The sequence below is a fragment of the Schistocerca gregaria genome, chromosome 1 (genome assembly GCF_023897955.1).
Source record: "Schistocerca gregaria isolate iqSchGreg1 chromosome 1, iqSchGreg1.2, whole genome shotgun sequence".
Lineage (NCBI taxonomy): Eukaryota > Metazoa > Arthropoda > Insecta > Orthoptera > Acrididae > Schistocerca > Schistocerca gregaria.
Window position 1 is genome coordinate 444492215 of NC_064920.1, and position 72089 is coordinate 444564303.

Consider the following 72089-nt stretch of genomic DNA (forward strand, 5'->3'; position numbering starts at 1 on the left):
CGCACACCGTTAGGCCGTCTTCCGCTCACGCCCCAACATCGTGCAACCCGCCTCCAGTGGTGTCGCGACAGGCGTGAATGGAGGGACGAATGGAGACGTGTCGTCTTCAGCGATGAGAGTCGCTTCTGCATTGGTGCCAATGATGGTCGTATGCGTGTTTGGCGCCGTGCAGGTGAGCGCCACAATCAGGACTGCATACGAACGAGGCACACAGGGCCAACACCCGGCATCATGGTGTGGGGAGCGATCTCCTACACTGGCCGTACACCTCTGGTGATCGTCGAGGGGACACTGAATAGTGCACGGTACATCCAAACCGTCATCGAACCCATCGTTCTACCATTCCTAGACCGGCAAGGGAACTTGCTGTTCCAACAGGACAATGCACGTCCGCATGTATCCCGTGCCACCCAACGTGCTCTAGAAGGTGTAAGTCAACTACCCTGGCCAGCAAGATCTCCGGATCTGTCCCCCATTGAACATGTTTGGGACTGGATGAAGCGTCGTCTCACGCGGTCTGCACGTCCAGCACGAACGCTGGTCCAACTGAGGCGCCAGGTGGAAATGGCATGGCAAGCCGTTCCACAGGACTACATCCAGCATCTCTACGTTCGTCTCCATGGGAGAATAGCAGCCTGCATTGCTGCGAAAGGTGGATATACACTGTACTAGTGCCGACATTGTTCATGCTCTGTTGCCTGTGTCTATGTGCCTGTGGTTCTGTCAGTGTGATCATGTGATGTATCTGACCCCAGGAATGTGTCAATAAAGTTTCCCCTTCCTGGGACAATGAATTCACGGTGTTCTTATTTTAATTTCCAGGAGTGTATAATGGTAAGTCAGAGATTTAGGAACCAGGTCTTAAATTGTAAGACATTTCCAGGGGCAGATGTGGACTCTGACCACAATCTATTGGTTATGAACTGTAGATTAAAACTGAAGAAACTACAGAAAGGTGCTAATTTAAGGAGATGAGACCTGGATAAACTGACTAAACCAGAGGTTGTAGAGAGTTTCAGGGAGAGCATAAGGGAACAATTGACAGGAATGGGGGAAAGAAATACAGTAGAAGAAGAATGGGTAGCTCTGAGGGATGAAGTAGTGAAGGTAGCAGACGATCAAGTAGGTAAAAAGACGATGGCTAATAGAAATCCTTGGGTAACAGAAGAAATATTGAATTTAGTTGATGAAAGGAGAAAATATAAAAATTCAGTAAATGAGGTAGGCAAAAAGGAACACAAACGTCTCAAAAATGAGATCGACAGGAAGTGCAAAAGGCTAAGCAGGGATGGCTAGAAGACAAATATAAGGATGTAGAGGCTTATCTCACAAGGGGTAAGATAGATACTGCCTACAGGAAAATTAAAGAGACCTTTGGAGAGAAGAGAACCACTTGTACGAATATCAAGAGCTCTGATGGAAACCCAGTTCTAAGCAAAGAAGGGAAGGCAGAAAGGTGGAAGGAGTATATATAGGGTTTATACAAGGGCGATGTACTTGAGGACGACATTGTGGATATGGAATAGGATGTAGATGAAGACGAAATGGGAGATAAGATGCTGCGTGAAGAGTTTGACAGAGCACTGAAAGACCTGAGTCGAAACAAGGCCCTGGGAGTAGACAACATTGCTTTAGAACTATTGAAAGCCTTGGGAGAGCCAGTCATGACAAAACGCTACCATCTGATGAGCAAGATGTATGAGAGAGGCGAAATTCCCTCAGTCTTCAAAACGAATATAATAATTCCAATCTCAAAGAAAGCAGGTGTTGACAGAAGTGAAAATTAACGAACAGTCAGTTTAATAAGTCACAGCTGCAAAATACTAAAACGAATTCCTTACAGACGAATGGAAAAACTGGTAGAAGCTGACCTCGGGGAAGATCAGTTTGGATTCCGTAGAAACATTGGAATACGTGAGGCAATACTAACCTTACGACTTATCTTAGAAGCTAGATGAAGGAAAGGCAAACCTACGTTTCTAGCATTTGTAGACTTAGAGAAAGCTTTTGACAATGTTGACTGGAATACTCTCTTTCAAATTCTGAAGGTGGCAGGGGTAAAATACAGGGAGCGAAAGGCTATTTACAATTTCTACAGAAACCAAATGGCAGTTATAAGAGTCGAGGGCCATGAAAGGGAAGCAGTGGTTGGGAAGGGAGTGAGACAGGGTTGTAACCTCTCCCCGATGTTATTCAATCTGTATATTGAGCAAGCAGTAAAGGAAACAAAAGAAAAATTCGGAGTAGGTATTAAAATTCATGGATAAGAAATAAAAACTTTGAGTTTCGCCGATGACATTGTAATTCTGTCAGAGACAGCAAAGGACTTGGAAGAGCAGTTGAACGGAATGGACAGTGTCTTGAAGGGAGGATGTAAGATGAACATCAACAAAAGCAAAACGAGGATAATGGACTGTAGTCGAATTAAGTCCGGTGATGCTGAGGGAATTAGATTAGGAAATGAGACACTTAAAGTAGTGAAGGAGTTTTGCTATTTAGGAAGTAAAATAACTGATGATGGTCGAAGTAGAGAGGATATAAAATGTAGACTGGCAATGGCAAGGAAAGCGTTTCTGAAGAAGAGAAATTTGTTAACATCGAATATAGATTTATGTATCAGGAAGTCGTTTCTGAAAGTATTTGTTTGGAGTGTAGCCATGTATGGAAGTGAAACATGGACGATAACTAGTTTGGACAAGAAGAGGATAGAAGCTTTCGAAATGTGGTGCTACAGAAGAAGAAGAGAGAAGAGAAGTTTGTGGCACAACTTGACTAGAAGAAGGGATCGGTTGGTAGGACATGTTTTGAGGCATCAAGGGATCACAAATTTGGCATTGGAGGGCAGCGTGGAGGGTAAATATCGTAGAGGGAGACCGAGAGATGAGTACACTAAGCAGATTCAGAAGGATGTAGGTTGCAGTAGGTACTGGGAGATGAAGAAGCTTGCACAGGATAGAGTAGCATGGAGAGCTTCATCAAACCAGTCTCAGGACTGAAGACAACAACAACAACAAGAAATTTTTCTGGCAGAGCTCAGTGCAACGTTGGCCTATAGATTTGTCATGTATAAAAAGTAACAACAGATTTTTCTTTGCAACAGCGCCAGACATACGCACCACAATATAGCATATGCCGTAGTCCCACATACAGAAATCACAGATGGTCCTGTAAGTATGTTGTATAGGAAGCTATGTTTAATGTTAATAGCGTAGGCTTATCTTCCTGCGTGTAAAGATGGGGTCTGGAATGAGAGAGTTGTTTACACATCAGGCGACCATAGCCGCATTAATTTCCAATTTGTAACACTTCTCCCGGATTCGTTTCGGAAAAGTTTCAAAGTCGGTATTAAGAACTGCTATGTGGCTGCATTTGTCTTCCTCCAAGAGCTATTGAATGCAGTTACGAAAAGTATACGGATCCATTAAAAAACCGTACTTGTTTCAATATTTCGGTTGATTCCAGAGCTCAGAGCATATCTGTACCAAACATTATGTGCCGCACAGCATACTACCAATTGCTAAAATCCTCTTTTTTGACATGTAGAAGAGTTCACGAAATAAATGGGACGTTACGTCTTACGTGACCTGTTACATACCTTTGTTTTTCTGTTGTCAATACTGGAGAAAATGTGTAGCGTAGTCTGAAGCGGCACTTAAGAATAATTTCAGATAAACAAAGCACTCATGCCACGAAACCGTTTTCTTTTGCGATGTTTTGTCATTATTCCAACCATAGTCTACGAGCCACTTATAAATTTATTCAGTTTCAGTCGGGTGCTCGGATTTCAATTGCGTTTTCTTGAACAATGAAAATAAACCAGAGGATAATTACTTCTGAGTAAACTCAACACTAGTCAAATAAACAGCATGATTTTGAGAAATTGAGATTAACGTAAAGGGAGACTATCTGAGAACATTCAGTTGAAAGCAGTAATGCGTACTGAAATTACTTGGATCTTAATTTAGGGATTTCATTTATGTTCACTTAGACAGTCAGTCGCATATGAATTTTTGCTTGTGGAACATCCACAAGTGTTATAATCGTATGTAATGTTCATGATTTATACAACCAAAACAACAGTACAGTGTATTGGTGTAAGTCTTTAGATTTCCGCGTTTCGGGACTCTGCCCGATTTTCTGTTGTATCTGCAAGTCAAAATAACAAAATATCTCTAAATTGCAATATCATAAACAAACTAACATTAGTAGAGGAAGAAAAGACAATGGAGGTCACATAAATGCAGTTCAATGAAACTGTAAATAATACTAGGTCGAAACTTCCACATCATTGTTGACTTACAAGGCAAGGCAAGGCAAGGCAAAATTATTCGGATGAACCAGACAGATGTGACATCACGGAAGTCCCTTGATATGAAGGAACTTATAGCTTTGAAGACACGCGAGAAACAGATAATGTAGAATTGGCAAACAGTTTCAGGCCCACACGATAACAATTGCCAGCGAGTTATACGCATTATGGTTGAAGGTTCAATAGTCACAAAATTCACATCACGGGGCATTTTTCCGTTGCGAAGATGACGAATACTCAGGACGTAAAATGGTTACTAGTGTTATGCATGTAATGTTCGAAATGTGCAATCCCTGAAACATACAGAGTCACAAAATGTCATCAAGCGTTTGTCGTAAAACTGTGCCTAATGATCTTAATAATTTCCTGAACATTATGTCAAACTTCATTTCTACATGACAAATGCGAACTATAAAAACAGCTGCCTTCAAGCAACGCAATAAATGACACAGGAAAAAACACAACGATCCGGAATGATATTTGTAAGAAGAGCCAGCAGTTTTATTTGACAACACTAGGAGCAGTGTTATCACAGAATCAGTAAACAGACGCAATATCATATAAGTATACTCAGTATTCGTGAAAAGTGTAATGTTTGTGACGAGTACTTACAGAATGAAACTATCATCTGGTCCACTGCGAATTCAGCTACGCAGACAGTGCCTGTATGTGCAAAGACAGGAACAGCGTGTGCTGGCCGCGGTGGCCGAGGTGTTCCGGTGCGCTTCAGTCCGGAACCGCGTGACTGCTACGGTAGCAGGTTCGAATCCTGCCTCGAACATGGATGAGTGTGATGTCCTTAGGTTAGTTAGGTTTATGTAGTTCTAAGTTCTAGGGGACCGATGACCTCAGATGTTAAGTCCCATAGTGCTCAGAGCCGTTAGAAACCCTTGCTACCAACGAAATATCTGGCCAATACAAAATTTGTTTGAAATCCAATAATTTTCTTATAATGTGGGGTCACAGTCATAATATATTTCTTTAAAGTCAATACCGCCATTAGACTGTTTTTTATTTGCAATTTTACATTTACACGATCGTGATTTCAGTTTCAAAGTGCCATTGTCGAGTGTATGAATTTTTGCTTGTGGAACATCCACAAGTGTTATAATCGTATGTAATGTTCGTGATTCATACAACTGAAACAACAGTACAGTGTATAACACTTAAAACACTTGACAATGGCACTTTCAAGCCGAACTCATTATCGTGTAAATGTAACACTGCAAATGAAAAAACAGTCTAATGTCGGTACTGACTTTAAAGTTGTTAGAAATATTGGAAAAGATCGTTTTTCTATACAGAAAATCTTATTTTAAATGATGTCGTGTAAAAATTTATGTCGTTGCTGTCTTCCATTATTGTCTCTTTATTTTTATATTTTTTCGACGTCCTATGATCATTTAAAAATGCCTTTACCAGCCAGTGATCAGCTTGAAACTAAAGGCACACGGTGCAAGCATTCTCTATTGCATTGACTATACAATAACATTGCTACGAACATATTTTTCCAAAGGTGTCAACCGTCTGCTCTCTGTGTTTCGAAGCTTGATTCTCTCTTGCGTCCTTTGTGTCCGGGCGATGAAGATAGTTACGCCATACTATTTCATTGTAATCTCAAAGTGAATTTTATCAAAGGCATCGTGTGCATTCGCATTCCTTGCTAACGAGTGTGGGTGCATCAGAATTTTATATTTTTTTCGCTGAGGTCTTTCAAAACTGCATGACCCTAAAGAAATTACGATTTTTCCAATAGACTGAGGAATGGTTACAAAAACTTCCAAACGAGTAATGTACAGACTTGACGAGGGGGCGCGAAGCGCACAGTAACTTCTTCCTGACTGTTATGAAAATGACCTACTCTTTCCGAAGTGCGATTAAATGCTAAAATGGCTATACCCCGTTTAAGCATTCGATCGTTTCTTGCGAGTTATGAAATTATGGATGAATGTGTGGAGTGCTTTCACTTGTCACTAGGAGTGCCGGCTTATCTAAAAAATTGTCCATTTCATGCTGTTTGTGAAACATAAATTTAATTTCTGAGGCAGCCGAAAGTAAATTACTTTTTTCTTAGCTTTTCTTTAATTTTTGTTTCTTCTGAAGTATGATTTGAACAACTGGATACGTTACCAGTTTATAAAGTTTTTGGATCACCTTTCTTATTCCTCACTGATTTTTCGTGTATTTTTTTATCTCCTGAATTTTATAACAGCTGTTGACTTTTATTTTTTTTTAATTTTCATAAAAAGATATATGTATACACTACACGCGATTTCCGGACACTACAGTGATGCTCCAATTTAATGAGCGTTCATCTTGAAGTTGCTAAGGTCAGCGGGTCGTGACCTACTTGCATTGATCAATACCTTCATTACGCTGCAGGCCGTAATTGGCGGATTTCAAATTCGTTCAAAGTACCCTTTTTGGGTGCTGCAGCACCGAATGACACGACTGTATAACTGATGACGTCACTGTTTATTAAAAAGGAAGCCGGGATGAGCCATCATTAAAGCTAGCATAATGAGAACCCTTGAGGTTCTCCAGTCCTCATTTAGCTCTTTTGAGTGAAATTCTGTTTACTGTGCATTCTACACACCCGCTACACATTTTCCCGCCACCAGCATACACTGAAACTTGCAGAATAAAATCAGAAAACGGGAAGCGATGGCAGAAACATTTACATACATTTTTTAAAATTAATTAGTTTTTTTCCTTCCAAAGAAAATGAGCCATGTTATTTAAGTGGATGACAGTTAAAACGTTACCGTTCTGTTTTTATTTACACATGAATTTAATACACTGTAAATTTCTTTTAGCTACAAAAGGATGCCGCATTTACATCGTGATCTCTAGTTTAGAAGGCGCACAGAAACAGGAGTGTGAGGCACCACCAACATATACCATCCTCTTAAACGAAGCAAACCGATCGATGCAGTGCAGTGCTGAAGAACGCCGGTTCAATTTCCAGAAGAATGGGTTCAAACGTAAGTCCCGCCGTCTATATTTTTGGCTCTCCGTATTTTCCCCAAAGCACCTGGGGTGTATGTTAAAAAAAATGGATGACCTTCTCCATTAACTAGCTCTCTCCGAAGGTTATTGGAATTGTAGTATAGTTCTACTTTAAAGGTACTCTTTGGCGTTATAATTTATTGTGTGATGTATCATCTTCTGCAGTGCGCTTCTTAAGATGATATTCATCTCATTTTTGGAAATATAAGGAGATTCCATTGATAACCTTTACAAAATTAGGCTTTAATAACATTTAAAACTATACAAGTTAACAGCACTAGGTTCTCAACAAGCGACAAATCAAATTATGAAACTTTCTATTTTATGGCTGCCACGAGTCTGACGAAAAATGTGGACGCATCAGTAGAAATCTCAGTGTTTAACATGGCCCATAGAGACGAAGTCTGATACCCAAGTACTATAAAACGTGGGGCGGGTCGCCCATTTGTTTCAGACGTCAGCGTGGCCAACTTAAGGCAGATATTTGACAGGAGTCCGACATGAGTCCGTACGGCGGCAGGAGACTTGGAAATCCCGTGGTCAACAGTGCACAAAGTCGTCCATTGGAAGTTTCGTTCTATACCTAAAAGGTGCAGTTCTTTCAGGCACTAGAGATGACAGACAAACTGCACTGCGAATAGTTTCCGTTTGATATAATAGTAAGATGGACACAAAAGAAAACTTTCAGGAAAAGAGTTTTTTTCCGATGTGTAACATTTTCGTGTATCCCGAAAAATACGGAGATTCCATAGATTATCTTTACAAATTTAGACTTTAATAACGTTCATAAATGAGGATCAGAGTATCCTCATGTTGCAAGTGAAACAAAATAGACAATCCTAAAGTCGGTATGTGGTACAGACTAATGGAAAACTACATCAAATCCAAAGGTCAACGTGTGACGTAAACGTATGCAGAATTACCTGCAACCATCTACTGGTTTCTAAATTCCTATCAATCTATGGTGAGAAGTTTCCGGATAGGTGGACTGGACGAGACAGTACGACTCGGTGCCGGTCACGATGATCTGACGTAACACCACCAGATTCTTCCTACAGCGTATTCACAGGACCAGCTGTACTGAACCAGGATCACACTCTTACAGGACTCAAGTACTTGTCGTTGTGGAGTTCCTGGAATACCCATGGAGGGAAACTGTATACCGAATGGACGTTATCTGAGCCACTAGTGACGCACACATTGACATTTGTGAATTAGGAAAGAAAATTCTGTGAGATATATTATCAAATACTGGAAACGAATTATTTTTATGTTGTATAACTTTGAAGTTATTTATATCTAAAGTTCTAAAGATAATTTATGGATACACTGAACATTCTCATCGCTATTTAACATTTCGTTCTCTATTGAATTTGTAACGTTCTTCCTGGAATTTCGAGGCACCACTTATATGTTCGCAAAGGCATTTTTATGTCAGAATCAGCAAGAAACTCATACTACGATTTAGGCAACACAACTGATACGTTGACGGATGACTATCACTGTTAGGTCTGCCATGAGGAAGGGACCGAAGCCCCCTTGCTATTGTTTTAACCGGCCTGTGATAATCACTACAAGATATACTACCAGCAATATCCCGATTCTTTAAAGGATCGAACTACCATGTATAAAACAGTTCTAAACGTCTGATTGTCTTACAAGTGAATTAAAGTGTTAAACTTTTGGCTTTAAGCAAGTTACAGGAAAGTTTAGGAATTATGATTAATGGCCAGTGCGGTACTTCGATACGAGATGCCTTCTCCCTGTCGCGCCAGATGATTCACTCCCTTCCTACCACTCCGATGTCAGTGAGCTCGCTCTTAGTAATTTACCATTGATAACTTGAGGACGGCCATCCAAGAGAAAGTGCTGGTTGTCATATAGGACATACACGCTATAAGTGATTGCCGAAACTGAATTTTGAGGGACTGTGTGAGTCGCTGTTCCGTAAACTTACTTGCTCAAGAAGCACGGTCCTCGGATATAGTGAAATACGGTTTTGCAACATGGCCTCTTACTTGGTGTTCACAGAAATTCACGGCAAAGTGGGAATACTTAGCCGTAGTCATCTCTGTTTGTTGAACTTGTTTTGTAGCATTTTGGCGTGTAGACAGTACGAACAGTTATTGGGAATTATCTGCTATGCTGTACGACTATCTGTAATATGTGCTTTAAGTTTGCGTTAACCTCGATTTCATCTACAAAGTTTGTCTGTGCCAACTTGCGTAACTAGCATTGCTAAAAGTTTTCTGCCTCTTTATACTTCAGTTATTCCTGTGTGACGGGTTTGAGACCGGTTGTTGACTTATCTATAAGAGCCGGTTTTGTGTAAATTGTGTAATTTTTTTTGTACTCAGGATTAATGTAAGTTAAATTTTACTACTTGCTGTTTTATTTAAAACTGTTATTTAAATTTTATTTATACATTCCCTTATATTAGGTTACGTGCATAAGTTCGAACCGTTTTTGTTTTATATGTTGGAACTCCGGTTGTATATGTTGGAACTCCGGTTGCCATGGTTTTTTTATCGATTGCCATTTTTTATTTGAAGTTCACTGTTGATATTTGCGTTTAAATAAAGCCGTTTTGACATTTGGAGACAGTGAGTACTTTATTAAAAAATGGAGAGTCAAGTCGAGAAATCGGAACGTTTCCGAGATATTCTTCTGTTTGAGTTCAATACAGGGATGAGAGCACGGGAGGCAGCCAGAAACATTTACGCCGTGTCTGGGAATTGTGCCACTGGACAGGGCATGGTAACAAAATAGTTTACTAACTTCATGGACGATAGTTTCTTCATTAGTGGCTCTCCACGTTCATTACGACCTTCGAGGTTCGATGAAAATCGTGTAAACGCCATTATTCCACAAGGACCCACGTCAACGTACTCGAGAACTAGCAAATGCGATTAGCTGTCATCATTTCACCATCGTGCGGCATTTGCATGCACTGGGGAAGGTTTAAAAATCGGATATATGGGTATCGCAAGCTCTAAGCTGAAGTCACAAAAATCTGCACCTCTGTTTTCTAGCCTTCACTTAGCTTCTGGATAATACCGATCACTCCTGGCCTGTAATTTATGAGTTGATATCAACCATTCGCAAAGTGTACGCAATACGTTTTTACCTCTGCGTTACTGGTGACGAGAAATGGTGTCCTTTTCTTAACGAAAAGAAAGAAATGGTTGAGCCCAAACAAAGCAGCAGATCCCCATACAGAAACCTGCGCGCATCCACGAAAGATAATGTTGTGCGTCTGGTGGAACATCGACGGTGTGGTGTCGTACGAATTGCTTACCCGAAGTGAAACCACTGTTGACGTTTATTGTCAAGAACTGAGACAACTTGCATGCACAATCCAAGAACGACAACCGGAAAGACTATGGAATGATGCTACTCTACGATAACGCCCGTACGCATTCTGCTAGACTGTCCAAAAACACTATAATACATTTGGGTTGGAAAGTCATTCCGAACCCAAGTAATTGACTTCACATTTTCATTTTTTCTGCTCTCTGTCGAACAATTTTAAACGAACTTCCTTTCTGTATGAAAATGCGCTCCGAACATAACGAGTTCTTTGCCTCAAAACAATGTGATTTCTACAGTCATAGAACTGAAAAGTCAGCCTAGCATTGACAGACTGTTGCAAATAGTGAAGGAGAATATATTGTACGAATGCATGCTTTCGCGTCGATATCCGTAAATAAAACATTCTCGAGATTCAAGACGCGTCAAGAGGTTTACTGCCCAAGAAATTTCGGCAGAGATCTCCTCTGCCATTGTCAAGTGGATGATTGTCGTGTGGTTGTCATTGCCGTACTTATATAGCCGTGCCGTCGCTCGTGACGTCACCGGTGCTCGCTCCCGCACCATATATGGTAATGTTTTGGCCGCGCGACCGCCGGGCCCGCTTCAACTCCCTCAACACCGGATCCCACGCTGTACTCAGCTGCAATCCACCGTCTCTATTGAAGGTGTTTTCAGAAATTCTAATCTCTATGGCCTCGTTTATCACGCTATTCCAGAAAACATTAGTCTGGTCGCCATAGAACTGCCAACATCCACACGGTATCTTGTAAATTGCTGGCGTTCTGAGGCCTACATCGTCTTTCACATATTTTATTAGCTGTCGGATATTTGCCGGAAGCCTGAAGAATGTGTCTATTTTACGCCTCTTCAGGAGCCGACTAATCTTCCCTGTTGTCGAACCACAAAACGGTAAGAATGCAGTCTGCTTGGTGTCTTCCTCAGAGGCCTTCTTCCTTTGAGGCTTGGATGACACGGCTTATGAGATCTGTTTGTTGTTGTAATCGTTTTCCTTAAAAACTTTGCGTAAGTGGCTGAATTCTCTCGGCAAGTTTTCAGCGTCTGAGACGGTTTCAGATCGATGTACTAAGGTCCTCAGAACCGACTGTTTCTGCGCTGCGTGATGGGACAAGCACGTCCAAGAACGGCAGGGAACCCTCCTTCCCTACTTCCTTTGTGAAGTTGACTTAGTCGTGGATGCTGTTGAGGTGCTCCAGGAACTCTTCAAACTTTTATTGTCCATGTGGCCAAATTAAGTAGGTATCGTCGATGTAGCGATAAAAACATCTGGGCTTTACAGGAGCCGTGTCCAAGGCGATGTCTTCGAAATGCCCCATAAAGAGGTTGGCTACTACTGGAGCTAATGGACTTCCCATCGCCAAGTCGTCAGTTTGATAAAATATTTTCCATCATGTATGAAATGTATGACGCCAGAGTCACGATGGTGTCGTCAAAGAGCTGGGCAGCAAGTCAACAGTGTCTGTGATGGGCTCACACGTGAATAAAGAAAACACTTCGAAGCTAACCATAATATCCCATTCAGCAAGTCGCAGACCTTTAATCCGATTGATGAAGTCCGCCGTATTCTTTATATGGTGTCCATAGTGTCCAAAGTGAGTAGAGAGGAGGCTGGCTAGATGTTTAGCAAGTTTATGGATGGGCTATCCGATGGTACTCACTATCGGCCTCAACGGTGTGTCCTTCTTATGCACCTTCGGCAGACCATAGAACGTGGGCGGTCTTGGTGGCTTGGGGAGGAGGTTCTTAATAGTATTCTCTTCCAGCGATGACCATTTGAGAAGCTCTGAAGTCTTCCTCACTAGTCTGGATGTTGGGTCACTAGGTAATTTTTGGTATGTGTCTTCCTCCAACATCCGTCTGATTCTTGCGTCTTAGCCGGCTCGTTCCATTAAGCCGGCAGTACTGCCCTTGTCAGCTGGTAGGACGACGGTGAGAGGATCATTCCGGAGAGCACGAAGGCCACTGCGTTCAGCTCTAGTCATTTCCTCAGCCACATCACTTGGAAACTGAACCGCTTGTTCAACACCAGTTAATATGTCAGCGAAGGGGATGCTTCGTGGCGAAGGAGCAAGGCACATTGACGATTAAATTCTGTCTTATGTATATCTGTTGTGTTTTATGCAGAAACGCAACGAACTTATGCACCAACCTAAAACCAGCCTAAGAGATTTGCGTTCTACTTAAGAATCAAGTTCGTATATATATATATATATATATATATATATATATATATATATATATATATATATCCGTCACCCACTTACGGGAACTCAAACAACATTTATCTTATTTACGTAAAGCTAATATTCATATTATTTTATAGTTTTCCATTGGTCGCTCTGATATACCCTGCTTACCGGTGTTAATTGACGTGTTAACTAAGTGTTTACTGATGCCTGATTTTTTTTAATTTCTTTGCAATACGCGTTAACTGTAATGTAACTTCTTTAGTGAGACCTCAGTTCATAATGTGCTTTATTGAATTTGTTTCAGAGAGAAGGTCTATGTAATGTCACAATTGCAACCATACAACTAAACAGAAATCACTCCCAACCCAACCATGTCGGATCGTTATATATTCTTTAGATTTCCTTCTATTAGCAGCCAGTATTACACAAGCTACCATAAATAACAACATAACATTGTTACTTGGAAAATTCTCTAGGCTTTGACAATGGATAGGATATTGATGTCAATGAATGTTTTGGAATCACAGGCTCTAAAAACATTACGAGCGTGACATTACATATGATAATGGCAAACTAACCCTTTCGCTGCTGCATACGAGATCTTCGCATCCGGGTGTTAGCTTTCAAAAAAGAATGTTCAAATGTGTGTGAAATCTTATGGGACTTAACTACTAAGGTCATTAGTTCCTAAGCTTTCAGACTACTTAACCTAAATTATCCTAAGTACAAACACAGACACCCATGCCCGAGGGAGGACTAGAACCTCCGCCGGGACCAGCCGCATAGTCCCTGACTGCAACGCCTTTAGACCGCTCGGCTAATCCCGTGCGGTGTGCTGAGCGTGCTTTTATTATGACTGTACTGCACATTTTACAGTCTGATATCTTTACCCGAGAAATAACTGCATTTCTTTCCGTTATCCTTCTAACCTACAGCGCTAAATCAAATTAACTAAAATATTGCACTACATTTTAAAGCGTTCGCAGAGGTAAAAACGCATTGCGTAAATTTTGCGTATGGATGATATTAGTTCGTACATTGCAAGGAATGAAATGAACTTATAGTTACCATGTCGAAATGCCATTTAAAATTGAGAACAGAAGGGTGTCTCATTTCATTGTCAAGTAGCTGGGTTTCAACTCCAAAGGGCGGTCACGCGCGACGTGTCACATCCACATCTTCGTGCATCGCGAATCGTGCGGTCGTAACAGTCGTCATATCTCATAAACAAGGTTGGGGATTTTCTCTGTCCGGGCTCTGGGAATTTGTGTTGTCCTCATCATTTCATCTTCATCATCATCATCATTCGTGAAAGTTTCTAGATTGGAGTATGAAAAAAATGGACTGTGTAAAAATTGGGACTTCTACGGGCGCTGATGACTGCGCAGTTGAGCCTTCTACAAGCCAAACATCGTCATCATAGCTCATAGCGCGGTAGCTCAGCGTGCTCGGTCAGAGGGTTAGTAGCCCTCTGTAATAAAAAAAACTGAGCTAATCGACCGACAACGAACTTAAACGGATGTCTTACGACGTCCGAGCCGAGCAGCAGATGCAACGAACAAAAGAAGCCGGCACGGTAGCTCAGCGTGTTCGGTCAGAGGGCTGCGTGCTCTCTGTAATAAAAAAACTGAGTCAAAGAATGAACGATCAACTTGAACGGATGTGTTATGACGTCCGCACAGACCACACGCAACGAACGATATCGAACAAAACGAATTAAAAAAAAACATTCAAGATATCGAAACGAGGTTTTCTGCAAATGACAGCACGCTGTGAGCCACATATGCTGTATGATAACTACTCGAAAAGTTTTTATTCTCTGAGATGTGGAAGTAACTCGCCCCTAGCAGTGAGAGGTCGATGTATCAGGACGCATGCAGACGTCTGAAGTACTGTAGGAAAAGCGGCGTGTGTATACACGGCCACATCTGGGGAACGGAATAGCAGGACGTGTATACACGCCCACGGTAGTGAAAGGTCTAATGAACTCTATGACAAATGTTTTCTGTGGTTGCGAATGACTTGAGACAGTCGCTGTTTTCAATGATTTCTGTATCGTCAGCTAACTACAAGCTGTATAGGGGCTATTCCTCTCTAGTTATGCCTCAGTGAACGCCCAGGCAAAAATGTTATCCTAATCTTCTGCTGCTATCATACCCAGGAAGTTGAGTGCTAAGTGAACAGTGCAGAACAAGTAACCCTTCGACTTTTAAGTCGACCGAATTTTCCTGACTGCATGTCCTTATCTGGTTTGTATAATGGTTACTCCATATCGTGGCGCCTCAGAAAGCGTCTCTTTAGTGATTTTCTGCCGTTTTTAGTTAAGTCTGGACAACAATTTCTGTATAGTGTTTGGACATTCTAGATCAGTGAAAGTGAACCTGGTCCATACCGCACACTCTCCCCCCCTCCCCCCCCCACCAAATGGCCCTTCCACATTTCATGGTAGGTGGTAAAGGTTTTGAAAACATTTTCATTATGTTTTCACAAAATTTTGGCAAAGTATTTATTAAGTAATGACTCTTATATATCCTTTCACGTGATCTAAATTTGATTTATAAATTCTGTCAGATAAAGCTAATTTCCCACCTTATAAATCACCTCCGCTGTGGAACTGGTGGGCAGTTAGAAAATTTTGCTACTAAAGTAGATACAAAATTGGGCGGTAGATAAGAAAAATGTTGACTACCTCTGTTCTAGATTATGCACGTACATATACGATTAATGTGCTGCTCCCTAAATGTGAATATAATGCGTCGGTGCAAGCTACCATTTGCTGTCATCTTGTTGCACTAATCTCGGGAAATCTTCCGTCTTGTTTCAATTATGTTATTTCTTGGTGTGGGGCTGTGTTGTCCGTCAGACCACAAATTTTACAGCAGTCGAGATGTTAAGGTTCTATATGTTAACCGTTTATTAAATCGAACTGTCAAACTAGCGATTAGGAACAATCTCTGTGGATTTTGCAAAGTCAATGTGTAGGCGTCTCAGCGCAATAATAACGTCAGAATTGCGAACAACAGATTTACAGGTATCTGTGGGAGAGTATTTACATAACCTACTACGAGAAAGGTAGCATTATTCTGACAATCGTGTATCGTGCTGGAGATTATATTAAAATAAAAGAGAACGTGTCAGACTTTAATGTTTTGTCACGTCACTTACTGCGCATCAGTTTCACGGAACGCAGAGATAAACGTTAAAACCAGACTCTCGTATCTGGATGCTACTGTACGCCACATTTTTGCCCTCGAATGAGCTTCAAACAACGGTTTCATTCTTTTGTCTGCTCATGCGTTCCGACCGAGCGCGGTTAATACCTCTCGTATAAATCGCTTTTTGAAGCACGACTGATTTAGTAGGTTTCCACGAATCCCCGTGATGTCGAATTGAATTACACCTGTACTGCGCTGTTCTGCGGAATTAAATAACTGTTTGATGTGTTTTACGACCGCCAGAGGAGCGGCTTGCAATACGCGGCACACAGGGGAACGCTTTAAGCTTCCTTTTTTTCGCCGCGCAACACTGGTTGTTGCCTACACTCACCGTGAATACTTGTTGTATTAAATTTAGAAACAAATAGATAAATAAATCACTCACCTCTCTTACTGAGTGTATATGCATTTTGACACTGAATAAGCGCTGACGATGCTCTAGGTCACAGAGGGCTCATAAACTAGTGCGTTTCTTTCGGTGAGATTTACTGCACCAGAAAGAAAATTTCGATTACCAGATAGTAAATAAACAAAACAAAACTGTCAAAAATTACAAAAAGTAGCAAAATTTCTATGCCAGTAGCCAATAACATCCACGAGACAGATGAAGAAGGAAGGAAGGCTAGGATTTATCGTCCCGTCGGCATCGAAGTCACTAAAGGAGAAGCACAAACTCGCATTATTTCAAGAAAGGGAAGGAAATCAGTCATGCCCTGTCAAAGGAACCATTCCAGCACTTTCCTGATGCGATTTAGAGAAATGGCGGATAATCTAAAGTAGGATGGTCTCACGCGCATTTGAACCGTAACCCTCCCGAATGCAAGTCTGTTCTGCTGAGACCTCCTCACTCGGTTGTGGTAGAACAATAGGACTCAGTATCAACAGCTAATAATCTTTAATTTTCTTAAGGCTAGTTAGCGATATTTTCACAAATACACCTAACGCGATCCTCTGGACTTACATGCGTCTCATCGGTTGTTAAAAAAGTCTTACTTTGTAATAGGTAAATAAATATGAAATGGACAGATGAAGTCATAAATAAAGGGGCTGCACTGTTTGTGGGAAATTCCCCAAGGCACAAAAACTAGCTATTTTCACAACAAGGTGAACAATAGAATTGAATGAGTTTAGTGCAAAATATAGAGCAGAATAACTAGCCCGCCACTTCAGTTCCTTCATCATTTCTGTGACATTCTCCCATGGGCCAGACACACCTGTGACCATTCGTACTGCCCTTCTCTGTGTACGTTCTATATCCCCTGTTAGTCCTATCTAGTACACGTCCCGTACACCTGAGCACTATTCTAGGATGGGTTTCACGAATGGTTTGTAAGCAGTCTCCTTCGTAGACTAACTTCATTTCCCCGACTGCATTTCCCTAGTATTCTACCAATAAACCGAAGTCTACCACCTGCTTTACTACGACTAAGCCTGAGTGATCAGTCCACTTCATATCCCTACTAAGTGTTACAACCAGGTGAAACGTCCCCTTAGAAAAATTGTACACGACTGGTCTATATGAAACGTCCCCTTTGAAAAATTATACAAGACTGTGCTTAAACTGACACACAATATTTTTAGCGCAACGAAATCTGACTTCCAAAAATCCCTACGAAAGAATGGCCCTGACTAACATTAACCTATACGTTTCACAAATCACTTACCTCACAAAAATCTTCGTTACTCGAACTACTGCAATACAGCGAGCGCCAATACTGCCAGCTAAATAAAAGATTCAAACTACTGAAGGCACTAACTACTGATAGGTATAGTTAGCAAATGAAAGATTTTAATAGAGAACAAACAGTGTATTTACCTTAATAGTCAAAATATATATGATAGTTCATGACATCCAGTCTTACAAATTACAAAACTCCGCCATCTCTCTCCCCACGTCCACCACTGCTGGCGGCTCACCTCCAACTGCGCAACGCTACGCGCTGTTAGCATCCAGCTGCCGCTGCCCAACACTACAATGGCGAGTATTACAACAATGCCAACCAGCCACAGACTGCACACGGCACAGCCAGTGATTTTCATACAGAGCGCTACGTGGCGGCGGCGTTACCAATAAAAAAACTTAATCAGCCTACTTACACAGGTATTGACCTATACCAAATTTAAAAAGGGTTCAAATGGCTCTGAGCACTATGGGACTTAACATCTGTGGCCATCAATCCCCTAGAACTTAGAACTACTTAAACCTGTCTAACCTAAGGGCATCACACACATCCATGCTCGAGGCAGGATTCGAACCTGCGACCGTAACGGTCACGCGGTTCCAGACTGAAGCGCCTAGAACCGCACTGCCACACCGGCCGGCTTCCAAATTTAACTCACTGACAGTCACAGAACACTACGTTTTCTCGTTTCCTGAAGTACACAATTTTATATTTCTGGACATGTAAAGCAAGTTGCGAATCTTGGTAGCACTTTGAAATCTTACCAAGATTTTACTGAATATTTATGCAGCTTATTTCAGACAGTACTTCATTACAGATATCTGCATCACCTACGAAAAGTCTGAGACTGCTACTAATACCCTCCACAAAGTCATTAAAATAGAACATGATGAGCAAGTGCCGCAGCACACTTCGCTGGGGCAGACTGCAAGTTACTTTTATATCTGACGATGACATTTCATCCAAGGTATCTTACTGCGTCCTCCCTACAAAGAAATCCTCAATCCTCTCACAAATTTCGCTTTATACTGCATATGATCGTACTTTTGATAATAAGTGTAGATGTGGTACTGAGTCAAATGATTTTCGGAAACCAAGAAATACTGGTTTAGCTGACTGCTCTGATCTACAGCTTTCAATACGTCATATGAGAAAAATGAGAGTTGGATTTAACATGACCAATGTTTTCGGAATCCATACTGGCTGGCATGGAGGAGGTCATCCTGTTCGAGATATCTCATTCTGTTTGAGATCAGAAAATGTCCTAAGGTTCTGCAACAAATCGATGTCGCAGATATGTGACTCTGTGGATTATTTCTCCAACACTTCTTGTAAACGGGAGTGACCTGTGCTTCTTTCCAACTACTGGGCGCACTTTTTTGTTCGATGGATGTCCGATGGATTAAATTTAAAAGATGGGCTGACGTAGTCGAAAATTCAGTATGGAATGTGATAAGGATTCCACAGGACCCTGGAACTTTGTTCTATTTTAACGAGTTCTGCTGCTTATCTACACCACTGACAATGACATTTCACTTATCTTTTCAGTGATAGGAGGATTGAATGGGGCTGTTCTCTGGGGTTTTCCTTTGTGCAGGAACATTTGAAAACGAATTTAAGGGTTTCTGCTTTTGCTTTGCTATCTTCAATTTCAGTTCCTGTATCCTGTGCGATTTTCTGGACAGCAACGTTGGTGACACTACCAATCTTTACATATGACCAGAATTTCTAACGGTTTTTCGAAAAATCATCTGAAGTATCCTGATATGTTAGGTGTTGAGTGCTTCACGCATTGCTCTCTCGACAGCCAGACGCGTTTCATTCAGCACTTTTTATTTTAGAAGTTTCTTCGTAGTGGCTGTAGACGACTAGGTGACAGCCTCGCCCCCCCCCCCCCCCCCCCCCCAATGCCCCGTTATGAACTGTTGTACGGGCTGCATATCTGTCCAGTGATCAGCTATTCTTTTAAAGTTGAGCCGTAGTTTATCTACATTCTGCTGTCCTGTGCTAAAATTTTCTAGTTCCTCAGTGAGATATGACATATTCGCTTACAACTAGTGGTACTCTCTCTCTCTCTCTCTCTCTCTCTCTCTCTCTCTCTCTCTCTCTCTCTCTCTTTCATTTACAGGGTGCTTCACTTGCCCCTATCAATGGGTTTAAAGCAATCCACAAGGTTTTGATATTTTCTCGCTCACTATGTGCTAATTATTTGTCCTACAGAAATGATGAACAAGATCTTTTTGTAGTACCTTTAATTTAGTTAAATTTTGTGCTAGGATACGTTTTTGCCAGAGGGCGTGGTTTTCGAATTAGTTAAGAAAAATATACTAAACTGACCATCAAGTGCGTTTTTCTTAAATAACTCGAAAACCGTGGCTTCCAGCAAAAACATTTCCCAGTACAAAATTTAACTACATTAAATGGTCTAAATTAACTAAATTAAATGTCCTACGGAAAGGTCCTGTTCAGTTTTGCTGTAGGACTAATAATTTGAGAGTAGTGAGCGATAGAATACGAAAATCTTGAAAGTGATTTTTGAAGGTGTTGTAGGTTGCATAAAAGCTATTGGTAGAGATAGCTGAATAACCCAATATACGTCTTTTTTTTTAATCGAATCAGATTACATAGAAGTACGATTTTAGATACAAACATATCTTACAAGACACCTTAATAAAATAATGACGCTGATTATAAAATCCTAAATGGTGATGATAATGGTAATAATAAAAGAGAAATTATAATTTGAACGAGATTATTATATAGTTATGGTGATTTTGAAGAAAAATCTATTTAAAAACTAATAATAATAACATTTACTACTACTACTACTAATAATAATAATAAATTATTATAAATTATTATAAATTATTATAAATTATTATATAATAAATTATTATTACTATTCAGGTAAAAGCGTGAAGCCCGAGGATACACAATATACATTATTCACATGGCAAAGCTCATTGCTTGTCTTCAAATACGAAGGTCGTTCAATAAGTGTTGGCCCACATTTTTCAAAAAGCCTACATTTTTAAAAAGCCATTAATGTACATAGCCAAACGTCCTTATTGGTGCTTCAAATTAGCTGTTTGTTCGGTGCACCGGTGAAGTTTCGAACCGTTCTGGCAGACGGCAGGGCCATAGTACATGGCGTCTACATAAGACTCACGTTAAAAGCAGCGTGCTTTTATTGAATCCTGTGTGCAGAAAAAGAAATGGCGATGCTGCAGTTGATAGTAATACAGCTGGGCAATGAGTAAATAAAGTTGCAGACACAGAGCTCCATGGTCAACCACTCTCGTTGGACATCGTTGCCTCATCCACCTTACAGTCGAGGCCTGGCACCCTCGGACTTCTGCCTCTTTAGGTCGCTTAAAGATTATCAACGGGGATGACACTTTGAAGATGACGAGTGTGTCAGTCATGCAGTGAAAACATGGCTACGCCCACAGCACAAGAGCTTTTACCAGCAGGGAATACATGCTCTTCCACAACATTGGCGTACGGCACAGAACGTGATGGAGACTAAGTAGAAAAATAGGACATGAGCAAGACATGTTGATGTCTATTGCCACCCAATTCTGACTCTTAACAATAAATTTGTTATGAGTAAAAAACTGTGGGGAATTATTTATTGAACGACCTTCGTATTTTCACATGTCATACGCAGGTGTTCATCGGTAGCTCCAACTGCAGTGAACCTTTCTCAATGCAGGATAACGCCAACGTAGCCAAAAAAAAAAAAAAAGGTTCAAATGGCTCTGAGCACTATGGGACTCAACTGCTGTGGTCATCAGTCTCCTAGAACTTAGAACTACTTAAACCTAACTAACCTAAGGACATCACACACATCCATGCCCGAGGCAGCATTCGAACCTGCGACCGTAGCAGTCGCACGGTTCCGGACTGCGCGCCTAGAACCGCGAGACCACCGCGGCCGGCACCAATGAAGTCAACAGAAGCCTTTCTATAAGTTCAATTTTTAGTTCCAAAAAGAGCAGCTTTTAAAAGTCTTATGTTGTACTGAGATAATGAAGACCCCTTGAAAGTTGCAGCATTTTATTCCGAACATTTTGTAGAAAGCCACATGCCACTTTCAGCGAAAATCAGCATTATTGTCACATGTATCCGTTTCATTTAATCGAACAAATTAAGGCATACTTAAGACTGGAGGAAATGAAGTCTGCATCAGTTACTTTAGAAGTTTCCTCTCCTTCTTTAGTTTCCATCAATGTTTACAACAACTATCACTGCACATAGTCCGTTTCATCAAGACATAATCTTGACTTCCGATAAATTTTTTTGTCTTCCATTTTTCTACCAGTGCATTATTAAATATTTACATATCGCACCATTCTATCGCTTTATCTGATAAAGATTCTACATAGATATATATCTTCAGATATATTTTATTGTATGCCTCCAGTCCATATTTCAGCTACCCATTACGTTGTACATAATTCCGTATATAATCTGTGCCTGAACAACTAGAAGAGTACTTCCTGGGTAACAGAATTTTTCATAATGTACTAGTCTAGAAACGACGGGCGTCTTTGTCAACAGCGCATCACACCTACTCAAGAAATTACGAAACGGAAATCCGACAAGTATAAGTATGATAACACAACAGACTTTTTCTGTGTTATGAGGAAGTCGAAATCAAATTTCCATCGCATTACCGTTGCGGTACTCATTACTTCTGCAGCTCAGTAAACATTCATGAATAAACATTATCTTCAAAAGCTACGGAGAATATGTATTTTCATGAGGTTCATTGTCGTTTCATTCCCCTTGTTTTCTCTTGAAAATGTCGTCGCAGTTGAAGTGACAAATATAATGCTTTCAGCAGCACAAGCTGTTCTTCCATTGTACGTACAAACTATTCTCTATTTTCAATATGGTGTATGGATTCCATAACAAAATGTTTGTGTGTCTGAGTATATCTGATAGCGAGTCACCGCTGGACGTCGACCTGATCGAGAAGAAAATCAACAAAGCAATGTACGTTAATGTTTTGAATGACTCCTTAGAATACTCGTTTGGATGCTGTAAGCCGACTGCAAGCTGCATTCAATTAGTTGTAGCTGTAGTTTGATGTGGAGCCGAAGGATACTAGCCCTTAACTCACGATGTGTGGTCTGAGACCGCTCCAGAATTTGCCAAGCCGCTCTCGTAGGTCATTTATGACGGAACACGCACCCTCTTTTAATCACAAATTGTTATTGTCAGTTGCGTTGTCGCCTTGCTTGATTGTTGTCGACATGTGTTGCTGACATGTGATGCGGTCTCCTAGACCGCTCCTCGTGAACTACGCACCCGCTTTCGTCAGTTCAGCACAAAATGTGTTAGCAAGAATGTGACAATTTTACACACTCTAAATTCAATGAAATATTGAGTCAGTGGATAGAAAATGATGTCAATGATGTAGAACAAGAAGGAGATGAAAAAGACAACGATTCTTCAGTAGCCAGTGATCACAGTTCCGCTAGCGAGCAAGAGGTCCATTCAGAGGAATAAATGCAGGGCAATGGTGATGACGAGCTTTCTGTTTCTCCAACAAAATACTTAGTGTTAAAATTAAGTGTGTTCTGAGGCGTGGTAAAGAAACATGTAGACCACATCTTGTAGTATACGTTACAGAAAAGTCACCTCGTGAGTTGAGGGACGTAGGTTGTGTTCAAAAACTGAACAGCATAAAGACAGAAGTGATAACACTTTCTGCAGGACCGAACCATCATTTTGCAGGACAATGCTCAAGCACGTACAATGCAAGCTGTTACTGATTTGTTTGCCTGATGGGACTGCTAAGTGCTATACCACCTCCTGCACTCACCTGACTTAAGCCCTCGTGAGTTCAACTCCATTTCTAAACCGAAGGAAACACTTCACAGCATTCGCCTCAGAACTGCTACAAACTCGTCGGGCAACAGACAGCGCCTCTCGAGCTGTCAACACAACTGGCACTGCTAAGAGTATCCTACGACTTCCACATCGCTGGCAACGGGTTATACACAATGCTGGTGACTACCTTGAAGGTCAGTAAAACTTTGAAACACGTATGTATTTTGTATGAGGTCTAAATAAGTAGTTGCTACTAATAAAGTTCCAACCCTCGTATATCGGAAATGTTATGCTCACGAATAAAAAAAAAGCGCTGTATTAAACAGATTCGAAGTGCTTATCAACTGAAGAAACACCAGTCCTGATAGTAAGTGATCCACGCTGACATGAACAACAGCTGAATCTAGTTCGAACGCCACCCACAAGAACTGGACAAAAGGAACTTCACGATTCGAAACGATATACATCCCGAATGCGTAATGAAATAAATCAGGTAGTTTCCTAATAAAAACGGGTATTTATCCTCACTAACCGAAACAGAAAGATGCAGGAAAACATGTTCCGAAGCACACCATGCTTACCACACTAGCACCCGCACCAAGAGTGAGGATCCTGTGGAGTCAGCCAGTGGCTGCTGCCGTGGGAAACCGCTGTCCTTTTAAGAGGGTAGGGTCGGTAGCCAGTGACTCCTGGAGACGGAAGAGCAGGAAACGCTCAATTTACAGAGAATCTGCCACAAGCAAAAGGCATTTCTCTTTTGAACTACAGTAAATTTAAAATAAATATTGTAGGATCATACGTATTCTCTTCCCAGTGGACTACTACGCACAAAAACACTATCTCTGCCACACATACTCGAGTCTCCTAAACAGATATCTGTACCAAATTTAAAGTAGGCTCAGATAGCGACCTTCCACAGGTCAGCGCCTATCCTTCTTTAGAGAGCTGGCAAACGTTTTGTAATGAGGTCTACACAACCACCACCCTGTCACTCGTTCGAGGTTTCCCCTTCCTTCATCGACTTTCCGTGGATGCACGCGAACAGATGACCAGCTTCGGACTTTCCGTGTGGTTCGTGTCTAGTTGCTGGGGTATAACAATCTGGCATTCTCCAAGTCCCTTACAATTGGTGTACCCATTTGCGACCGGTAACGTCGCTGCATTGGTTACGTCTCCTCTCTGTTCCTTTTATATACTTCCCTTTCTGCATCCCGTACCCACATTAAATCTTACGACAGTTCGTCGCGTACTATCAGCAGCATTTTGTTAAATACAGTCAAATTGTTTGTAAAATAATTTGTCTAAAAATTAAAAATAAGTATTGACGTTTAAATATTGCACCAGTGCAACTTTATAACAAAGTAGTTAAATCTTGAAGAGATGGATTTTACGACGCTTTATTTACGTAGCTAGCAGCAGCTGTTCATGAAATATTTCATTTTTCCGTCAGGTGACTAATTAAGTTTTCTTGATATTTTATTGCAACCTCACGCTGATCAATTTTATATCCCATTTATCAATTTCCCTTTCTTCATTTGACTATGAAAATTCGGAAAATGTCTATTACACCTGTATAATTTCTATGGAGTCCGGTTTCCACTCCACTCTAACGTTTGGCCAAGAAAGACTAACGAAATTGTGTCCCTTGGATATTTTCTGTAGAAAATAGACGTAAAAGAAAGGAAGCTTGGTAACAATGTAGTCACATATAGGACAGCTATCTTCATTAAATAGATGGGAAAAAATCTCAAGGCCAAAAACTAGTTAATGTAGAGTAATGAAATATCGGGAATACATTCGTCTAGGTAACACATTTAAGCGATTATCGTTGCAAGATCACGGGTTAATGTAAGCACGACATAAGTCATTGCAAACGTGAAATGATGGCACAATTATAACCAATGAAACCACCAGGATTTGGGATTTAAGCATGCTAAGGCGCCAGCATTGTGTTGTACGGGGGCCGAATGTCAGTTTGTGGGATGGAGTTCCAAGCCTGTGGCACTTGGTTGGTTAATACAGGGCGGTTAATACTGATTGTGGATGGTGCTGTAGTTGTCGTCCGATGATGTCCCCATACGTGCTCGATTGTAGACAGAACTGATGACGGAGCGGGTCAAGGTAACATGTCAACGGTCTGTAGAACAAACTGGGTTACAGCAGCGGTATGTGGCGTGTGTTATCTTGTTGGAAAACACCTCCCTGAATGATGTTCATGAGATGCAACACAACAGGTCTAATCACCATATTGACGTACAAATTTCTAGTCAGAGTGCGTGGAATATCCACGAAATGCTACTTATGTCATACTATATCCCACCCCAGACCACAGCTCCAAGTGTAGGTCCAATGTATTAGCACTTGTCTCCTTCTAACCAGCGCATCGAGGCAGAAACAGTTTCCGTCAGGAAGCACAGCAAACTTTCCTTCCTACGAGTTCTCACTAGACACCACCCGAATCGCAAATGGCGCTGGCTTGGGGACAGACTCGGACTTGTCCTTGAAGTAAATGACTTGTAACAGTTCGTTGCGTCACTCATTTGCCAACAGCTCCTCAAATTGCTGCTGCAGATGAAGTGTGAAACGTCAGACCCACATGCCGAACACGGTGTTCTTTCATCTAGGTAGTCCCAGTGGCCGTCCAGGGCCCGGTCTTCTTGCGACCGTTCATTCTAGCGATCACTGCTGTCAGGAACCATAAACAGTGACTACATAGTTGCCAAGTCTTCCTGCAAATCGCAGAAGCTACATCCAGCTTCTCGCAGCCCTCTTAAATGACCTCGTTCAAGTTCAGTGAGGTATTGATACTGGTGTAATAGTCGCCTTAAACATATTCTTGACTAACATCAGCTCTCCATCTTTAGTCTCAAAGGTAAGTAACGCTCATGATCGTTACAAGTTGTATGTAAATCAAACCTGATCTCCCTCCTCACGGTGGCGCTATTAGCGCCATTCCTATGCAACTGGCACGAAATCTGTACAGACATAAACTTCTAGAGTAGGAACATGCATACGAATTATTGTTTACGTCGCACAACTCCATCTTAGAGGTGTGATTATTTTCCCTCTAAAGTGCATATGTGTGCTCGCATGAACCGTCATAACTTTGGGATGCCTGGATAATTTCTAACCTAGCTTAACACACAGAATACCTGTCTGGAAATAAGTGGTCTAACGATAAGACGTTATTTTCTCTCTTAGGGATTAGAATTGGGAGGAAACTGTGGAACTTCTGGAGCAGTTACAACGTAACTTAAGTCAGGTGTGACTTACTAGATCTGTACGAGTAAAACATTCCTCAACCCTGGATGGATGATAAGTGAAAATAATAGGAAAAAAAACGATATTGGTTCACTACACACCGTTTTCCTAAATGGCTGGCTGATTAGTGACGTTTAGCCCGCCCGGGTATTTACATATTCTTATTGATGCAGTGGATACCAAAAACATAACCTCAAAATTGTCGAAAGGAGAAAATATAAAAATGGAGCAAGTGAAGGAGACAAAAAACTAGACTGACGTATAAAATGTGCGACTGACCGAATTACTATAAGAGAACGTCTTTTCTACAAATTATCAAACTTCATCAGAATGCTGAGTAATTTAAAACTGAAGGTGTTAAGCAATGAGGTTAAACATAGTATTAGAATTAGATCGTCTTAATGGAAAATTTGAACCACCTTTGTTTTGCTGATGACATTTTACTGTTACCCTCTAGTGCAGTGGTTAATAGTTCAAAATTAGAACTGAAGATTGATTATAATTTGAATTACGAGTAAAGTCATAGAATCTATAGATTAATTTCTATACTTATAGCATTGAAGGCAATGAATGGATTGAAAGGAAGAGAAAGAATCAAAATAGCAACAATGAACCAGAGTGCTCTTGGTAGAATGAGAACGGTTTTTAAAACAAAGTTTCTTTATATGGAAAATAAAAGTTTATGTTTATTATCACTTTTGATCTATGGCAGTGAGTGTTAAATCCTGCCTAGTCGTCAATTGTGGGGTGTCTAGGAAACCTGCTTTCTCTGATCGCTAGATAAACAAATGAAACAATTCGTATTAATGAGTTTTATTACGAAAAGTAAATGACAATACTTAACTTTGAGAATTACGTGGATGTGTCGCAAGTAAAGGGCGACGTCCGAAATAAACAAGCTTCGTTAGTATAAAATTCTAACACGTGCGAAGTAACACAGCTGATGCTTCTATTCAGGTCGCTAGTCTCGAGGCTTCTCTTCGACTGGCCGCGACCAGTCGGGCACGGCGCTTATGTCCTCTTCGCACAGAGGCCGCTGCTGTCGCGTTGTCGTCCTGAAGAGGGTTCGACCCGGGTGCAATTGGCTGCCGTCTCTTCACAGCCCTCTCTGCTCTCTCGTTCCCGACTGGATTGTAAGCGCTTGACTTTACGCGGTAACAGTGAATCGCAGACTTTTAATGGGAAAACGTGTGAGTTTAGCACAGCGGACATTGGAGAGAGGTGTGTTGGCAATTATTATTATTAGTAGTATTTATTTTATTGCCTTAATTGAATGACTCTAGTGAGTTATACAAGTGTTCATATCAGTTATTTCCATTCAGTGATATTATTCAGCCTAATAATAATTCAATAAGGTAATTCAATAATACTGTGGTTATACAAGGATTAATATAATTTATTATTATATGAGGGGTGTTTTGCTCTTCCGTCTGCCCAATACTTCTACATTCCTTCAGATATTTTCTTCCTTTCTAGGGAATTAATAAGAAAAAATATGCATCAGGGAATTAGAGAGGAAGACGTATGGGTCATTTAGGTAAGTGAATAGGGACATGGAGCTAAGAACATTATTCAATCGAAAAGATATGATACGGTTGTCACGACGACCTGGTGGAAAGTGGGTTGATGATATACACGTGTTGTCTAGAAAGTAATACACGGATTTTTTTCTCAGCCAAAAACAGTACTCTGAATGCGAAACGTTGTGTATGTACTAGTTTATTGGAAGTCTCCTGAGTGAGCGCGCCAAGTTTCCGTCAAATGGTTCAAATGGCTCTGAGCACTATGGGACTTAACATCTGAGGTCAGCAGTCACCTACACTTAGAACTACTTAAACCTAACTAACCTAAGGACATCACATACATCCATGCCCGAGGCAGGATTTGAACATGCGACCGTAGTGGTCGCGCGGTTCCAGACTGTAGCGCCTAGAACCGCTCCGCCACCCCAGCCGGCAAGTTTCCGTCACTTTGGACAGATAGCGTAGCTGCAGGATAGTTTCAAAATGGCGTCTGTAGGCGATGTACGTTACAAGCAAAGTGCCGTCACTGAATTTCTCACTGCAGAGAAAGAAAGCGTGGGAAATATTCACAAACGCTTGTGCAAAGTCTACAGAGCACCTGCTGTCGACCCGAGTACAGTTAGGCGCTGGGCACGGAGGGTGAGGCTATCAGAAGGCGGTTCGACGGAGCTCCACGATTTTCAGCGGTCGGGAAGACCATCCACAGCTATCACACCTGGTAGGTTCCAGAGGGTTGATGTTGCCATTCGCGAGGCCAGACATGTTACAACTCGGCAGCTGGCACTGCATCTGTCAATCAGCAAAGGAAGTGTGGATGCAATTATCCGAACTCTTGGATACTCAAAAGTGTGTGGAAGATGGGCCCCGCAGTGTCTATCGGTGGATCACAAATCGCGCAGAAAAAAAAAACCCATTTGTCTTGATTTGTTGCAACGTTTTGAAAATGAGGTGGAGGTCGTGGAGGTCTTCTTGTCTCGGATTGTGACAGGTAATGAAACCTGGATTCATTATTTTGAGGCCGAAATAAAACGACAGTCGATGGAATAGCGCCATTCCCATTCTCCATAGAAGAAAAAATAAGAGCAGCTGCTTCCGCCGGTAAGATCATGGTCACCGTGTTCTGAGACAGTGAAGCTGTGATGCTCATTGATGTGTTACCAAGAGTTGATACCATTAATTCAGAAGCATGTATCAACACATTAACAAAACTCAAGACACGCTTCCGGCTTCTTCGGCTCCACAGCAACCTAGGAGATGTTTTCCTGCAACACGATAACGCTCGGTCCCACACAAGTCTCGGACTGCTGAACACATCGCAAAACAGGGTTGAACTGAGTTACTCCATCCATCCTACAGCCATGACCTAGCTCTCTCGGACTTCCAATTGTTTGGGCCGTTAAAGGATCCCATTCTTGAAGACATTTTGCTGACGTTGAGGAAGTGATTGATACAATGAAGCATTGGCTCCGCCACCAGGACAAGGATTTGTACCGGCACTGCATACACGCCCTTGCTTCAGTCTGGAGGTAGGCCATAGAGCGGGATGGAGATTACGTAAAACACCATGCTTTATTTCGTATAATTCTCATTATGTCCAATAAAGAATTGTTGAAGAAAAGAATCGATGCATTACATTTTGGGCAACCCTCATAAAATATGGAGCGACCACATGCATGGCTACTGCGTGAGACAGTCTATAACAGGCCTTTATCCAACAATGAATGTCAGATTTCCGATGATTTAAGTATCAAGCAACTCGTATGTTGACTCTTAAGACTCTTAAGACAAGACAGAAACATTAGTTTTAGTAGAGTCGAAGTCTATATGGATCGAATCCACGTGATTTAGATCGTTATGCTCAGTTAGAAACAGTCAAAGAATACTTCCAACAACAGCAAATTTAGTGTGATTGTTTAGCTGGCGTGACACCAACAGTAAATCTACTGTAAGTATTTGGAGTTACTGATACACAGTATCATGACAGCATTCGCATTTCATACAAATGTTCAGAAAAATAGTTAAGTTACTGATAGAGAAAGGATGCAGTGAATAGATATTTTAACTGTAAGGAAGATATTACCAAGAGAGCAGAAGAGGATTAGAAAACAAATATTAATTGAAAACAGAGTGCCCAGAACTGCAAAAATTAAACATTTGTTGTCGAGTTGCTGTAGTCAAAAGTCTTGTAAAATAACTGAAATAAAAAAGAAGGCTTCAATAATCCAAGGAGAATAGCAGCTGGACTATCAACTAATGTATAAATGTAAGGTCCGTAGACTCTACTTTGACTCATGTTTAATATGTAGAGAGAAGAGTGCACAATTTCTAGATTGAAGCATGGTTGAAGTTGTGTAACAAATTGGTCAGTCTTCTTATGGTTTCCATTGGGATGAATGGCGACTTTGACGGGAAGCACAATCGTAGAGTTTAATAGCACATTTGATGTTTAAGGAATAATTACGTTAGTATTCTAGAGCACACAGTACCTGATAACTACAAACGTAGGTTACAAATATTTAAGAAGCTCATGATTACCTTATTTATTACTTTCCTGCTGCAAAGTTAGTGCTGATATTAATAAGAAACTTGCGTAGTCCCATATACGAAGTTTCTTGCCAGTCACGGCACTGTTCACAACAAAAGTATGGCGAGTCACTCATGTGTATCATATGCAGGTGACTTTTAAACATATCGTGTGCATGGTGTACTAGTTCAACAGCTGACGATTTAGAAGTTTCAATATTCGAAATAAATATGGTATTTAATATTAGACTGAGGTCTACCCCTTGACGGAAGACTTGGAATTTTCTCTATGAGTCGACTATCTTATTACTCAACGAGTGAGAAACAACCTATATGTACCAGTGAGTGAAAACTACATGCGTAGTGTGATATACCCACTTTCCTCCAGTGTGGACAACTGTTTAAAATTTATTCGTGATAGTATAATTTTATCGAGAGAAACAGTACATCACGTTACTAGTATGAAAAGAAAACATGTAATCGTAAAACCGGCAAGAAATTATAAGTGTCGTGTGTCTATTCTTACGATTTCAAATCGTATCTGGCGATGTCGCCCGGTCCTCTCCCTCCAGTTAAGGGTGGGGTCAAAAATCTGGTGTCACTCTACGTATTTTTCTCAATACATGTGAGACTATATGCCGCAAAATCTACCACCACATCTCCGGTTAAAAAAAAGAAATTCTAAGTGATTATAAACCGGCTGTTGCCAACCCCCCGCATTACTCTCTGACAATGCATCACATTTCACCAGTAGTAAATCCAGAGAATTTTTATATGAAGACTAAATAAAGAAAATTTTTTCGTAAGTTTGCCAGATTTGTATGTACTTCCGTAACTAACCAAAAAACCCATTAGGTTGAAAATCTGGGACTGTTAGAGCAAACAGCAAAAAATACAACACTCTAATTTACACAGTATACACTGGCCGATCTTATATGTAAAGTAAAGGAAAAAAAGAATGGATAGATCATCATCCACGGCTTCGAAGACAGGAACACACTGGGGGAGATGAAGTAAGGCAAACTTCAGTCACGTTTACAGAACATCTATGCTTAAGAAAAACTTACTATGATAAGAACTTAGGCCACATTCGAAAATATCATATAGGAGGCTATGTAATTTTGAGAACACACCCAAAATCTTCTCATCTTCAACATAAGAATCGTAAATGACAATTACTTTTCACCTGTCCTTACAAAATAATCAGAATGTTAGCCTACCTTAGAACCAAAAAAATAAGGTGACTACTCCTTTATTCCCATAATGACCGTAATAAATATCTACACTAATGATTAATTCTATTTTTCTTTAATTAATTTTTGTTAATAAATAATAGTTACTTGTATGTCAGCAGTTAGCTTGTAATACTAGAAGAAAATCTTGGAGCAATATTTATACACAGGATCGACATGAACTTGGAGAAGTTTCTGTCAGTGGTATTATTTGTGCGAATGCTTAAATATTTGTTGCATGTAGATAATTTATATCACAGGACCACAGATTAACCAATCTTTATCACCGCCGTGGACCGCACTGGACTCGCATTCGTGAGGGCGACGGTTGAATCCCGCGTCCGCCCATCCTGATTTAGGTTTTCCGTGATTTTCCTAAGTCGCTTCAGGAAAATCCCGGGATGGTTCCCTTGAAAGGGCACGGCCGACTTCATTCCCCATCATTCCCTAATCCGATGAGTCCGATGACCTCGCAGTTTGGTCTCCTCCCCCCGAAATCAACTCCCCCCCCCCCCCCCCCCCCCCCAACGCCCCACTCAGAAGAAATTTAACCATTGTGACGCCGGCTGTAGAGGCTTACGTAGTTAGTTTGGTGCTGTCTGATTTAAATAGACTATACTAGTGTCCTCGATGAAGGGAGACATATGCTACTACACCTTTCACTCTGTACATAATTTACTCATTCTCAAAAAGTATTAAGATTTTTCCGTAAGAAGTATTTGTTTGTCTGTCTTTCCTAGTTTTTTTGAACTAAATGAAATCAGGACTTCAGACCAATCGTTTGAACATGTGTAATATAGCTTGTTACTATAATGTTAGACTGAAATTTTTAATTTGTATTAAGGCGTTTAAAGCCCCGTGAATAATTGTATCATTTAATGTAATTGGACTTTGAACGATTACATTTCGACTTGGCACTTCGCGAGTAGCAAAAACATATTTTGCTCTATTTTGAGCTTGTTGTCAACTCTTTCTCTATTATGTGGAATTTCACGTAGAGATTTGATTTTGACACAAAGTACGCAAAGACTAATTTTCCTTTAAATAAATAAGGGAACATAGTATCGTGCAGGCTAGTATGCCAACAAAAACCTCCTAAAAATTTTGCACTGACTCGAATCGAAGCTGTCAAACTGTTTTCGCTCTTGCCATACAGTGTGAAAGATTAGAATCCTCTCCGAATTTGATGAGGAGGTTTCATTTGCACTAGCGCTCATTGAATAACTGTGGTGAACTAGTAACATCAACTCATAGAAATACCTGTGTGTAACACTTTGCAGGGTTATGAAAAGAAATGATCACATTGGCTGAAACGACGATAAAGCAGATAGTAGACTTTGATTTATTGGTAGAAAACTGGAGAAGTGCAATACGTTTACAAGGTAGACTGGTTATAAACCACTCGTGCGACCCACTCTAGAACATGGCACAACCGTGTGTCGGACTCGTACCAAGTAGGAGTTACGTGAGATATTGAACGTCTGTAGAGAAGGATGGCACGAATGGTCACAGTTTTGCTTGATACATGGGAGAGCATCACAGAGGTACTGAAGAAACTGAACTGGCATATTCTTGAAGATAGGTGCCAACTATCCAGACAAAGCCTATACAAAATTTCAAGAAACGACTTTAACTGATGACGCTAGGAATATACTACAAACCGCTACGTTCCCAGAGGGATTGTAAGGATAAGATTGCATTAGTTACAGTACATACAGAAACATTTAACAGTCGTCATACCGACGCTCCATATGTGAAGAGACTGGGAAGAAACCCAAATAACTGGCACAATGCGACGTACTCTGTGCCTTTTACTTCACAGTAGTTTGCAGAGTATAGATGTAGATCCAGATGTCGATGCGCTTCCCGTCTACTTCCAGCAAAACTTGATCGTCGACGTGAAGTATTGTGCACGCTATCAACATTCATTTGAACTCAACAGTAAATATAAAGGAAAATTTGACCAACAGAGGCTCTTTCTTTTTGCAAGGTGTGGAGATTAGCTTTACGAGACAACTATTGATCTCATCTTCTGTTTCAAAGCGGTAAACGACTATTTAAGTCGCGATAATTAAATCAAGACTCTACGCTGTCAACAGGCGTTGATATATATCAACGGGGACAGCTGAAAATGTGCTCCCCGACCCGGACTCGAACCTGGATCTCCTGTTTACATGGTAGGCGCTCTATCCATCTGAGCCACCGAAGGCACAGAGGATAGCGCGACTGCAGGGACTTATCTCAGTCACGCTCCCCGTGTGACTCACATTTTCAGCTTACTGTCAACACACTACATTGGTAGTGTCCCTGCCCACTACACTCATAACTCGCGGCAGACAAACTTACCGAGTCCTATAAGAGTTCGGGCAATGCTTGCATCCAGCACGGAAGAAGAAGGTGAATGGCCGGTTAGCCTTAACTATACGAACATGGTATCTGATCTTTCGGACATGTCCGAATGAACGGATACCATCCTCATATATTTAAGTCGCAATGCTCTAATGATGAAGTATAAAATATCCCTCTAGCTAAACAAGGATCCATTTCATGTATTTAAGTTGTTCACTGTCGTTCTTGCTTATGTCAAAAATTACTTGTGTATTATGAAGTTCTTCCTTTCAGCATGACTTACGTAAGTCTTGCGTTACGGATTTTACGTATTTCTGATTCTTTCGTACAGCTGTTACATGTAACCTGATTAGAATGGATTTCCTGGTGCCTGTTTGAGATACAACCAAACGACGATGAGGCATCTAACCTGCTGTCTGGATGCCGCCCACCTCGATTGGTCCTTGTACAGCCAATAAAAATCGCCTACGTCCCGTCCTTGGGTCCATACTTCCTCGTCTTAGTCAGCCGAAAATCCGATAATTACCTCAATTGAGGACCTCTCAACTTTTGATATTCATTAGCCTAAAATATGAAGTGAAATCATTTTCCCATCGTACTTATACTGTGCGTTATATGTCGCTTATACCAAGGTATCTGCGCCAGTAAACGAACTCAAAGCAAATGCCTATACATGTATGATGATTTCATAAAACAAAAAAACAAAAAATATTCAAATGAATATGAATCATATATGCAAAGAATTTTAAAGCAAGTGTGTTTTGTAAGTGATATTTTATGTTAAAGTAACATGGCAAGAATGATGACTAAAGTATTCACCATTTATACTGTACGTCGAACCGATGTTAATATGAATATAAGCTCATTTTGCAATGACATGTGAAGTCACATAAAGAGTTAAAGTCTCAGTCCTGTCACAACTGAATGTTTTCTTTTGATCGCGACCATATGGGTGGGGGGCCAAATAACTTAAATATGTTCTTGAGCGTAGAATAAAATCCACACTTCAACAGTGCTCAATTGCAAATTTTTATGAAATCTGTAGCTCTCAACTCACTTATCATGACAGAGAGATCATCCCTTACCAAACTGATTTACTGACACGCTACCAGGAAAACATTATTTTTCTATAATATGACAATTGTTTTAGCAAAACTACTCCATGTTTCTTTGGCAACTACTACGTAATAACGATCTCGGTCGTCGAATCCTCAAACTCGAAAGTGAAGCTGGTGAACTGACGATGTATGGCGTATCCATGTATCGGGATAAGTTATACAGAATGGGGCAAATAAAAGTGTACCGGGCGAGTGGATACGATTGGACGTGAATGTGTGTATACAACAACACTCACTGACGCACATACCATGTGTACGCTTACCACACAATCCACACCGGTTCAAAGCAATGTGCGGGCTGTGTCAGTGTGAGTGGAGCTGTGAAAAGGGGACGATAATACAGTGGAGCAGCGGATGTCCGTTGTGGAAATTTACGTGACAACTTAGTCGTGGAAACGGTGTGGTCAGTTTAATAATGTCAAAGTGCCAGCAAAGGGTGCCATTCAACGCTTAGTCCTAAAATTGTGTCACGCGGGACCAGTTTTGAAGGAGTCAAAACACATTCCTAAATGTGCCCACACTCCAGAAAATGTGGCCGCAGTTCACCAGAAAATGCTTCAGAGTCCTACCAAATCAACCCGATGGCTGCCGCAATAGACCGGTACTTCACTTCGATCATGCTAACGAATTCTCCATCTGGACCTGCACATGTATCCCCGCGGAGTATCTGTGTTTCATGCATTACAACCAGCAGGTTCCCCTCAGAGCCACTAATTTGGTGAGTGGCTGTTGATGGGATAACAATGAATGCCTTGGATATGGATCTGTTCTTTATGTCTGATGAAGACTAGTTTCACCTGAGTGGATATGTCAACTCGCAGAACCACAAGGTCTGGGCAGCGGAGAATCCGCATAACTTCCACGAAACACCACTGCATGATCACAAGGTTGGGGTTTGGTGCGCTGTGTCTGCACACCGCCTTATTCGTCTCATCTTCCTTCATGAAACGTCGATTTCGGCGCGTTACATTGGCAATATTTTGAAAGCATTTGTGGCAGCGTTAACGGAGGAGCGAAATACCTACATTTACTTCCAGCAGTATGGAGCAACTGCCCATGCAGCTCATGGGAACCTTGCAGTACATTTACACAATCTTCACCCTGACAGAGCTGTTAGCAGAGATCAGCCTGGTCGCGGCTCTAGCTGGACACCAGGCCACCTTTCTGATAGTATGCAATTACTTTGTGTGGGAGCTCTCACGTCTAAGGTGCATCGCAACAAACTTCATAGCCTTCATGAACTGCGGCAGAGTATTTCGGATGAGACTGCAGCAGTTCCAGCAGTCCAGTTTGGATCGGCCTTGAGAAAGTCGCTGACTGGGGCTCAAAGTGCCAAGAGATGAATGGTGGTCACTTTCAACATCTGCTATAGTCAGGTTAGTAAAGCATTTCCTTTCCTCTGCTGTGTTTCTTTGCGCCCTGGAACTCTATTCTCCGGGCCACTTTTATTTGCCCCACCCGATAATTCTAATCAATAGTTTCCCGTGTGCTGCAGTGCAGGCTGTACACCTCACAGGACGCTGAAACATCATAGGTGTGTTCATTAATCGGTGAACTCGTTGAATAAATTGGAAAGAAAACAATCCCACTATCTCCAATGAGATGAAAATATGGTGCTGTAAGCAGTCGCAATGTGAAATGTTTCCTGTTTTGACTTCATTGCTGTATGTCATTTGACAACGTATGTTGATTTCATTTGTGACTGTTGGTGTAAGGATTAAGTAGGTTGAAGTTTTTAATGTGAAATGCAGTGGCTGTTGAGAAGAACGACCGTGCACTGCTATTACAGTTGTTTTATTAGCACGGTAGCAATAGCAGCGCTGTATTGCGCGAATAACGCCGAGAGAAAGAGCCGCGTTGAGGCACTAAGTCTATAAACGAGTTAAAGAAAACGATCAAGAAATCTGCAGATACAGGTGAATCAGGTGCTGCAGCAGAGAGGGACAGGCGGCCCATTCTCATGGCAGTTACTGATAAGCTGATGAAGCTGTAACCGACCGTGCCTCATACACTATGTGATCAAAAGTATCCGGACACTGGCTTCAAATGACTTTGCAAGTTCGTGGTGCCCACCATCGGTAATGCTGGAATTAAATATTGTGTTGACCCACCCTTAGCCTGGATGACAGCTTCCACTCTCGCAGGCATACGTTCATTTAGGTGCTGGAAGGTTTCTTCGGGAATAGCAGCCCATTCTTCACGTAGTGCTACACTGAGGAGAGGTATCGGTGTTGGTCGTTGAGGCCTGGCACGAAATCGGCGTTCCAAAAACATCACAAAGGTGTTCTATAGGGTTCAGGTCAGGATTCTGTGGAAGGCTAGTTCATTACTGGGATATTATTGTCGTGTAACCACTCCGCCACAGGCCGTGCATTATGAACAGATGCTCGATCGTGTTGAAAGATGCAATCGCTATCCCCGAATTGCTCTTCAACAATGGGAAGCAAGAGGTGCTTAAAACATCAATGTAGGCCTGAACTGTGATAGTGCCACGTAAAAAAACAAGGGTTGCAAGCCCCCTCCATGAAAATATGACCACACCATTAACACCACCGACTCCGATTTGTACTGTTGGCGCTACACGTGCTGACAGGTGACCTTCATGGGGCATTTGCCATACTAATACCCTGCCATCGGATGGCCACATTGCTTACCGTGATTTGTCACTCCACACAATATTTGTAGACTGTTCAATCGTCCAAGTTTACACTCCTTACACCAAGCGAGGCGTCGTTTGACATTTAGATGCGTGTGTGTGGCTTATGAGCAGCCGCTCGACCATGAAATACAAGTTTTATCACCTCCCGCCTAACTGTCATAGTACTTGCAATGGATCCTGATGCAGTTTAAAATTCCTGTATGATGGTCGGGATAGGTGACTGCCTATTACACATTACGACCCTCTTCAATTGTCGGCGTCCTCTGTGTCAACAGACAAGTTCGGCCTGTACGCTTTTGTGCTGTACGTGTCCCTTGACATTGTAAGAAGAAGCGATATATTGGTTGACTCTTCGACGGATGTACGCTCTTGGAATTTTAACAGTAAATGACAACGCGATTCAGAACGTATCTCTTCCAGTGTCTGCCACTGGAGGTGGGTGACCATCTCAATAACGCTTTCGCACTTACTAAATGAACCTGTAACGAAACTCGCTGCTATTCTTAGAATTTGTGTATTTCCTCTATCGATGATTTTGGGGTGCGAACTATTATTCAAGTATTGGTCGAATGAAGGTCTTGTAAGACATCTTCTTTCTGGGAGGACTACACTACCTGTGGATTTTTCCAATGGATTTCCATCTCGCAGTTGTCTTACGATGTGTTTGATGTGTGTGTGAAAGTGTGTTGATTTTTATACAGTCTTGCTTCCAATATCAACTTTTACCTCTCTACTGTGTCATTAAATGACGAAAGCATCAGCTTCAGTAAAATGTTCTTGATGTAAAATAGTCCCCATTCGGATATCGGTGTAGGGACTGCTTAGGGAGCATTGGAATTTTGGATCCCTTAACCGGACAGTTAGACAAGAGAGTTAAAAAAAAGAAATGGATAGGTTGAAGTTAGGTATAGTGGGAATTAGAGAACTACGGTGGTAACAAGAACACGGCATCTGACCAGGAGAGCGGGGGCTATAAAAACATAACCAAAAAGAGGTAATACAGCATAGGTATAATACTGAATAAGGAAATAGGTATGTGGCTAAGCTACAACGAACAACATTGGGTACGCATTATCGTAGACAACAAAGTCAACAGCCACCAAAATAATACAAGATTATGTCTTAGCACCACAGATGTTGAAGACATAGCAAGAAAATATGCTGTGATAAAATAAATTTTTCATGTAGTTAAGGGACAAGATTATTTAGTTGTGTTTGGGGGCTGTAATTGAATGGTAGGAAGAGAAGGAAAAATAGTAGGTAAACATGGACTGAGGGAAAGGAATGAAGAAGGAAGGCGCCCAGTGGAATTTTGCACAGAGCATAATCTAACCATCGCTAACAGTTGCTTTAGGAATCATGAAAGAAGGCTATTAAGTGGAAGAGACCTTGAGACCGTGTAAATTTTCAAATAGATTATGTAGCGGCAAGACAGAGATTTTGAAACCGGCGGCAGATGTGGCTTTGGCAGGCTTTAGTTGATTGTTGTTATTGTGGTCTTCAGTCCTGAGACTGGTTTGATGCAGCTCTCCATGCTACTCTATCCTGTGGAAGCTTCTTCATCTCCCAGTACGTAGTGCAGCCTACATCCTTCTGAATCTGCTTAGTGTATTCACATCTTGGTCTCCCTATACGATTTTTACCCTGCACTTTGCCCTCCAATACTAATCCCTTGATGCCTTAGAACATGTCCTACCAACCGATCCCTTCTTCTAGTCAAGTTGTGCCACAAACTCCTCCCCAACCCTATTCAGTACCTCCTCATTAGTTATGTGATCTACCCATCTAGTCTTCAGCATTCTTCTGTAGCACCACATTTCGAAAGCTTCTATTCTCTTCTTGTCCAAATTATTTATCGTCCATGTTTCACTTCCATACAGGGCTACACTCCATACAAATACCTTGAGAAACGACTTCCTGACACTTAAATCTATACTCGATGTTACGAAATTTCTCTTCTTCAGAAACGCTTTCCTTGCCATTGTCAGTCTACATTTTATATCCTCTCTACATCGACCATCATCAGTTATTTTGCTCCCCAAATAGCAAAACTCCTTTACTACTTTAAGTGTCTCATTTCCTAATCTAATTCCCTCAGCAGCACCCGACTTAATTCGACTACATTCCATTATCCTCGTTTTGCTTCTGTTGATGTTCATCTTACACCCTCCTTTCAAGACACTGTCCATTCCGTTCAACTGCACTTCCAAATCCTTTGCTGTCTCTGACAGAATTACAATGTCATCGGCAAACCTTAAAGTTTTTATTTCTTCTCCATGGATTTTAATACCTACTCCGAATTTTTCTTTTGTTTCGTTTACTACTTGCTCAATATACACATTTACAACATCGGGGAGAGGCTACAACCCTGTCCCACTGCTTCCCTTTCATGTGTCCCTCGACTCTTATAACTGCCATCTGGTTTCTGTACAAATTGTAAATAGCCTTTCGCTCCCTGTATTTTACCCCTGCCACCTTCATAATTTGAAAGAGAGTATTCGTGTCAACATTTTGATATCCGTTATTAAATTATTAACCTCAAACGTATCCTTGGTGCTTCTGGAAATAGGGACTGTGAATCTTTATTGGCGATCCATGTGTGGATTGTGCCCGTGCATCAGAGCATAACTTTCGGATCTCTTCGAGAAGAGAAGGTTGTCATCACTAGTTTTCACGTTCTTTTTTTTCTGTCACTGTCATGAACACAGACATGACGCTACACTGTATAGTATCGCACAACACTTTCACTGACACTAAGCAATTACACACCTGATACGTGGGACATGACAAGGGTTGTTATAAAGAGAGCATTGACCTCTATTGAAGATTTACATGCATAGATTCCCTAGAGCAATCAGTTTGTTTTTTATGTTACAGATTAATGTAAATCAGTGTAAGTGTATGTTGAAATTACTTTGTCAGTGGATATGATCCTCGTAAGCGTAAAGACTGCTCTTGGCTGATGTCCCAGCGTGCTCTGTTGCAGACTCTGGGACAGAGGGCCGCGGCGCTGGTGCGACCCCTGGTCACAGCCCCCACGTTCCGCCGTCACGCGCACCAGGCCCTGCGCTGTCCGATAAACCAGCGTGACGAAGCACCAGGCAGCCGCGCATGCGCGAATGAGCGAGCCGTTCTGTTCCCAGCTGCGACCTTACGACCAGTACTTAAATCAGGCGGCTCGGCGTAAATGTGTCGGCGCAGTCTCCATGCCTGAAGTACTTTAACGAGCGCTGCTGCCCTACATTTCAGTTGCCATCGCCACTGCTCTAATTTTGTCATAAACACATCGTCCTAATTTATTCTCTCGCGCGCAGTTTCATTTGCGCGTTGCCGGCCTATATTCTCGCATGCCGTTACTGCTAAACAAAGCAGCTTTGTTGCAGGGGACTTACTACAGTACCAAATAACGAAATATATTTCCCATAATATTAATCTTCTCGGAGAACAAGATAATGAATGCATGTTCGTGTTTGACTATTCGATGACATAAATTAAATTTTCGTCGAATTCACACCAATTACACTCCGATTAAGCGAAGCCAACAAACATAAATGTTATTTCGTTCCACTAGAGGCTTTATAATCAATGCTCTGTCTCATTTTGGATGAAACCCACGGGCCACGAATGTCGAATGAGGTGTATATCAAACGAGTTCGTTTATACTCTGGGGTGCTTGTATCATTCTGCATCACGATTTATATTCGACAGTGTGATGCAATTTTAATAAGGGTGGCAAACTACTATTTCCACATGAGAATTAGGTTAATTAGAGATTAACAGTCCTTTGTGGCTAGCAATTATGTTAATTAATTTTGACTGTAATTTAATTCGTGATTTTATGTGTGTTGCGAGGGCGAATTAGAATACCAGACAGACAGTAATGACGCCCTAGTGTAATTTTTGTTGGCCTTAATTGCATTTAATTCAGAAGTTACTAATTGCCGTCAATATGCCGTTTTCAGTAGCAAGGGAGCCCTTTGTACTAAGTCTGAATGGACCTTGGCACTTGAATGCACCAGAGAGGTGGCATAGAAGTCATTCTGACCCTTACTAGATGTCAGCGCTTGACAAACTAACGGAACTGAGCAATTTGCCCAAAATTGTGCAAATGAGCACAGTAACGTTGGCTATGAAAATTGGAATTCTCTAAGCAGTCAGACATTTTCATTGAAGCTCTAAGATTTGTACATCCCACAGCAAGAGCTCTGTTTCAGTGGGAATGTAGTTCTTCGGCCACCAAGATGTTTTGCTGTGACTGGCACAGTCAGTCTCTAGCACACGTAGTCCCACGTTTAGGCACCATGCTCGGACACTTTGAGTGCTACAGACAAAGCTTTACAAAATACTGCTGATTAATCAGAGGAATTGTTAATGATCTTGTTATTCTCTAATTGCGACAATCATTTCATCCACCTTGTAATTACGACCTTATGTGGATTGCCGTTGCCTCAGTGCCACCGCTGAGGTGGTCTGCCACGCTCAACTGCCATGTGGCAGATCCAGACGGTACCTCTCTCGCTCGCCCACAGTTAGGCAATTCAGATGTTTTTTTCTTAGATTATGTACCAAGTAGGCTCTTTGCAGAGTATTCTGATGCAATAGATTCACTCTTAACAATCATATATAGCCGCTCGTTCGATGGAAGATCCAAACCAAAAGACTAGAAAGTTGCTCAGGTCACACTAATATTCAAGAAAGGCAGTAGAAGTAATCCACTAAATTACAGGCCATTATCATTAACTTTGATATGCAGCAGGGTTTTAGAATATTATGAATTAGCTTGAAGAGAACGGTCTGTTGATATATAGTCAACACGGATTTAGAAATGGTTCAAATGGCTCTGAGTACTATGCGACTTAACTTCTGAGGTCATCAGTCGCCTAAAACTTAGAACTAATTAAACCTACCTAACCTAAGGACATCACACACATCCATGCCCGAGGCAGGATTCGAACCTGCGACCGTAGCGGTCGCTCGGTTCCAGGCTGTAGCGCCTAGAACGGCACTGCCACCCCGGCCGGCACGGATTTAGACGTCGTTCTTCTGAAACATAAATAACCCTTTACTCACAGGAAGTGTGGAGTGCTATCAACAAGGTATTTTAGATTGATTTCTCATTTCCAGATTTCCAGAAGACTTTTTACACCATACCTCATTAGCGGCTTATAATCAAATTGCCTGCTTAATTGGCCCAGTTAAGCGACTAGTTTCGTGATTACCTGTCAAGGAGGTAACAATTCATAGTATTGACGGAAAGTTATTGAGTAAAATAGATGTGATTTCTGGCGTTGCCCAAGTCAGTTTTACAGGTCCTCTGCTGTTCTTTGTCTATATAAACGATTTCGGACACCATCTGAGCAGCCCTCTTAGCTTTTTCGCAGATATTGCTGTCGTTTATCGTCTAGTAAAGTCATCAGAAGATTAAGACCATCTGAAAAGTGATTTAGATAAGATAGTTGAATTGTGTGAAACATTTATGTGACGCAACAAATCTACTAAAGAGACTGCCTACACTTCGCTTGTCCGTCTAACTTTGGAGCACTGGTGCGCGGTGTAGGATCATTACCAGGTACGATTAAGGGAGTACATCGAGAAAGTTCAAAGATGGGCAACACATTTTGTTTTATATATAAATAGGGGAGAGGGTGTCACGGACGTGATACACGATCTGGGGTGGATATAATTAAAACAAAGGCGTTTCTTGTTGGGATGGAACCTTCTCACGAAGTTTCAATTCCCAACTTCCTCCTACGAATGCTAAAATATTTTGTTGAGTCCGATTTACATAGGGAGAAACGATCATCACAATAGAATAAGGGAAACCAGAGCTCTCACGGAGAGATATAGGTGTTCGGTTTCTCTGTACGCTGTTCGAGAGTAGGATGACAGAGAATTAGTGTCCAGGTAGTTCGATGAATCCTCCGCCAGGCACTTAAGTAAGATTTGCACAGTAGCCAGCTTGATATAGATGTAGATATAGTTCTTCATTTTTACTTTTCGTTGTTTACATCTGTGGTTTTCTTATATAATCGAGTGTTGTCTCCCAGTCCAGTAATAATCTCCTACCTAGTCACTTTGGCCACCTAGTTCAGTGAATTTTGCCTCTTTCAGGCCAGTGAACTTCACTATTACTGTATTTGAGCGTCTCTATCAAAAGATCCCCCCCCCTCCCCCCCCCCCCTCCCCCCCATGAACAATGGACCTTGCCGTTGGTGCAGAGGCTCAGCGATACAGATAGCCGTAACGTAGGTGCAACCACAACAGAGGGGTATTTGTTGACAGACCAGACAAACGCGTGGTTCCTGAAGAGGGGCAGCAGCCTTTTCAGTAGCTGCAGGGGCAACAGTCTGGGTGATTGACTGATCTGGCCTTGTAACACTAACCAAAACAGCCTCGCTGTGCTGGTACTGCGAACGGTTGAAAGCAAGGGGAAACTACAGCTGCTATTTTTCCCAAAGGGATGCAGCTTTACTGCATGGTTAATGATGATGGCGTCCTCTTGGTTAAAATATTCCGGAGGTAAAATAGTCCCCCATTCGGATCTCCGGGCGGGGACTACTCAGGAGGACGTCGTTATAAGGAGAAAGAAAACTGGCGTTCTACGCATCGGAGCGTGGAATGTCAGATCCCTTAATCGGGAAGGTAGGTTAGAAAATTTAAAAAGGGAAATGGATAGATTAAAGTTAGATATAGTGGGAATTAGTGAAGTTCGTTGGCAGGAGGAACAAGACTTCTGGTCAGGTGACTACAGGGTTATAAACACAAAATCAAATAGGGGTAATGCAGGAGCAGGTTTAATAATGAATAGGAAAATAGGAATGCGGGTAAGCTACTACAAACAGCATAGTGAACGCATTATTGTGGCCAAGATAGATACAAAGCCCACACCTACTACAGTAGTACAAGTTTATATGCCAACTAGCTCTGCAGATGATGAAGAAATTGAAGAAATGTACGATGAAATAAAAGAAATTATTCAGATAGTGAAGGGAGACGAAAATTTAATAGTAATGGGTGACTGGAATTCGAGTGTAGGAAAAGGGAGAGAAGGAAACATAGTAGGTGAATATGGATTGGGGCTAAGAGGAAGCCGCCTAGTAGAATTTTGCACAGAGCACAACTTAATCATAGCTAACACTTGGTTTAAGAATCATGAAAGAAGGTTGTATACATGGAAGAACCCTGGAGATACTAAAAGGTATCAGATAGATTATAGAATGGTAAGACAGAGATTTAGGAACCAGGTCTTAAATTGTAAGACATTTACAAGGGCAGATGAGGACTCTGACCACAATCTATTGGTTATGAACTGAAGAAACTACAAAAAGGTGCTAATTTAGGAAGATGAGACCTGGGTAAACTGACAACCAGAGGTTGTAGAGAGTTTCAGGGAGAGCATAAGGGAACAATTGACAGGAATGGGGGAAAGAAATACAGTAGAAGTAGAATGGGAAGCTCTGAGGGATGAAGTAGTGAAGGCAGCAGACGATCAAGTAGGTAAAAAGATGAGGGCTAGTAGAAATCCTTGGGTAACAGAAGCAATATTGAATTTAGTTGATGAAAGGAGAAAATATAAAAATTCAGTAAATGAAGTAGGCAAAAAGGAACACGTCTCAAAAATGAGATCGACAGGAAGTGCAAAAAGCTAAGCAGGGATGGCTAGAAGACAAATGTAAGGATGTAGAGGCTTATCTCACAAGGGGTAAGATAGATACTGCCTACAGGAAAATTAAAGAGACCTTTGGAGAAAAGAGAACCACTTGTACGAATATCAAGAGCTCAGATGGAAACCCAGTTCTAAGCAAAGAAGGGAAAGCAGAAAGATGGGAGTATATAGAGGGTCTATACAAGGGCGATGTACTTGAGTACAATATTATGGAAATGGAAGAAGATGTAGATGAAGATGAAATGGGAAATATGATACTGCGTGAAGAGTTTGACAGAGCACTGAAAGACCTAAGTCGAAACAAGGCCCCAGGAGTTGACAACATTCCATTAGAACTACTGACGGCCTTGGGAGAGCCAGTCCTGACAAAACTTTACCATCTGGTGAGCAAGATGTATGAGGCAGGCGAAATACCCTCAGACTTCAAGAAGAATATAATAATTCCAATCCCAAAGAAAGCAGGTGTTGACAGATGTGAAAATTAACGAACTATCAGTTTAATAAGTCACGGCTGAAAATACTAACGCGAATTCTTTACAGACGAATGGAGAAACTAGTAGAAGCCGACCTAGGCGAAGATCAGTTTGGATTCCGTAGAAATATTGGAACACGTGAGGCAATACTGACCCTACGACTTATCTTAGAAGCTAGATTAAGGAAAGGCAAACCTACGTTTCTAGCATTTGTAGACTTATAGAAAGCTTTTGACAATGTTGACTGGAATACTCTCTTTCAAATTCTGAAGGTGGCAGGGGTAAAATACAGGGAGCGAAAGGCTATTTAAAATTTGTATAGACACCAAATGGCAGTTATAAGAATTGAGGGGCATGAAAGGGAAGCAGTGGTTGGGAGGGGAGTGTGACAGGGTTGTAGCCTCTCCCCGATGTTATTCAATCTGTATATTGAGCAAGCACTGAAGGAAATAAAAGAAAAATTCTGAGTAGGTATTAAAATCCATGGAGAAGAAATAAAAACTTTGAGGTTCACCGATGACATTGTAATTCAGTCAGAGACAGCAAAGGACTTGGAAGAGCAGTTGAACGGAATGGATAGAGTCTTGAAAGGAGGCAATAAGAATAGCAGAAACAAAAGCAAAACGAGGATAATGGAATGTAGTCGAATTACTTCGGGTGATGCTGAGGGAATTAGATTAGGAAATGAGACATTTAAAGTAGTAAAGGAAATTTGTTATTTAGGGTGCAAAATAACTGATGATGGTCGAAGTAGAGAGGATATAAAATGTAGACTGGCATTGGGAAGGAAAGCGTTTCTGAAGAAGTGAAATTTGTTAACATCGAGTATAGATTTAAATGTCAGGAAGTCTTTTCTGAAAGTATTTGTATGGAGTGTAGCCATGTATGGAAGTGAAACATGGACGATAAATAGTTTAGACAAGAAGAGAATAGAAGCTTTCGAGATGTGGTGCTGAAGAAGAATGCTGAAGATTAGATGGGTAGATCACATAACTAATGAAGAGGTGTTGAATAGAATTGGGGAGAAGAGAAGTTTATGGCACAACTTAATTAGAAGAAGGGATCGTTTGGTAGGACATGTTCTGAGGCATCAAGGGATCACCATTTTAGCATTGGAGGGCAACGTAGGGGGTAAAAATCGTAGAGGGAGACCAAGAGATGAATACACCAAGCAGATTCAGAAGGATGTAGGTTGCAGTAGGTACTGAGAGATGAAGAACCTTGCACAGGATAGAGTAGCATGGAGAGCTGCATCAAACCAGTCTCAGGACAGATGACAACAACAACAACAAAAGATACGGGGTGAACCAGAACTTCACCAACAAAATTTCGGAGTTTGCTCAGGGATACGGTATATAATGAGTAAACTTGAATAATGGATCCATCGTCTGCAGTGGCTCGTTCACAGAATAACTGCATTTCGTTTGATTTCCTGCCGATATTTATTTTTGTATCTGTATTGCACTGAAATTATCTCCAGAACACTGCGTGGCTTGTTAATAAGCACTTGTTCCATTCATTCGTGGTACTTATTGACAACAGTGAGACCCACTTTACTGTTTCGACTTCAAGACAACGTTCAGTACTGCTCGGTTCTGTCAGGTACTTTTTTTGTCGGCTGATTTAGTTTGCGTTAACAATGACACACACCACTACGCATAGGTTGTTGACTGCTGTAATGCGCCTCGTGCCTGGGTTTATTGAGCACAATGGAGGAGCGGCATAACTGCGCCATGCTGAGATGTTCTTCCATTGATGGCAAACCCGTTACGCTATATCAGCATGTGTTGGAGGGTTACTGCATTGCTATCGGTTTTCTATATCTATATCTACATCTACATCCATACTCAGCAAGCCACCTGAGTGTGTAGCGCGGGATAGCCTGAGTACCTCTATCGGTTCTCCCTTCTATTCCAGTCTCGTATTATTGATGGAAAGAAGGATTGTCGGTATGCTTCTGTGTGGGCTCTAATCTCACTGATTTTATCCTCATGGTCTCTTCGCGAGATATACGTAGGAGTGAGCAATATACTGCTTGACTCTTCGGTGAAGGTATGTTCTCGAAACTTCAACAAAAGCCCTACCAAGCTACCGAGCTGGAAGAGCTACTGAGCTTGAAGAGTCTTCCTCTGGAGTTTATCTATCATCTCCGTAACGCTTTCTCGACTACTAAATGATCCTGCAACGAAGCGCGCTGTTCTCCGTTGATCTTCTCTATCTCTTCTATCAACCCAATCTGGTACGGATCCTACACTACTGAGCAGTATTCAAGCAGTAGGCGAACAAGCGTACTGTAACCTACTTCCTTTGTTTTCGGATTGCATTTCCTTAGGATTCTTCCAATGAATCTCAGTCTGGCATCTGCTTTACCGACGATCAACTTTATATGATCATTCCATTTTAAATCACTCCTAATGCGTACTCTCAGATAATTTATGGAATTAGTTGCTTCCAGTTGCCTACCTGCTATTTTGTAGCCAAATTATAAGGAATTTATCTTTGTATGTATTCCAGCACATTAAACTTGTCTACATTGAGATTCAATTGCCATTCCCTGCACCATGCATCAATTCGCTGCAGATCCTCCTGTATTTCAGTACAATTTTCCAGTACAACCTCTCGATACACCACAGCATCATCTGCAAAAAGCCTCAGTGAACTTCCGATGTCATCCACCAGGTCATTTATGTATATTGTGAATAGCAACGGTCCTATGACACTCCCCTGCAGCACACCTGTAATCACTCTCACTTCGGAAGACTTCTCTCCATCGAGAATGGCATGCTGCGTTCTGTTATCTAGGAACTCTTCAATCCAATCACACAATTTGTCTGATAGTCCTTATGCTCTTACTTTGTTCATTAAACGACTCTGGGGAACTGTATTTTGAGTTGTCGTATGACATTGTCAAGGAATTTTCCCCCAAATAGAGGTAATTGAGGTGACAAACAGATTAAATCATAACTACATCGTTGTTCTGTAACGAGCCACCGAGGACCACGGGTCCCTTATACCGGAGCACTCAGAAAATATCACCGAACAACCTCCGAACTTTTCTCAGAGGGGTCCTGACTCTATAGTTGACCCTTATTTAGAAACAGCAGTGTTGTCTCCTTCCATTCTCAATTCATCATCAAATGTGATCTAACACACTGTAATTGTAAAGGCGGAGACGAATCATGCTTGTAGTAGGAGATGAATTCGATTCTGTAGGCACTGTCAAGTCATAGAGTAGGGTGGTGGGTTCTCATGTGCAAGCCACACATTTCGGAACCAGGTTTCATTTTTACACAACCGATCTGAAAATGCATAATAACGCCACTTTCAACTAAAATGAAGGCATTACGCAGCGCAAGAGCAAATTTTCAAAACAGTACCCCTCCCGCCGGAGGTTCGAGTCCTCCCTCGGGCGTGTGTGTGTGTGTGTTGTTCTTAACGTAAGTTAGTTTATGCTAGTTAGAGTGGCGTGTAAGTCTAGAGACCGATGACCACAGCAGTTTGGTCTCTTAGGAATTCACAAGCATTTGAACATTTTTTAAATAGTTAATTCCATGATAATCACAGTAAACTGCAACTACAGTGTGTGGCAGCATTAGATTTGAACTTTAGTGCGCTAATGTTGTCACAGAATTAAATTCTTACGCTGACGAAAAATTACATGAGAATATAAACACAATTACATTCTACTGAACGAAAAGAATTTTCCACATCACTGCAGTTCGCTAACTGAGTGAAAATTATGTTTCACCTCATTCACGTGACTGAGTTTCATACATGACGCAATGGTAGTTTCCAGGGCCACAGAGTTGTCTCGTTGACTCTTATTAATGACGATAGTTAACTGAAGTACAGTGCTATAACAAGTTATTGGATAATTTAATCAGATTATAATACGTCGTCAGCTCGTGGTCTAGCGGCTAGTGTTGCTGCCCCTGCATTACTGGGTCCCGGGTTTGATGCCCGATCGGATTGAGGATTTCCTCTGCTTGGGGACTGGGTGTTTGTGTTGTCCTCATCATTTCATCATCATCATCATCATCATCATCATCATCGTCATCATTCGTGACAGTGGCTAGGTTCGATTGTGAAAAAAATTGGACTGCGTAAAAATTGGGACTCTGTATGGGCGCTGATGACAGCGCAGTTGGGCTCCCCACAAACCAAACTTCATCATCAGATTATAATACAAAGCTAAATAAACTAGTACAGGCATGTGTATTACAATGCAGAGATATGTAAACAGGCAGAATACAGCGCTGCTACAATGGCAGGTTATCAAGATTTAAGTGAGTTTGAAAGCGGGGACACAGCGTCTCCGAGGTAACGATGAAGTAGGGATTTTCATGAGTGTACTGTGAATATCAGGAATCCAGTAAAACATCAAATGTCCGACATCGCTACCGCCAGAGAAATATCTTCCAAGAACGGGACCAACGACGACTGAAGAGAATCGTTCAACGTGACAGAAGTGGAAAGCTTCCGCAATTTGCTGCAGATTTCAACACTGAGTCATCAACAAGTGTCAGCGTGCAAACCAGTCGACGAAACATCATCGATATGGGCTTACGGAGTCGAAGACCCACTCGTGTACCCCTGATGACTGCACGACACAAAGCATCGCCAGGGCCCGTCAACATCGACATTTGACTGTTGATCACTGAAATCAAGTGTCCTGGTCGGAGGAGTATTGTTTCAAACTGTATCGAGCGGATGGACGTGTACGTATATGGAGACAATCTCACGAATCCGTGGACCTTGCATGTCAGCAGGGGACTCTTCGAGCTGGTGAAGGCTCTGTAATGGTGTGGGGCATGTGCAGTTGGAGTGATATGGGACCCCTGATACGTCTAGATACGACCCTGACAGGCGACACGTACGTAAGCATCCTGTCTGGTCACCTGCATCCATTCATGTCCATTGTGCATTCCGATGGACTTGGGCAATTCCAGCAGGACAATGCGACACTCCACACGTCCAGAATTGCTACAGAGTTGCTCCAGGAACACTCTTCTGAGTTTAAACACTTCCGCTGGCCGCGAAACTCCCCAGACGTGAACATTATCGAGCATATTTGGGATGCCTTGGAATGTGCTGTTCAGAAGAGATCTCCATCCCGTCGCACTCTCACGTATTTATGGACAGCCGTGCAGGATTCATAGTGTCAGTTACCTCAGGTACTGCTTCAGACATTAGTCGAGTCCATGTCAAGTCGTGGTGCGGCACTTGTGTGTGCTCGCGGGGGACCTACACCATATTGCTCAGATTTACCAGTTTCTATGGCCCTTGAGTGTATATTACCGTCACTACCTATAAACAGACGACCTTACTACAATTTTGTAGGATAAGTACCGTTGCCGCAAACTACTGGACATTCTGAACAGCAATTGTAGTATTCTCTACAAAACGTAAAAAACTGAAGTATAGTGAAATCGACCTCAGTGTGGGTCTACATCTCGCCGGATAGCCGAATAGTCCAATACTCAGAATTATGGGGCCTTTCGAATGTGACAGTGTCCCGATGGTGGACTCCATGGGATGATGATGACTGACGTTCAAAAATGGTTCAAATGGCTCTGAGCACTATGGGGCTTAACTTCTGAGGTCATCAGTCCCCTAGAACTTAGAACTACTTATACCTAATGACACCACACACATCCATGACCAAGGCAGGATTCGAACCTGCGACCGTAGCGGTCCCGCGGTTCCAGACTGTACTTACCCCGGCCGCTGCACGACTGACGTACTCGGTCGAAAAGTTACGGTCGACCAAGTCTGATGACCGCAAGGGAGGATCATCGTGTTGTATACCAAGCACATCGTAATCCATTCACTTCTGTGCCTCCCGTCTGCGAATGAATATTGGACTCCAGCAACTTTCTGTGTTCTACCGTGCCGTTGGTCGGAGATTAGCAGCAGTTGGCCTAGAAAATTACCACCCCATACGTAGGCTTCCGTTAACAACGCAGTACAAGTGGGTGCGTTTTAAGCGGTGCCGCGACCGGGAAGAATGGTCTGTTGATGAGTGCCATCGCAGTTATGAACCACTCCGGATGAACATGGTCGGCGAGTATGGCGACCTGAGTAGAGGTACCAACCTTCTAATGGTACGGCTTCAGGTGGCGGCTAGCAGTGAGTGTGGGAACTCTGATGGCACAACAGCACATCGCGGGCACCTTGCATCCTCATGCGACAGTTTCGTGGAGCCGTTTTTCGACGGGACAATGCTTGTCCTCACATACCATGTGTCTCTGTGAGCTGTCTGCGTGATGCTGAGGTACTTCCTTGATCAGAAACATCCCGAGATGTCACCGATAGAACATGTGTGGAGTCAGCTTAGTAATCAGTGTCCATGATATCAAGGACTAGTCAACAGCTGTAGGGCAGCTTGCCTCCAGAGATGTCACAATGAATTTATTACGCTCTTCCCAACGGAATTTGCACATGATTGACTTACCGTCTAGCAACGTCCTACATAAAATGGCTACAGAAGCATCCTTTACGGGAGCTGAGTACTTTAATGCCTCAGCAGGAGATCTTTGTTGCATCCATTTCCTCGTACTAGCTCAGTTTAATAGCAATGAAAACTAGTGAATTGGTCATAGGCCCATTAAGCGCAAGAGGGGGAAATAAAGTGAACTAAAGTGGTTATTTATTTGAATGAAGGCTTAGGACGCTTTGTATCAGATAACGGTCTGGAAAACAAAAGAGCTCCCTTTGATTGTAGATAAGATTGTCGCACTTCCGTTGCCTGCGGATAATTAAGCAGCTGCCAGTCTCTAGGGGTTCCCACGGTGCCATTAGAAGCATGTCACTTTGGTACTCGGGCAGCGGAACCCCAGGGTTCACACGCGACTGCTTTTTCTCATTACTTGATACTGTAAGACTGCACTTTGCAGTTAGCAAGGCAAGAGCAAAACTGTTTACCAGGTTGCTTTTTTATCTTAGATGAGACTGCATTACCTTTTCACAAATACTGCCCATACTAATAAAGTAACTCAGTGTGGAAAGGAACTTGTGTATGTTTAAGGTATGTTAAGCGCTGAATTTTTCTACAATTTAAAATAAATTACAAACAAAATTTCTAATAATATATATATATATGTATTAAAACTTAAATTATTTCTGCCACTTCAGCTGTCAGCTTCTGGTGAAATATTGTAATTGACACATTATACTAGCATATGTCCAACAAAAACTTAATGCTTACGATCCACATTTCAGGCCTGTTATCTAGTATAATAGTATTATAACCACAGATGTTGAACCAAATATGGTTACAATTAGATTGCCCTTTTGTGTGGTTCTTTGTGCTATACTTCCCTGAACCGTAAGGGTGAGCCATCTAAGATAGGCCACCTGAATAACTCAGCCACTTTTAGTGACAGGCGAAAATTTTTCAGTCAATATCAGCTTAACTTGACGTGGGACGTAGCGTGGTGTTCTTTGTTTTTCCATCGATGGAAGACTAGAGGAGATACGGTAGGCCGACTTCGTTGTAAAGATAGTGGGTTAATCACATCAGATAACGTTATTACAACATACATTCAAAATGGTGACTATTAGCACTCATACATGCAGCAAACCGAATCGATGTGGACAATAATGCACGCTGTATTTTACCTGAGCTAATAGCAGAACGAGTTCGGTAATACGATCTTCTGTGTTTTTGCGAGTGGTTGGAATTTCGTCGTAAGTTTGTCGTTTCAACTTATCATAGAAGTAAAAATCCATGGGCGTTAGGTCTGGCGAATGTGTAGGCGATTTTGTATTGCCAGACCGGCCAATCCAGCGATCTTTAAATCTGTTGTTCAAAATCTCTGTAATTCTCCGTGCAGAAGGTCAAGGACATCCATCGTGTTGGTACCGTACTTCCAGTCCAGCAGGGGTCTTTTAGTAATAATGGCAGTAGGTCTGTTAAGAAATCAAAGTACCTTGCCCTGTTTAAGTTCCCGTCAGTAAAATAGGGACCGATCAGTGGATTATTTAGAAGACCGTATTACATGTTGACTGATGAAGGTATTTGTTTGTCCACCTCTCTCAGCCATTGTGGGTGTCCAGAGTAACAGTAGTGCATCTTGCGAGGAATAACGTGCTTATAGTGTGCAAAGCATGCTTTATCTGTGAATAACATCTTAGTCAAGACTGTGTCATCTGTTTGTAGTTTCCTTAGTTTGGAGAACTCTACCCTTTTCTGAAAGTTATCACCGTGGAGCCCCTGATGAACTGATATGCTGCTTGTGTGAAATGTAGTGTCCGCAGAACACTTTATTACTTTCTAGCATTCGGCCCATCTTGTACTAACATGCGGACTGTGTGCTACAAATGTTAAAAGTCAGTTATATGTCGCTCGTTGTCTGCTCATTTATGCCGTTTACATTTTTATTATCAACGTTTCCTTGTTTCGTGGAATGTTTGTATAGTGTTCGGAAAGGTAGATCTTGAAGGTGAGGCACGATCAGTATATCTTCCAGGATACAGTCGCATTGCTGCTCTCATATTTTGGGGACATTCACCGAAAATGAAAACCATATCCATTTTCTAAGCTTTTGTATGGAACGTTGCGGAGATGTTATACCTTTCAGAAGACGTCGTATTCTCGCTTCGACAGCAAACCACAGACTAATGGTACTTATGAGACAGATGAACATACGTACCCTGCAGTGAACAGAATGTTGTTTACATTTGGTGGTTTTCATGGAAAAGATAAACAAACCATACGTGCAGAGAGAGGAATGTTGTTTGGATTCGATTTAACCACTACACTAAAACAATCACGCAATGGCTCAGAAATGGTTCAAATGGCTCTGAGCACTATGGGACTTAATATCTATGGTCGTCAGTCCCCTAGAACTTAGAACTACTTAAACCTAACTAACCTAAGAACATCACACAACACCCAGCCATCACGAGGCAGAGAAAATCCCTGACCCCGCCGGGAATCGAACCCGGGAACCCGGACGTGGGAAGCGAGAAGGCTACCGCACGACCACGAGATGCGGGCAATCACGCAATGTACCTGTTCTCTGTCGCTGATACTTTATGATTAACGGACCATCATACGTAGCTAAACCTAATGGAAGCTAATGAATTGTTCACATTTTCAAATGTATTATTGGAAGATAAGTAATATAACATGCCAATCTCTTTAAGATAACAAAGCTGACTATCATACCTCCTCTAGCCTTCCACCTACGAAAAAATGAATAACTCCATGCTATGTCCCTATTCAAGCTAAGCAGCTCTTGGTTGAAAGATTTTCTTCTATTTCTAAAAGTGAATAAGTTATTTAAGAGGCCTGTGGTAGGTGTCTCACATTGTATCCGGACTATCTTCATCCTATCGCACATGGAAAAGTTGGGGAGGATTAGCATTTTAGCAGAACCGCATAAAGTTGGTGGGAGTAGCGCCATTTACTTTCTGTACAGGATCTGATAAGTGGAGGTATTTCCATTGGTGACTGAGGCTGGTGAAGTGAACACCATAACATCAGTATTTATTTCATTTACAGGCTGATAATTATATCTATTACGAGTAGCATTTTTTTAGGTTGGTTAGTGCCTCCAAGTAGGTGTGGCAAGAGCAAGCTATTAATGCCTATCTCCCCTGGACACTAGGTTAGGTGTTGAAGTACGGATGCGTAGGCGCAAAAGGTTAGTCTACAGTGACAGGCATAGTCCAATTTGTGGTGCAGTTACGATAATGTAGAAGACATCAGGTAGTAAATTACGTGACGTGTTTGTGGGAAGACCTACGCAGAGACAAAAGCAAGCAGCATACTTAGGTGTGTACATGTTAAGGTACGACATCTATAAATATCTGCGCTTATACCCATTACACTCTGTATATGAGGCTCCTCACACAGAAATCGCATTTGAATGTTCATTGTTTGTGATAAGATCATGTAACAAGGAGAAACATCTACTAGCACCTATCGGAATTTGACAGCAGCAGGATCATGTCTTATCAAGACTGCAGTTTATCGGCATTAATTCCGTCTGTATTTCCAGATCCCTCGACTGTCATGCGAATATGGAACCAATGGAGTCAGGAAGACCATACTCAACATTATGCTAAACTCAATGGCCCTTTTCGACTCTTGTCTAAGGGGACAGACATATTGTTGACCCTGAATTGCATGATTTTACAGCAACATCAAATACCTCGAGTCAGGAAATGGGTTTGTTTGTAGCAAGAAAAGTATCCACCCAGTTTGATGACATTTGCACTACCACGGTATGTCAGCACAGAGACCATTCTTGCCATTTTACGTGACAACAGAGAGACACATGCTGGCAATGGTACGGTCAGTGAAATACTAGGTGCAACAATTGTACGTATGTTTTCAGGGGTACACGATTCCCTGGCTGGTTGGCTCTGTCATGTTCAATGTTTCTGCGACGTTATCTTTCAGCGAAATGACACAAGACCGCATGTTGCAACGCTGTCCTGATGCACCTCGAGACAGAGGATGATGGGCTGCTCACCTGGTCAATATCTTCTCCTGATCTATCACTTACTGGAACATCTGGTCATGAGTTTCCGAGAGACTAACACGCCACAAATAGCTAGTCACTATAAATTGGTGAACTCTGGTAGGGAGCTGAAGTAGCACAGAATGACATAACTTTACCTCTTATCCAATTTCAGTTCGAACTGGTGTCCATCGATGTTGGAGTCTTGTTTGCTACAGAAGGTGAAAGCTCTATGTGCCATATTTTATATCCTGTACATCCTCAGACCATCTACAAAATTAACTATTTAACCTTCCTACAATGCTGCATATGCACAAAAAGTAACATTTTACGAAATATCAAGTCTTCACATCTATTGTTATTATTCCATGTTAAACATTGCCAACGGCATTGTCACAGTGGTAACACCGGTTGACGTCAGATCACCACGGTTAAGTGCTGTCGCGCTTGGCTAGCGCTTGGACTGGTCACCGTCGGCGTCCATCGAGTGCTGTTGGTTGGCAAGTGCGGTGCGCTCAGCTCTTGTGAGGCCACTTGATTGAGAAGTAGCAGCACCAGTCACGGAAACTGACAATGTCTGGGGAGTCTGGTCGCCAGCGCAAGTGTTTAAACTCACCTGGAGCCACACTGTAGCAATTCTGGGCGTGAGGGGTGTCGCATTGTGCTGCTGGAGTTGCCAAAGTCCTTCGTAAAGCACAATGGACATGAATGGATGCAGGTGATCAGACAGGATGCTTACGTACGTGTCACCTGTCAGAGTCGTATCTAGGCGTATCAGTGGTCCTATATCACTCCAAATACACACGCCCCACACCATTACAGAGCCTTCACCAACTTGAACAGTCCCCTGCTAACATGCACGGCCCATGGAATCATGGGGCTGTCTCCATCACCTAGGTTTCCGCACCTCGGTTCCGAGAGTTTCGGAGCCTGTACAGATAACTGGAATAGAGATCAACATCATTTCCGCCCTTCTTATTGCTCATGAAAACCGAAAATTCCATGTTGTACAACCATACAGCGAGATCTTCAGAGGTGGTGGTCCACATTGCTGTACATACTGGTACTCCTAACACCCAGTAGCACGTCCTCTTGCATTGATGCATGCCTGTATTCATGGTGGCATGCTATCGACAAGATCATCAAAGCACTGTTGGTCCATATTGTGCCTCTCCTCAACTGCGATTCGTCGTAGATCCCTCAGAGTGGTTGATGGGTCACGTCAATCTATCCCAGGCATGTTCGATAGGAGTCATTCCTGGAGAACATACTGGCCACTGTATTCGAGCCATATCGTTATCCTGAAGGAAGTCATTCACCAGATGTGCAGGATGGTGGCGCGAATTGTCGTCCATGAAGACGAATGCCTCGTCAATACGCTCCCGATATGGTTGCACTATCGGTCGGAGGATGGCATTCACGTATCGTAGAGCCGTTACGGCGCCTTCCATGACCACCAGCGGCGTACGTCGGCCCCACATAATGCCACCCCAAAACAGCAGGGAACCTCCACTTTGCTACACTCGCTGGACAGTGTGTCTAAGGCATTCAGCCTGACCGGGTGGCCTCCAAACACGTCTTCCGTGAAGAGAACGTGATGCCATTCCCGAGCGGTCCATTCGGCATGTTGTTGGACCCATATCTACCGCGCTGCAATGTGACGTGGTTGCAATGATGGACCTCGCCATGGACGTTGGGAGAGAAGTTGCGCATCATGCAGCCTGTTGCGCACAGTTTGAGTCGTAACAAGACATACTGTGGCTGCACGAAAAGCATTATTCAACATGGTGGCGTTGGTGTCAGGGTTCCTCCGAGACATAATCCGTAGGTAGCGGTCATCCACTGCAGCAGTAACCCTTGGGCGGCCTGAGCGAGCCATGTCATCGACAGTTCCTGTCTCTCTGTCTCCTCCATGTCCGAACAATATCGCTTTGGTACACTCCGAGACGCCTGGACACTTCCCTTGTTGGGGGCCCTTCGTGGCCCAAAGTAACAATGCGGACGCGATAGAATCGCGGTATTGACCGTCTAGGAAGGTTGAACTACAGACAACACGAGCCATGTACCTCCTTCCTGGTGGAATGACTGGAACTGATCGGCTGTCGGACCACCTCCGTCTAATAGACGCTGCTCATGCATGGATGTTTAAATCTTTGGGCGGGTTTAGTGACATCTCTGAACAGTCAATTGGACTCTGTCTGTGATACAATATCTACAGTCCACCTCTGTCTCCAAGAGTTCTGGGAACCGGGGTAATGCGAAACGTTTTTGATGTGTGTATGATAACAGAAGCAAAAACGTTCTTCCTCAAATGAGTCGTTTGTGAGATGATTTCGAAATATGGTTACCAGCCGACTCCTACTTCCATATGAAAGATCGTCTGTCTAACTGGTATTGAATACCACCGATTGGTCACGATTGCGGAATGTGATACATTCATTCTCCTGATGTCAATCGTCTTTACTTATCTGTCTGAGTTAATTTCAAAACTGAAGTTTATAACACTCTCATTGACTCGGTTGAAGACTTGCGAGGTGACCCGAGGTTGTTTGAACGAATTTGTATTTCGCAGCAGAGCCGAGTGCAGTATTGTATCCAGATAAAAGGACGACACATTGAACAACTCCCTTAACATGCAGGAAAAAATGGTTCAAATGGCTCTGAGCACTATGGGACTTAACGTATATGGTCATCAGTCCCCTAGAACTTATAACTACTTAAACCTAACTAACCTATAGACATCAAACAACACCTAGCCATCACGAGGCAGAGAAAATCCCTGACCCCGCCGGGAATCTAACTAACATGCAGGAGTATACAGTAATGTGCAACATGTAACGTGAAGATGTGGTATTGTATTTATTGTCAAGGTAGACTGTGGGTGAAATCTAAGACTCGTTAGATCGATGACATAATCTAAAAGTTTACGTTTACCACTTAGGAAGACAGTATTTTACGCTGAAGTGAGTGGTTCCCAGAGTCCACACATTCGTAACTATCTTACAAATAGCTCTTCTGCGGTCGCACGTTCACTCGAGAGTTCTGCTATCGTATACTTTCACCTAAGTCAGTTTTCACAGTTAATTACGATACGCGCCGTACGCAGACCGCATTCTCTGGAGCACGTCAGAGGACATTCACGGTAATTCCGTGATGATGTTACAGGCTTTCACCGATGATGAAGCTTAAATGTCTCAATTAGAAGTAAGGAACCCTCGACCGATAACGACCGTGAAGAAAGTTAAAAGCGAAAATTGAGCTGATAATTGTGACAGTAGAATACAGGTACCGGTGCTTTTGTTGCTAAGTTTGTAGGGTAAGAAATTTTCTGAAGTGGTGATATGGACAAATGCAAGAAAAATGTCTCATAAGCGTGGACTCTGAATTGTGTACCTGTAGAGCACTGAGTACTCGTTCCCTTTCATCGCCGTGAAACACATCTCGTCTACTGAACAAGTGCCCATAGTTCTTAAGATATGGATTTTAGAGCCCGTATTTACTGACATTTTTCTTATTTTGGTCCATACTAACTCCTCCAAAAACATAGAAATGAAAGAGCTTGCAGCAGAAGAGATGTGTTTCACAGTATCGAAGATGAGCGAGTGCTCGCAGAGCCTATGTTTACTACGCTTTTTTCCTGTTTTTGTCGATACCTCTGAATGTTGCCTGTACTACAACCTCAGCAACAACAATTACGGAACATGTATTCCATTGTCAGGATCAGAACGACTTTCGATTAAAATTTTCGACACGGCAGTCCGGACCATGGTCCATTACCTCAGCCTGGTACTCGTCCCCATCCTCCCTGAAAATAACATCACCACGGAATCACCGTGTCTATCACGGGCATAGAGTATACGTCACACATAGTAGGGAGCGATAAAGATACTCGATACAGTACGAGCAATGCAGTGTATGGAAGCCATCCAGCAACGTGTAGAGCACCTGCTAATGGAACTTTCTTCCATAAGCAGGTCCTATATTTCTGCCGGAGCTATTACGAGGCATTAAACTAAGCTCTCAGGGTATCGTGGCTCCACCGTTAGGCGGGAGAGTTGAAAAACGTTTTATAAATCCTGCCATAGCTTTCGTGTGTCACGCTCTATTTCCCCGACTGATACGGCGCTGCTCTCGCCTTTAAGAGCTGGCGTGAGGGGGCCATGTTTATGTGCTGCGTGGCCCGGTGCCTGCCTCACTGCAGGGCGACGTCTGCGCCAGGGCATTTTGATCCTCGGGAACTCAGAGTAAACACAGCGCCAAGTGAGGCTGTCTTCAGCTGCCGCAGCTTCCGTTTCCGTCTCGAAATACATGGGCGCACTTTATTAAAGCGTGACATTTCAATTACATGTTTCTTAGCTGGCACCTAGAACTTGTACACAGTTTAGAGGTCAACCTGAAAAGTTCTTTGTTGACACATAGATGGTACTGATATCAACGAAATTTTGTTACTGTTATGTTCTTTTATAAGAAAGTTTGTCAAGGGTCAGTTAAAACTGCAGGATAGTTTCGTTCATATGGATTTTTAAATTAATTTTTGCATATTTGTTGTCAAAATAAGTAAACTGAATAACCGTGGCGTTATACAATTCTTTGTTTTGAACAGTTGATCTTCAACAGAAATTCATTCATAGGTCATGGAGAATTTTAAGGTATCAGCTTCTCCATTACCAAGAAATCAACTGAATTCAACGCAGTCGTACATTTTTTGAAGTCCACCCATGACAAGAACGCCATAAAACTGCTACCATAATGGAGCCATCAATGAAGAGGGCAGTATGTTATTGGAGGAGCGGCGATCAAGTATGTATGAAATAATGGATGCAATAGGCAGATCGTAAAAGAGTATGATGGGTTCTCCTATAAGAATAAGCAGTGAGAATAGTTTGTGCAATAGGGGAGGGTCAGCGACATGCAATAGCCCTGTTTAAGTAATTTCGATTTCTGATATTACTCACTTACTGATCTTTAGAATACACATCTCGTTTATTTGTCTAAGGATACAAATATGGTCCATGAGAAATCATCCAACGGTAAAACCCGCCTACTCTGGCCGCATGCTAGTCTCAATCTCATTCTCCATCCCATATTCCGATCTGGCGCTAAGAAGTCTGCTGATAGATGCCATCACACCAGACCCTTTATAATTGCTTGGCTGATTCTTGTTCTCTTTTTTATACCTTGTCCAGTCACATTAATGCCGCCAACTGTCAAAAAACTAAATAACCATCTTTTACAGCGTTGACCGCTGCGTGACTTGCAGAAAGAGGGTCAATGGAATGACGAGCCACGCTGCCTCCAGCGTCTTGGTCAGCTGCGCTAGGTTTCTTGCTAGAAGGTCTACGGCGAGTGCAGCCCGATCGGGGTGGTCCCCTGAGAAACTGATGGCCAGGGGTGTAGGGTAAGCTCATCTTAGTGCTCTTCCAAGCATGATCATACACTACGAGCTGTGCATCATGCAGAGAAAAACAAACCGATAGTAGCGGTGAACATGGTCCCCAAAGATAGATACATACTTGCGTTGATCCATTGTGTCTTCCACAATGGCGTGATAACGAAGCGAAAGCCACAAAAACATTCCTCAGACCAGTGTCGTCGTAACTGCCGCCTGCTTCACACCTGCTGTGCAGCGAACTACGTTAATTTAAGTATTAACTGTATTTTTCTTACTTGTCACTTCTTTTTCCGTGAGTTTTTGCTTTTAGGAAGCAATAATTTTCGAGTACTACTAATAGTGTTCCATAGATTTCGTGTTTGGTTTGAATACAGTCAGAGGAGTCGCTCTAGTCAGCTGTAGTGCCAGTAGTGCTAGTGTTTCTTTTGAATAATGTCCAGAGACAGATAGTGCTTATTTGCATTGTTTTAACCAAGAAGTGTCTAGTGACCACAGTTTAGTCAGCTATCAATCGCCTTTAGTGAATTAGCAGTCTATTTAAAAGTTGATTAACTCTCTACAGTAAATCGTTGATTTCTTAGGATGGATAGGATGTGAGACTGCTGTGTACGGACGCAGGAGGAGCTGGCCACTGTTCGCGAACAGCTTAACGTGTTGATGGCCGCGGTCAGCCGCCTTCAGGCTCTTGCCTCGGAGTGTAGCGGCAGTGGGGAAGCTGGTCCGTCGTATGGTACACACCAGGTGTTACATGCTTCAACCACGATCCCTGCTGTCAAGACATCTTCGCGGGTACCGGGCGTGGTAGGGCCACCCTCTCCACAAGGGGAGTGGCGGTTTCAGCGGCGTTCGCGGCGCACGAGGCAGAGGGTGAATGTGGAGGCCGGCCGTGTGGCATCGCCCGCTCTGCCTGTGAATGGACATGTGGCCACTCCTTCAGCAAGGTCCGAGCAGGCACAAGGGAGGAGGGGTTTATTAGTGATTGGGAACTCCAATGTGAGGCGGGTGATGGACCTCATTATGGAAATAGCCGAAAGGTCGGGGAAGAAGGCCAGTGTTCACTCTGTCTGCTTGCAGGGGATTCTCATCCGACATGTGGAGGAGGCCCTGCCGGCGGCGATAGAGAGCACTGGGTGCACCCGACTGCAAATTATTGCTCATGTCGGCACCAATGACTCCTGCCGTCTGGGTTCAGAGCTCATCCTCAGTTCGTACAGGCGGTTGGCGGAATTGGTGAAGGCGGAAAGCCTCGCTCGCGGGGTGGAATCAGAGCTAGCTATTTGTAGTATCGTTCCCAGAACTGATCGCGGTCCTCTGGTTTGGAGCTGAGTGGAACGCTTAAACCAGAGGCTCAGACGATTCTGCGGAGATATAGGGTGCAAATTTCTCGACCTCCGCTATCGGGTGGAGATATGTATGGTCCCCCTGAATAGGTCAGGCAAGAAGCGGCTACAAAGGTAGCGGATTACGTGTGGAGTGCACATGTGGGTTTTTTAGGTAAGAGAACTCCCTCCCTAGACCCGACGACAACGCCTCCTGAGACGCGACAAGATTGTAGCAGGCAAAATGCAACAGGGAATAACAATATTAATGTGATAATAGTAAACTACAGGAGCGTCTATAGAAAGGTTACAGAACTGCTCTCATTAATAAACGGCCACAATGCCCACATAGTACTAGAGACAGAAATTTGGCTGAAACCAGATGTGAACAGTAATGAAAATCTAAACTTAGATTGGAATGTATACCGCAGAGACAGGCTGGAGAATGAAGGAGGAGGTGTGTTTATAGCGATAAAAAGTGCAATCGTATCGAAGGAAATTGACTGAAATCAGAAATGTGAAATAATCTGCGTGAAGGGCATGGTTAAAGCAGGCTCAAACTTGGTAATTGCATGTTTTTATAGGCCCCCTGGCTCAGCAGCTGTTGTGGCAGAATACCTGAAGGAAAATTTGGAAAATATTTCGAGTAATTTCCCCGCCATGTTATAGTTCTGGGTGCAGATTGTAATTTGCCGGATATAGAGTGGGAGGCTCAAACGTTTGAAACGGATGGCTAGGCCAAAGACTCCAGTGAAATTTTTTTAAGTGCAACTATCTGAAAACTACTTTGAGCAATTAAACAGAGAACCGACTCGTGGCGAAAACATATTAGGCTTTCTGGTGACAAACAGACCCGAACTATTTGAAACAGTTAGCGCAGAACAGGGAATCAGCGATCATTAAGTGGTTACTGCATCGATGATTTCAGCCTGCAAATAAGAAATATTAAAAAAGTTAGGAAGATTTTTCTGTTTAGCAAAAGTGACAAAAAGCAGATTACAGAGTACCTGACGGCTCAACACAAAAGTTTTGTCTCAACTACATATAGAGTTGAGGATCAGTGGACAAAGTTCAAAACCATCTACAATATGCGTTAAATGAATACGTACCAAGCAAGATCGTAAGAGATGGAAAAGAGCCACCATGGTACAATTACCGAGTTAGAAAACTGCTGCGGAACTAAAAGGAACTTCACAGCAAATGTATACATAGCCAAAGCCTTGCAGACAAACAAAAATTACGCGAAGCGGAATGTAGTGTGAGGAGGGTTGTGCGAGAGGCGTTCAATGTATTCGAAAGTAAAGTTCTATGTACTGACTTGGCAGAAAATCCTAAGAAATTTTGGTCTGATGTCAAAGCGGAAGGTGCATCAAAACAAAATGTCCAGACACTCTGTGACCAAAATGGTACTGAAACAGAGGATGACAGACTAAAGGCCGAAATACTAAATGTCTTTTTCCAAAGCTGTTTCACAGAGGAAGACTGCACTGTAGTTCCTTCTCTAGATTGTCGCACAGATGACAAAATGGTAGATATCGAAATAGACGACATAGGGATAGAGAGAAAATTAAAATCACTCAAAAGAGGAAAGGCAGCTGGACCTGATGGGATACCAGTTCGATTTTGCATAGAGTGCGCGAGGGAACTTGCCCCCCTTCTTGCAGCCGTGTTCCGTGGGTCTCTAGAAGAGCGTAAAGTTCCAAAGGTTTGGAAAAGGGCACAGGTCATCCCCGTTTTCAAGAAAGGACGTCGAACAGATGTGCTGAACTATAGACCTATATCTCTAACGTCGATCAGATGTAGAATTTTGGAACACGTATTATGTTCGAGTGTAATGACTTTTTTGGAGACTAGAAATCTACTCTGTAGGAATGAGCATGCGTTTCGTAAAAGACGATCGTGTGAAACACAGCTCGCGCTATTCGTCCGTGAGACTCAGAGGGCCATAGACACGGGTTCCCAGGCAGATGCCGTTTTTCTTGATTTCCACAAGGCGTTCGATACAGTTCCCCACAGTCGTTTAATGAACAAAGTAAGAGCATAGATAACAGAACGCAGCATGTCATTCTCAATGGAGAAAAGTCTTCCGAAGTAAGAGTGATTTCAGGTGTGGCGCAGGGGAGTGTCGTAGGACCGTTACTATTCACAATACACATAAATGACCTTGAGGATAACATCGCAAGTTCACTGAGGCTCTTTTCGGATGGTGCTGTGGTATATCGAGAGGTTGTAACAATGGAAAATTGTACTGAAATGCAGGAGGATCTGCAACGAATTGATACAAGGTGCAGGGAATGGCAATTGAATCTCAATGTAGACAAGTGAAATGTGCTCCTAATACATAGAAAGAAAGATCCTTTATCATTTAGCTACAATATAGCAGGTCAGCAACTGGAAGCAGTTAATTCCATAAATTATCTGGGAGTAGGCATTAGGAGTGATTTAAAATGGAATGATCATATAAAGTTGATCATCGGTTAAGCACACGCCAGACTGAGATTCATTGGAAGAAGCCTAAGGAAATGCAATCCGAAAACAAAGGAAGTAGGTAACAGTACACTTGTTCGTCCACTGCTTGAATACTAATCACCGGTGTGGGATCTGTACCAGGTAGGGTTGATAGAAGAGATAGAGAAGATCCAACGGAGTGCAGCGCGCTTCGTTACAGGATCAATTAGTAATCGCGAAAGCGTTACGGAGATGATAGATAAACTCCAGTGGAAGAGTCAGCAAGAGAGATACTCAGTAGCTCGGTACGGGCTTTTGTTGAAGTTTCGAGAACATACCTTCACTGAGGAGTCAAGCAGTATATTGCTCCCTCCTACGTATATCTCGCGAAGATTCCGTGAGGATAAAATCAGAGAGATTAGAGCCCACACGGAGGCATACCGACAATCTTTCTTTCCACGAACAATACGAGACTGGAATAGAAGGGAGAACCGATAGAGGTAGTCAAAGTACCCTCCACCACATACGGTCAGATGGCTTGCGGAGTATGGATGTAGATATAGATAATTGTTGCAGGATGTTTGCTTTCAGTCGTCTCTCGCCGTACACGCCAACGGCCGTATGCCCAATGCAACATAAAACGTGACTCTTTGAAAATGTCACCTGCCGCCGGTCAGTGGCTGTCCATTTGCGGTACTGGCGCGCAAATTCCAGCCTTCGTTGCCGGTGGTCAGCTGCCAGCATGGGTGCACGAACCAAGCACCCGCTGCGGAGGCCCAAACTCAGTAACTTTTGCTCAGCAACTTTCGCTATATATCGTTGAGGAGACGCTGTTGGTGGCCCCTTGGTTCGTCTGGGCGGTCAGTTGCTCAACAGTTGCACATCTGTTCGCCTGTAAACATCTCCACAGCCATCGTTCAGCCTTGTTATCTGTGACCCGTTGTGCAACACAGCTGGCTCAAGGAGCAGTTGTAAATGCTCTACATAAGGAAATTTATATGGTGTACCAGGTGCATTACCTTAACACTCACGCAGACGGAAACAACAGATACCATACCCAGATCCGCAGTTAGCGCGCTGCGAAGGATGGAGGGCACTATGGGCTAGTGCAATGTCAGATGGCGGAGCCGGCAGTATCATAAGGAATTTGATGTAACTTATATATTCCCATTACTAACAATGACAAAAGTAAAACTCAAAGGCATAAAATCGTGTAAGGTATCACAGCAACTATTACATATGTGAACATTACAACATATAAAAATACAATCAAAATTGCGGTAATCGTCACCGTACATTCGGTGTTATAAAAAGTGGCCGCAAATGACAGACGACTTTTACTTCCAATGGCAATCGAAGTCATTATCAAAAACATGAAAAAACAAATCTCTTTTCCCACTGCTTTGCTCATTAAGTAGTCGCTCATGGAAGCGACGTCTATGTACGAAAATTTCTGTGTGTTCCTTGATATCCAAATAAAGATATTTTATTCTCATACTGAAGACTCAGTAAATTGTTTTCGATGTCACCAAGATGATGAATGCACTGATGTAAATGAATCCCTAGTGCCCTACCACAGCTAGGATAACCGTGTTATCTATATCGCGTTCTGAACTCCCTCCCAGTCTGTCCGATATAAAATTTGTCACTAGCTCCATACTTAATCCTATAGATCTTCCCACTGCAAAACTTATCAACAGGCTGCTCTATACTATGCCGGAGGAGCTTCTCAAATCTGTCAATAGCATTGAAACCTATCTCCACTTTATGTTTCTTAAAATCATTACAGGGAGGTTGAGCCAATATACGACGTAGCAGCATATCTAACTTCTTCGGTTTTTGCTCCGATCTATTCCTGAGTGTGTGAGATAATTTGTTCAGCAATTTCCTAATATTATTTTCTCAAAATCCATTTCCAATCCCTATCCGTACAATGGTGACTATTTCCATATCGGTGGCCTCCAGAGATTTTGCAAATTTCTTTAACCTATGGGTCATTGAACGAAAAAATGCTTTCTTCTGTGACGGGGGATGATTAGAATTCGCACCAATAATGACATCTTTTGTTGTCAGTTTTCGAAAAACCTTGTACTCTAAACATTGGCCATTCCTACTTATCCATAAGCCCAAAAAGTTAAGGGAACTCTCATCTTCGAACTCCATATTGAAATTAAAATTGTGGTGTAAAGAGTTAAAAATTTACTGTCGCTTGAGTGCCTTGTACTTATTTCTGTTACAAACGATGAATATCGTCAACATAACGTTTGTGCAGTACAGTCTTATTGACAAGATCATTCTGCTTTGTGAAGAGTTCGCGCTCCAGAAGATTTATAAAAATCTCAGACAAAATCCCAGAAAGGCTTGAACCTATTGCCAAACCGTCATTTTGACGAAAAATACGTCCACGAAAGGAAAAGTAATGAAACGAAAGAGATTGGCCTACCAGGTCAACAAGGTCATTCACCAACGATAAATCTGCTTTATTATCGAAAATAGGATAATACTGTGTCATCTCTAAAGTTTCTGTGATAGGAAAATTGGTATATAAACTAGTGATATCCAGGGAAAACAAAATAAAGTCACTCGGTAGCCTAAGGACATTAATCACTGAATAAAGTCATAACTGTGTTTTAAGCAATGCGCAGTGGAGAACGTTTACAGATCGTTAATTTTGTTTTCACAGAAACTGTAGATGAAATAGCTTGGATTCCGACAGGAGCAAACCACTGGACGGGTGGATTTTTCTTTTTTATGTAACTTGTGACGTTAAAATAGGCATTTTAGGGTTCATCATGATCAAACAAACCTCGGAATTATTGGCTACGGATTTCATCACATTTATAAACTTAGGTAGAGGATTTTTAACAACCTCCACAGTACCGTTATCATTAAAGAAGAAGTTGAAAGTCTTACTAATGTAATCACTGTTATTCGTTAACACTAGGGAGCTACTCTTGTCCGCCTTCGTGACAGTCAGCTTATTTTCTTTCCATCTACCTTTCAGCTATTGAGTTGTATAACTAGCGGCTGTGAGTAACTGTAGCTTCTTGCTACTCACAAATCATCATAGGTAACAAGTCCAAGTTTAGCCTAAACATTCTTGGACGTCTCACAGTATCCTTTCACCTCTCCAATAACTTTTGTAGCCAAAGACCGCGTGAAGTCATGACTTTTTCTAAGAGATGTGTTTCGCCATCTGATAGAGTCAAACGAGAGAGATTGACCACAAGTGGTGCGAAAACGTTCTCACTTAGTTGTTGTTATTCTTGAATCGGGCGCCTGTTAGATTGACGCTGAAGAAGTAGGCGGATCGTTCGTTCTTGTCGGCTCCGTAAGCAACATACTGATGAGAAGCCACTGCACCTTTCAATATGAAAAACGGTGACAGATGATTACGTAAAGACCACTCTTCACTAGCGAAAGACTTGCTTTTTTAAGCCTGCCTCACCTAACTTTTTACCCATAACAGCTCATTTTTCTCTTTCATCATTTGTGCACTGAAAGAACTATTCCTTATGTAGAATACGCAGGAACCATATTATGATACAAACAAGACTTATTGAATTTAATTCGTAACTGGCTAGACATGTGCACATCCTCATTTTGTGAAGTGCATTATCTTCCTTCCTCGCCCAGCTAGGTTTGATAAAGTGTATTTCAGACTGACATTCTTGCTAGAGGTAGGCAGTCATCGCAAATATATTGAAAATGATATTAATTTGACTAGAGCGGGTAAATGGCAGATATGTATGACACACACCACTCTCTTGGTATTTCCTCTTCCCCCTCCTCATTCCAGCGTTTGACTAGTTAGTTTACTATTACGTCTCACCATTTGAGGTGCCTCATATTTCCATAATTCTCCCAGTCCATTTGTCTTTCTATTTTTTGCCTTTTTCATCATCTCTTTTACTGCCGACTTCTGTCACTTGGTTTTTGTTTTTTTAATGTGTATTATAATAGGGGAGGGGGACGCAATTGTTTTGTTTAGCCGTTTTCGGCTTCCTTGTCATTCTGCTTACTTCGGCTTATGTCCCATATCCAAGCGGATGCTTTATTTCAGTACGTATTCTTAACCATATTTCTTCTTTACACTTTCTTGTTAATTTCTTAGCCCTCTTTTTATATATGTTGTTGCCCAGTCCTCTTTATTGCCAGGACTTAACTATACGTGATACAGTTTTTCCTTGCCCACCTTCAACAAGTTTGTGATCATACATCCAGTTATTCCTCTCCTCTTCCTTTCCCTTCCCAAAGCCTACTGCACTGCTTCATTAATCGATTGTTTTAGAAAACAGTATAACTCATTGACATTCCAGTCTTCTTCCAGTGCATTCAGTCTTAGACAGTACGTATTCCTTGCTGATACAAACTTCTCGCGCTTCCTTCTTATAAATCTATGGTATAATTTGGATCCACCATATTTGTACTTCCAACCTTCTCGTCCTATTTCATCTTGATCTTAATCTGAAGACCAATATTTGAAGTAAATATATAATGATAGAAGCCATACTCTACTCCTCTTTTTACCCTTACATCTTGCACCTTAATCACCCGCTATCTCCAAAATATTACATAAAATTAGGTGACTAAAGTCTTGGGACAGCGATACCACATGTACAGATGGTGGCAGTATTGCGTACACAAAGTATAAAAGGGCAGTGCATTAGCGGAGCTGTCGTTTGTATAATACTCACGTGATTCGTGTGAAAAGGTCTCGGGCGTGATTATGGGCGCGCGAGGGGAATTAATAGACTTTGAACTCGGAGTGGTAGCTGGAGTTAGATGCATGGGATACACCATTTCAGAAATAATTGGAGAATTCAGTATTCCGAGATCAAAGTGTCAAGTGGGCGCCGAGTATTCCAGGTTTCAGGCATTACCTCTCACACCACAGGCAACACAGTGGCCAATGGCCTTCACTTAACGACCGAGAGCAGCGGCGTTTGCGTAATGTTGTTAGTGCTAAGAGACAAGCAACACTACAGAAATCAATGTGGAACGTACGGCGAAGGTATCTGTTATGACAGTGCGGCGAAATTTAACGTTAATGAGCTGTGACAGAAAACGACCGACGAGACTGCCTCTGCTAACAGTACGACGTCGCCTGTAGCGCCTCTCCTGGGTTCGAGACCATATTGGTAGGACCACAGACGACCGAAAAACAGTGGCCTGATCAGCTAAATCCCTATTTCAGGTGATAAGATCTGATGATGCGGGTCGAGTGTGGCACAGACGGCACTACGCCATGGAACCAAGCTGTCAACAATGCACTGTTCAAGCTGGTGGTGGCTCCTTAACCTCCTGGGCTGTATTTATTCGGAGTGTAATGGGTTCTCTGATCAAACTGAACCAACCATTGACTGGAAATGGTTGTGTCCGGCTACTTCGAGACCATATTCAGCCATTCATGGACTTCATATTCCCCAACAACGACGGGATTTTTATGGACTGCAATGCACCTTGTCATTGGACCTCAGTTGTTCTCGATTGGTATGAAGAACATTTTGGACGATTCGAGAGGATGATTTGACCCCTAAACGTCCAACATTTGTCCCATCGAGAGTTCAGTTCGTGCACAAAATCGTGCACGGGCAACACTTTCGCAGTTATGGACGGTTATAGAGGCAGAATTGTTCATAGTATCTGCAGGGCACATCCAACGACTTGAGTGCATGTCAAGTCGAGTTGCTGCGTTGCTTTGGGAAATCTCGAGGTATCCAGTGACTTTTATCGCCTCAGCGTCGTCTATAAGTGAGTTTAGTTATTATTCAATACATGCTCTTCCTTCCCATGGTACTACAATGTCATCATTTAATCTTTTACGAAATCATCCATTTATGACTCCCATCGTTAATAATTCGTGTCCATCTTGATACTCGTCCACAACCACTTGTAGTTCAAAGCAGAAGTCTCTCTTCTTCTTGTCGGAAGCGTCATAAAAACACTCCTCGTCTACATCCTTTCTGTTTCGTACCTGTGATTACCAGGATATCCTTTGTTTGTACTTCTATTTCTCTAATCATATTGTGAATTTTTCGGAACAACCTCTGCACATTCCATGTTCCGGAAATCAGAG